This window comes from Thunnus thynnus, chromosome 12 (genome assembly GCF_963924715.1).
Source record: "Thunnus thynnus chromosome 12, fThuThy2.1, whole genome shotgun sequence".
Taxonomy (NCBI): Eukaryota; Metazoa; Chordata; class Actinopteri; order Scombriformes; family Scombridae; genus Thunnus; species Thunnus thynnus.
The window spans coordinates 17,076,879-17,148,967 of record NC_089528.1 but is presented as its reverse complement, the minus strand read 5'-3'; the positions used below and the strand labels follow the sequence as shown (position 1 = coordinate 17,148,967).

At 38.4% G+C, this 72,089-nt stretch overlaps 2 protein-coding genes across 4 annotated transcripts; both read left to right on the top strand.

Annotated features, from left to right (window-relative positions):
* The first annotated feature begins 46,748 nt into the window (after nucleotides 1-46,748).
* Nucleotides 46,749-50,917, top strand: LOC137194244 (aquaporin-4-like). 2 transcript variants are annotated; one of them, XM_067605960.1, is made up of 5 exons: nucleotides 46,749-46,856; nucleotides 47,476-47,893; nucleotides 47,980-48,144; nucleotides 48,746-48,826; nucleotides 49,718-50,917. In XM_067605960.1, exons 1-5 carry the CDS (start codon nucleotides 46,768-46,770, stop codon nucleotides 49,967-49,969), a joined length of 1,005 nt encoding a protein of 334 aa, XP_067462061.1. In that variant the 5' UTR covers nucleotides 46,749-46,767; the 3' UTR covers nucleotides 49,970-50,917. The 2 variants fall into 2 exon arrangements, with proteins under 2 accessions (XP_067462061.1, XP_067462062.1); XM_067605961.1 differs by having other exon boundaries at nucleotides 46,772-47,006.
* Nucleotides 50,918-57,200: 6,283 nt separating this feature from the next.
* kctd1 (potassium channel tetramerization domain containing 1) lies at nucleotides 57,201-70,151 on the top strand. Of its 2 annotated transcripts, none has more exons than XM_067605959.1 (5): nucleotides 57,201-57,791; nucleotides 63,681-63,859; nucleotides 64,842-64,986; nucleotides 66,401-66,706; nucleotides 68,936-70,151. In XM_067605959.1, exons 1-5 carry the CDS (start codon nucleotides 57,783-57,785, stop codon nucleotides 69,095-69,097), a joined length of 801 nt encoding a protein of 266 aa, XP_067462060.1. In that variant the 5' UTR covers nucleotides 57,201-57,782; the 3' UTR covers nucleotides 69,098-70,151. The 2 variants fall into 2 exon arrangements, with proteins under 2 accessions (XP_067462060.1, XP_067462059.1); XM_067605958.1 differs by lacking the exon at nucleotides 57,201-57,791 and adding an exon at nucleotides 61,402-62,828.
* The last annotated feature ends 1,938 nt before the right edge of the window (nucleotides 70,152-72,089 follow it).

Below are 72,089 nucleotides of genomic sequence, written 5' to 3'. Positions count from 1 at the left end.
AATTGATTACAATTTTCTGTCAATCGACATAGCAATTAATCACCTATTCACTTCTGCTTGACTTCATTCAAAGAATATGTTCAATTTTAAAGGTTTTAAATATGTCTTAATTTCCTTGTGATGGAAACTTCATCAAAATGATTTTGTCTGACAGCAGTGCTGCCCATGCAGGCCCAAATTGATCAGTCAGTTCTAAGGACCGAACTTGTGAAACATTTTCAGTGAGTATCAAACTATCCTCAAGACCAAACAGCAAGTCCAGTTGCCTTAGACTTCCTACTTTCAGATGTCTTGTGATCTGGATGACAGAGAATCCTCACTGACAGCCTTGCTGTTTGAGGATATGAGAGGATGAGTAGATAAAATCCCTGGAGTTGTTTCAGCCCGTCTTTTATTTTAAGGATCATAGGCCAAAGCTATGAATCAGTAAATACCAATTCTGAAGCAGATAACCAGTATAAAAAATAGGTGATGTGGGTGTTTTTGTTACTAGGTTTACACTGTTGGAAAGACACTTATCATTTAGTAGTAGCAGCAGTGGGTAAATGAGAAGGAAGGGTTTTTCTGATTTATGTAAATGGGGTTGTAGAAACAGTAGATGTAACTGTGCATAACAGCATAAAGTTTGCACGGTATGCTTTCAAATATGAAAAGGCATTTTGAACCCAAGGCACCCCAAAATAATGTCTGTTGCAGATGAGTATTCACAAATAATTGAAAACATTATGCCAGTTCATGATATAACATTAAGCCATCCTCTCTACATGGCTGAAGTGGTTTCATTTAGTCAAGGCAGGCATTTTTATAATTTTGTTTTTAAAAGGAGCAACAGCATCAAGAGATCTCAAGCAAGTGTAGATGAAGCAATCAACAAACTCTTCAGAACTGAGCGGAAGCACTGAAGTAGTGTTGGAAGAGAAAAAAAAGGGCTAAAAAAAAAAAGCTTGTGAACATTTGCTGGCATTTTCAGAGTTAAAACTATAGTAGACAGATGCACAAAAGCTAGGAGAGGCTGGGCAACAGGACATTAAAAACAATTACCATATGGTCAGCTTTGGTGAGTCCAAACATCATTACTGTCAAAGATCTTTTAACGATGATGATGATATATGGTCACTAATACACTTAGTGGCAAAATTAAAAGATGATAAGATACATAAATCTAATGGAAAGTCATAGGAACAGTTAATAAATACAGATGTTGAAAGTTTGAAACCAAATTTTTTGTCATACTGTAATGAAATTCTGAGAGGTCATATATTATCTTATCTTTTTTTTGGGGGGGGGGGGGGGGGGGGGTTCCAGTACACACAAAAAAGGGTTTTGTCATTATTCAATTAGTCCAATTTCTCAAACAAGTTGAGTTAAAATGAGCAAGTGGAAGGGATACCATTTGAAATCAAATTACATAATATATAAATCGATATTACCGCAAATCCATCACCATGAACAGAACAGCCTGGATGATAAAGGTATGAGTAAGAGTGGCTTCAATCATTGTGACAAAGCTTTCGTCACTCAGCCACAATTCAATTATCTGAGATCCACAGTGAATTTGGAGGTAATTAAGTCTTGATGAAAGATCAGAGATTTATTTGGCAGTGACTTGTGTTTAATAATCAGCGTTAGCATTAGCAGCACCAGTATTGACTATTGGGTTAAAAAAAATTGTATGAAGTATGATGAGTAGTTGTAAAAAAGACAAAAAAGGAAAGAGTGCAACTTCAAGTAGAGATAAGATAAATGTAGGTGGGTGTTAAAGAACCAAAGAGCTTCTGTTAATTAGAGAATAAGAATAAGAAAAAACAGAGAAGAACAATACACTTGAATGCCATTGAAAACAAAGAGTATTTGATGGTTTAGCAGCCATCATTTTAAGTCCAGCATTCACTTTCACTTTCAAGACAGAAAGTGCTAATCTTTGTGTTTTGAAAGATTTATTGTCTTACTTTTCCTTTCTGGCATTTAGAGACGCACAGGAAATGATTTATAAATGCATTCCATTGTCAAATGGTCACAAAATCAACATTGTGAGTTCAGTATGAGACATACACTGCGAGTAGGCATAACAGCTGGCTGTTAAACATTGTTCATATGTTTCTATACTAACTACTCCTGTATCATAATACACTTGTTCACCTCTCTGTATATCTCACCTTTGTTTAGTCAAAATACCACATTCTTCCATCAGACTTGCGATCATTATTGGAAGATTTTTTTTTCTTTTAAGCAATATTTTGGGATATTTTGTACACCTGTCTCAGGAAAACAATGCAGAAATAAAATGCAGACACCCTAACAACAAAGATTGTTGGTCATTCAAAACCTGGACATAAAACAGGATTCTTAAAAAATGCCAGTTGCATCTAGCAGCTGTTTGGTCAGATGAATGTGAATGTGAAGGAATTTTCATATATGTCATATATGAAAATGCTCCTTAGACAAGCAGACAGTGAGGGACAGACAGATGTCCTCCTCCCGGTCGAGCTAACCTGGCTATGATTGTTGCCATAGAAACAGCAATAAAGTAAACATCTTATAGTGATGTTGTGACCAGGGACAAGGTTGCCTGGGTGCTGCCTGAATAACTGAGAATGGTTTAACTCTTTTCCTTCAGATTTGCTGTGTTATTTCACTGGGTCTACACCAGCACTTTGCATTGTAATTGCTATCTCCTTGGTCAATCAAGGTTGTATTTGTCAATAAATCTTTTTGCATGACATTGCTTCATTTTTATTCAATATTGTGCTAATGGTATCGACAAGAAGAATCTACACAGACAGTCTTGTGTGGTGTCTATGTGGTGTATTGCACCAGCAAATAGAGACAATTTTCAAAACTCTCCTTGGTGGTGCATTCAAGAACTCTTTGACACTCAAGTGGTTGTTGACTGTCGGAAAGCTTTGCACTGATGAGCTATATCGTCAGAAAATCGAACTTAAAAGGCTGAACAAGCAAACTGTTGTGAAAGGGTGATGTGAATTTAATTTTTTTTTATTGAAAGGTACAGTAGTTATTTCTCTTTGTCTCTTATATAAAACATTATTCTGATGTGAGTGTTTACTTTTGCAAGATTTACCTTTTAACCTTATTTTAAAAATTTGGCGCATCCACCAAGGTTCCACAACATTAAAACAGATAATGGGTTCTTGAAGCTCACACAGTGTCAGGCTCCTGTGGCGGTGTGTCTCTTTATTTCCCAGAGTGCAGTTTGTAAAGGAAATTGGTTTATACTTATGAGCCATTGATCCACAGAGAACAGTACAGTTTGTCATTCAGTGGGTCTCTTGGACAGAGGATGGAGAGATAGGGGAGAGTCCAGGGAGATATAGATCCAGATAAGTTACTTCCGCCATCACTATCAGCGTAGTCTAGGAGGACATACTGTTGGAGAGGATATGAATGTCTCACTGCTAAAAAGATTTACCAGCAATGCTAAATATATTGATTTAGAATCTTAAAGGTCAGGATCACAAGGGCAACCTAACAGGGCTTTTTTTTAGTTTAATCACTTTTATTTGTCTAGATTTTAGATATTAAATGTTTAGGTCATTTTTTCAAATGCATGTAGTAGAATAAGAGTCCATATGCATTAAGAAAATGCCTCTGATTTAAATTTTATGAAAAGTGTTTGAAGCTCACTCGTTGATGATGAAGCCATTTAAAAGTCAGACGCTTCTCTGTACACTGGTTTTATTGTATACCAGCCAAGAAAGGCCACATTTTATTGAAACCATGATTGTTTGGAACATACCGAGTTTACAGATGGACAGTGGAGAAGTGTACAATGCTACAGGGGTGGTTTGAGATGTTTCTGTGACCTTTCCATTGCAGAAACCCAGAAGCTATTGTAACTGATATAAAAGGCATGAATTCAAGCTCACACAAAGGAGGAAACAACTAACTTTTTACAGCTGCCTTTTGAGCTTGACAGGAAAGTGAATATTTGACAGTAAAAAAAGAAGAGATTTGTGGGATATCACTTTAAAACAAAGAGAAATGTCACCATCCTGAAATAGGTTTATTTGTATACAGTCCTTAATAAAATAGTTTCAGGGGCATCAAATTGACAAAAAATTACACCAGATGTTTGTTCTTCATACAGTATACAGTATAGTAAACCTCTCTTTAACAATACTCTGGACAAAGATTAAATGTATATACTGTATATAACTAAATCAATACAAAAAATGCATCACTAGTGTATATCAATGATTAAAAATGTAGCATGAATGTGAGTGTCTTTTCATGCTTACAGAAGACACAGTTAGAGAGTTACATCCACCTCATTCATTCACCCACATTTTCTGTGATATACATATATTAGATTTTTGTGCTTTGATGCTGATGAATTAACTCGATAAATGCCTTATTTGCAGACAGGCAGTGCAGCATTCTGAGGGAGAAGATTGCAGAGCTCATGATGCCCATGCCCGACTATCTGCATTTACAATATGTCATTACATACTCAAGCTTCAGAGGAGCAATTCATGCTAATGGAAGTAATTACACAGAAATTATAACCTGTCTGAGTGAAAGACTACAAATAAGCAGGCATGTGACTGAAATAGGTGCTTCTCATACAATCAACACATCTATCTGTGTACGACATACTTAACCACTGTGGTCTCTGTGTCAATGTTCTTAACTGCAGAGTTGAGAGGAAGGGAAAAGACTGACATTTCCATAATCTTACATGAACACTGAATTTGACCTTGTGTTACTTAATACCCAGCACAGCTCAACGCTTGAAAGAACTCTTATCTCCATTTTGATGAAGTTCAGAGGGGGGGAAAGTGGATTCATCCCTTTCCCCCATGGAAATACCGAAGGTTAAAATCTACTCACTCGATATTTTATGTATGATAGTGATTTTGATGTCACTGATAATAAAGCTATCCTTTTTGTAGTATTACTTAGCTCAGTCCGTGTTGTATAAGGGAGCCAGAATTTGTTCCATGGATGCATTCCTCGATTCAAATTCTCTGCTAGGGAGCTTAATTTCATCATGGAGGAGGAGTGCCATGCCATTTATAGGAGCTATGCCAGTGACAAACAAGTCCTTCAAAACAAATGACAAAATATTTTCTTTGACAATTACCCTAAAAAACAACCCACTTGAGTGTCTTCCAAAATGCATATCAACAATTCAGGTGACCATTTTCTGATTAAAAAACACAAGCAGTTATAATCAATATTTTTATAATAAGAATGCATCAAATGACAATGTGTAATGTGGGAGGGTTCTCTCTTGTAGTGATGTTTCTACAGAGAATTGATTTGGTTCACTCTCACTGCTCTCATAGTGTTGTTTTAAAGGATCAGTGTGTACGATTTAGTGGCATCTAGTGGTGATGTTTCAGATTGCAACTAACTGAATACCTCTCCTCCTCCCCTTCCAAGCGTGTAGGAGAACATACAGTGGCCATGAAACTTGCGAAAAATGCAAAAGGCCCTCTCTAGAGCCAGTGTTTGGTTTGTTCGTTCTGGGCTCCTGTAGAAACATGACAGTGCAACATGGCGCCCTCTGTGGACGAGTACCTGCTCCCTATGTAGATATGAAGGGCTCATTCTAAGGTACGAAAACACAACAATTTTGTTTTTCAGGTAATTTATCACTAAGTAAAACATGCTTATGAATATTATATTCCATTTCTGCCAAGTCCATTCCGCTAGATGACATTAAATTCTACAAATTGGACCTTTAAGAGACAGTTATTTTCAGCGAAAAAGCCCTCAAAAACCCCTGTACACTACCTGCTCAGCAGCAAACGGCTAACAGACACAGTGAGCAACTAGCTGGTGAACATAGTTGAGCATTTAGTAGCTATAGGGCCAGATATTTCCCTCAGGAATTGGTCAAGACCAAAAATAGAGCTAGAAGAGATTGAGTATTGGACTTACATTTGTCAGGTGGCCAAAAACACAGCTCCAAATGGATGACAACATTGCTCCATAACTGTTGGATGTGTAAATAAGCAACTGTTTAATAGCAAGTTCGCTAACAAGTTGAAGATATGTGTCAATGTTGTGTTCACAACTTGTTTCTGCTGCACCCAAATGGTCCAAAAAATGTGTTATTGCAGATTTAAGGTTCGGTTAAGTGAGCACAAAAACTACTTGATTAAAAGATAGAGAAAGGTGTGGTCATGATTAAAAGAAAATAGTGTTGACTGTTGGTATAAAATAGAAAGGAGGTGGCTTTGATACATTGGCTGACAAGTAAGAAAGTGCTGTACAGAAATTCCAAATATACAGCGTGCTTGAGGTCATTTAGTAATAGTGTCACCATTAGTTTATATTATAATCGTTTGTCCACCAGAGAGCACAAACAAGTTTACTTGCCAAATGCAAATGCAAATGTCCTGCACAGTACATACTGGGTCACAATTCTTACAAAAAGAAAAGGATCCTTACAGTACACTCAGATATGTTGCAGCTTTAGACTGGTTTTTATCATGGAGGTTTTATATATATATATATATATATATATATATATATATATATATATATATATATATATATATATATATATATATATATATATATAAAACCTCCATATATATATATATATATATAGTTATTATGACATTTTATGTTTTGAACAATGAACTAGTATTTTTCTATTAATGTGACCTGGGTACTTACAAATATTTGTATCCAATTACATGAATAAGCTTTAGAATAATCACAGGAGTTCTCTTATAATAGTTAAATATTGCAGCCCTCCTGCAGTTTATGTTTCACTAAGCTGTAGCAGCAGCATGTCAAAAAAGACAAAAGCTTGCAACACATTCATGTGTGTATAAATTCACGAACTGAACAGTAGAAGTCTTTGAGTATAAAAAGTAAACAAATATGCAAAAATAACTGTCATTATAAACCGCACTGTGCAGAAATTATGCCAGTGACACACATATTTACAGTACTCCTTTCAGTCCTTTGAATATTTGATAGATTATTCTTTTAGGTCATGAGGGGTTTTGGTATTTATAATGAGCACAAAAGCCATTCATCCATGTGGGATTTTCCCAAGCATGGAGCCCATTATAATAAAGAGAAATATTTTTCATACAATTATATATCATGGCTAATTGGAGCTAAGGATACCTTTACTGTTAGTAGTTTGAACTGCGACCCTGGCATTTTCAGAGTGAACAATCTCTGAACCTAATCCAAGACCTTTTTGGTGGGGTTATGCAGTGTTTTAAAGATCGTCATAATAAGTGGTTGGGTTTAAAAGCTAAGGGACCAGGGTACCACTGAACCCCCAACCCGCACTATTATAACACAGTTAAATTATTCATTTGAAGTAGTAGTCTTGCTGATGAAATATTCATCATTCTGTAATGAGGGATGTATTGATTTAAATAGCAGCACTTTGTTGAAAGCCCCAGCTTCAACCAGAGAAAAAAAATAGGAAAAAGAATGAAAGGTATTCTGCAGATCATCTTCTTGTATTTTATCAGCACTGAGCACTTGTACTGATTACTAATTAGGCACTCTTGTGTGGAAATCACAGTACCTTCATACAGCAGATTAGAAATCAGCAGTTACTGATAAGGAAAACATTGTTACTCTTTATTGCATCACTGTATACTGAATTTCATTTGCCTGAAGCACAAAATTGTCATAAGGGCTCAATGACCACTTATGACATTGAGTATATTATGTATATTTTAAAATTAAGATTTTTTTACGCTTCAGAATAATTCATTACTTTCAAGACATATCATTATAATAGTGACAAAGGTCGAAAACAAAACAATGATAATATTTATTAAGGAAAAATAACAGAATTGTGCAATATATGCATGGTCGGCGTAGAAACTTTGCGTTTGGATACAATGAAGTAATTATTACAGCCGCGTGCCTTCACCTCGTTTTGTATAATATTATACTACCAACTGCAGCAGAGCTCCTACACTGTTTACAGTTTATGATCATTCTGTTCAGTATTTTTCGTTACTACCCACATGGGAACTATGACATCACATCCTTTTTCGTGGCAATTGTTGGACAGAAGGCTAATATGACTAGAAAATTTGAACCTTGAGTTTATGGATATTATGGGGACAACACAGGTGGATGCTACAGACCAAAAAGTTATATTTATTGCTTTTTTTTAGTTACAAAGCAATATTTTTAGGTGCGTGGCTTGGCACCAAATTTTGTATGTTTTCCTGACTTTTCCTTTAGCGCCACCACAACATTGTCATATCTCAACAACTATTAAATGGATTGACTTGAAATTTAGTACTGACATTTATGACCAAAACTGAGTTTGACTTTGACCTTGCATTTAGTGCTCATTAGAAAATGCAAGTATGCTAACATGCTAAACTAAAATGGTTGATTATTAAACCTGCTAAACATCAATACGTTAGCATCATTGTGAGCATGTTAGCATGCTAATTCAGCATTTAGCTCAAAGCTGTTAGCATGGCTACACTCTTTGTCTTTTTTATGTCACACTGTCTGTTTTGTACACTTTACTTTTTACAATTGTAAAGCACTTTTAGACATCTTCTCTAGAAGATGCCATATAAATAAATTTGATTTGAGTGTAGCTTACTTCCTCCTGCTGAGATGGTCAAGATCACCAAATCATAAAGTAGGCCTATGCATGTAGAGTTAGTTTGTAGCCTCTCCACACCTTTGAAGAAAATGGAGAACATGTGGGAAGTGGGAGAAGCCAACAAAACTTCTCTCAAACCTCTCAAATGTAAAGCTACATATATTATTTCTTATGACATGAGAATAAGCAATATTTTAGTAACCTATTTCAATATAAACACATAGTATGGCCAAAATATCAAGTATAAAAACATAATTTGTGCTTCTCTTGTCCCTCTGAGAATATAGAACAGAGTGTTGATGAGTCAGTGCAGCTTCTGTCAGGAGGGGCTCAACCAATGTACCGCAAGGTGTCCCTATGGGGAAAATTGTCTATAGGGAATAAAAGAAATCACAAAAGGACCATCCAGAAGTGTAAGTACATTACAGATACAGTAGCAAATATTTACATTGAGCCTGTAAAAATTAATTTGAAGCTACAATTCAATGGTTTTGTATATATTTTAGTTAGGCATGTTGTCATAGTAAAGCACCAGTTTTCTTATGATGGAAAAGAGATGATAAAAAGCTCTCAATGAAACACAGAATATAAAAAAGCTTTTTTTGGAGCATAACACTGTTAGTGTGGACTGAAATCCTGCTAGTAGCTTTGATCTTTATGCAGTGTGGCTGTCATTGTAAGCAAGTCCTGTCAAGAAATTGCTGTTTGTGTGAAACACGATATTGGACAGATTGTCAGACACTTTATGGCAGGGAACAAATGCCTTAGGATAATTTTGTTTACAGCATGTTTATAGCATGGAATAGCAGCCCTGTGTGCCAAACTTAACGGATGTACGTTAAGAATGTAAAGAGGCAACATTTGTCTTAGGTAAGCATCAGCCTACATCTTTTTCATGACATAAAGTGCTGATTAAACATGACATATTGAGGGGGTTGAACAGGGCCATTGAGAACTGTGGCACAATCATAAACAAGTAAGACAATTTGTCCCTGCTGGCATGAATGAATTAAAATACAATGCTGCTGCATTTCTTCATTCAGCTGAATCATTCACAGTATAGAAATTTGGAGTTATACCATTTCATAGGAGCAGATGCTTAAAGGTTACAATAGTGTACTAAAATGAAGAAGTTTGACCTCAATACTGGCACTTATTATACTGGACTTTCTGTGTGTAAACTAAAATTCTTATCAAACAGGAGGTATCGGCAATGAATTAAATTAAACGAAATAGTAAATACTCTGTTCAATGGTTTTTTAACATTTGTCCAAAAAAAAAAATAAAAATACATATACATACATATATGTATATATATATATATATATATATATATATATATATATATCTGACAGATGCAAGATACTTACTAACAGGAACCTACCTTTCTCTCATAGTTTAGTTGACAGAAAGGCAGATTTTACCCTGCTTTAGACTGAAAAATGAACCTTGAAAAGTCCAAAATATTATTAATTTTTAAACGCTGGTAATGGCTTTGAAGGTAGAGCTGACCCACATATCTGGTAAAACTCATAATTTAATCTTCTATAAATGTCCAGCATGTAGCATGCAGTGACAGATCAGAAGTTAAGACCATAGTTGCTAAACTTAACCTTCAGACTGTGAGATTGTATCCTACAGTCAGCTAATACAATCACAAGTCAGTTCTCCCTCCCATGGCTGTTACAACAAGCCCACAAAAAAGATATATATATATATATATATATATATATATATCACAATACAAAAAAATGGATCACTGTTCCTCCTTTATAGTCCTGTGAAATTAACATTTGAAGTCTACACAAATTTCATGAAATCCTTTTCTATTTAAATCAGCAGTATATACGATTTTTCCCCTGAGCCTATGTAGCTGAAAATGGCAAACACGACAAAGTTTTGTAAATGCACAGTAATGATTTCTAATTTTAGAAAGTTAACCTTTTTGATATATCATTATCGTTATAACGCTACAATAATATTACTGTCAGGAACACTCAGGATGTAAATACAAATGTAAACACACTTTTATATGGCAGAGTGGTTCTACTTTTTGTTATGCTCCTTGATGCGGCAACAAAGCAGCATAGAAAACCAACAGTATAACAAATAATAAAGAGGGAGCACTGCAAACAATCCACAAATGGGTATACACTTACAAATAAAGAGACTCTGGGGTGCTTACAAAGGCTGGGATGGAGGAGGCTCCTGGCCATAGCAGCAGAGGGGTTGTTTGGACTTTCAAACAGGCGCCCCTTTGACATTAACAGCTTGTCAGGAACTCAATTGATGGCCAGTGGTGTAATTGTGCAGTTGTTTTGTCTCACCCAGTTGCTTCATGTGGTAGCTGTGCCCTGGCTGAGAAGGTTTTTTTGTTTTCTAGTGATGTTCGCAGGTAGTCTGGCTGCTAATTTGGTTGACATTTCAGCCAAAGTCTGTGGGGTGACTCAGGAACAGTTTAGGAGCCTGAAGAACAATCAGTTGATTGCTGTTGCGAAAGTAGAGGAGGCTGAGTTGAAGAGCCAAAAGATGAAGCGTGCTACAGCCTGATTGATTGATATTTCCCAGTTAGAGGTTATGTGGTTGCAACAGGACATGGTGATAGCAGAGCAAAGAGAACACCAAGGGAGAGAGATGTGGAGGACCAGGATAGCTTGGTGTTTAGTGGTTAAGAAAGCAACAGCAGGAGGACTTAGAGATGTTTAAAGTTGTTATTTATGGTTTGGAGGATAACACATAAAGACACATTGATAAAAGGGAACTTAATTAAAATGGTCAAAGTGGAATAGATAGTATATGAAGAGCAAGCCCAAGAAGTGTGACATGCTCAAAAAAAACACACTCACACTTGTAGGAAGATTTTTTACCAACTTTGCTAGCATATCAGGAACCTTTTTCTGATAGTTTAATGACCAGAATAGATTTAGAGCTCCCCAAAGTCCCAAAAGATGTTTTTATACTGTGGGCAGAAGTTATTATCTTGTTCGCATAAGATGCTATCTTGTGCTCACAATATATCAGCATCAGCCTTACTGTCCTCTGCAAAAAAGGCCTATTGGGTGAGTCTAACTCACCGTTGCCGATGGCAATCTTTTATAAATTTTGTCAGTCTCATCATCAACTGTAAGGTTTTTTGTGTGAACATGCAATATGTGGATTTAAATATAAATTTTTAATTAGTCTTAACTTATTAAAACAACATTTTGCTATAGTTTTAAGAATGTATGTTTTTTGAAAAGTAATTGGTATGCATTGCTTCACAGGAGTAGCTGGCTTCTGTTATCCTTATACAGATACTAATTGGTAACATGTCTTACCTGTATTTATATTTATTGTCTGTGTCGTGTAATTGCTGTCTGCCTGTTTGTGCACTCATGGGTACTATTACTAATTAGTGTCTGGGCTGATGTGCTCTTTTATTCTCTTTTATCCAATCGTCCCTGGTTTGCTGTCTCTCCTTGAGCCTGATTAAACACTCGACGAAAGGTTTCGCTCATGTCAATGGTAATTAAAGATCCATGATCATATATATTTTTAAGGGCTGACGGTGCAATTACTGCCACTCATTCATACCTTAATTTGTGAATACATTGATGTTCACTTTGCAGTTACTAGCAACCCAAACCCGTTTCTCACAAAAGTTAGCATTCCCTTCCATTGTCCTTGAAGTTAAAAAAACACAAAGTTTTTCAAGAAGTTTCTTTTTTGTGTTAACATTACTGATGTATACAACTCTTAAATAGTATAAGTAAACATATAGTAGCTATATACAGTGTTAATCTCTGTATAAAAATACCTTTCAATCATTTTAAGTCCCAGTCTTTTGTTTTGAATTCAGATAGCTTTAGATTATGCCTTAAAATACCTTTTTTCTGTTTTCTCAGAATTTGTAGCCTACATGTCTCTCCATCACCTCAATGCTGGGCTGCTTTTGAATCCGTTTCTTTTCTTCTCCTCCATTTTTTTTTATAAAAGAAAATTGTCATTCAGTTACAATTTCTTTACTTTCCTCATGTTTCTGCCTCTGCTGTTGTATCCATGAGCTTCTCCCTCATAGATGTCTCCTCTCTCCTCATCCCTTCATTCACTCTCTGAAAATATAAAAAGCCTATGTTTTAAAAATCTGACAAGCCTACTTAAAGTTGCATAGTGCCAGTTACACCAGTTGTGGATTAACAAATTACAGTAGTGTGATGGGAATATAAATTATGACTAGATAACAATCTCCTCCCCCCTTATACATGCTGTTTATGATGGTGGCTATGACTGTGCTTGTGTGATGTCTGAAAACAGACCATGTTTCAGTAGTTACAGTAAATAGAAATGTACAGTATGTCAGTTAGACACACGAACGCTCATAAAACAGGATCCTGAAACTTAATCTAACTTCCAAACGGAAGACTGTGTGTCATCTTCATCTGGCTGGAACTGTGATAATTTATGCAGTGACTGAGGAGGTGCTGCAGACTGTGGCATGTATTCAGCGACAAAACGTGGGTGGCTGCATCAGAAAATGTTTTTTACAGTTGCTCTGTCCTGATGATATACCAATATGTTAGTAAAGGTTGTAACCTGAGTTTAGTTTTACTCTTAAACATTTTTCTTTTTCCATTTCTAAAACTAAACAACAGTGGAAGCAGCTCTGTGTGGGGAGAGGACACAATAAGCAAGAGTGCAAAATAGCATTTCATCTTTTTAACTGCTTGTGAAACGCGAGGTGTTATCTAATGAAATTTAATGAAAATGAGAAACACTATTCCCCCTGCAGAGTCTCTGCCAGAAGAATGTCAGAACAACTGAGCTCTTGCCCCCACTGTCGCTCCTGCTTCCTTCTTTCATAATGAATTTAACAGGCTTCCATAACGAGGCTATTATAGACTCCAGCCTCCCAGCCGAACAGAGAATTAGATAAGAGGGCACCTGGACACTTCAGCAACCATCAAAATAGATGCCAATCAAATTAGCTGGGGTCTGTGTTTCTCCCTTGTTTTTCTCCCGAAAGACAAGACTACACAATTATACCCAGAAGGTTACCTCACCCTATGATCTGAAAATGTTAATTTTCTTCAAACAATGTTGTCATTAAAACTGACGCTATCAAATATTCAAGATCTGGATTAGCTATTTTTTTTTAGAAAACAAATCAACCTTTGTATAAATCCACTTAGATATAATACAGAATGATGAGGCATAGGACAGCACAAGCTGGACAACGGCAAAGATAGACAGACAGATATTTAATGGAGATGCTCTTAGGATTTGTGGCAGCAGTTAGTCTTTCTCATGAACCACTAAAATAAAATGAAAGCTTGACGGAATAAGACTCTATAGCCATGCTCTAGCAGCTCTGTGAGGCTGTATTTACAGGAACAGAGATGCTTGTTTGAGCTAAATACTAATGCTAGCATGGCTAACAATGACAGCATTAATGCTGATGTTTGAATTGTTGAGGTATATTGTTTAGCATGTTCAACATCTTCCTGTAGTGTGGTTAGAATGCTAACATTCACCAAGCATTAAACACAATCTGAGGGTGATGGGAATGTCATTAATTTTACAGATATTTGTTCAAATTGAAATTTTGATCTGATGATGGCCAAGATGGAAGCTGGGGGATCACCAAAGTGATTAAAATCCATCCGTTGGGGACCATGAATATCTGTATAAACTTGCACAAATCAATCAAAGAGTTGTTCAGATATTTCAGTCTGGACCAAAGTTCTGGACCGACTGATCAACTGACATCACCATCCGTACAGCAAAGTATTACACTGTAAAACAGAATCCTTTAATTGTTTACCTTAAAATTCCATCAAGTTACCCATTAATAATGATGGAATTAAGTTATTTTTTAAGTCGTAAAAAGCCTTATAAATAGACCAAAAACCATGAAAGCCACCCGTTAATTTATATCTTAAAAATCCCTAATTTCCTAATTAAGGAGAAAATTCAGTCTGTAATTGTATAGATGTAAATTAATGTATGAATTAATGGAAAGTCATGTACCCCCTAAAATTTACTTAATTTGATGATTATGGGTTTTTCTGATTAAGGCATTTATAAGGGGGTTAGTTATGTTCCTTTAAGAACCCCTTAATAACTCCTTAAATTGATAATTAAGAATTATTTACCCTTTAAATTGTAGTTAATTAGTTAAATAAGGGCTCTTCAAATGAAGGTGTTTTAAGAGTGTTTGGGTATGACCTTGCCCAATTAATAGACAATTGGGGGGTCTCTGGCTTACCCTTAATCTTAGGGGTTTGGTATGTTTTCAGGAGTAAATTAAGGAGTGATTGATGGTATTTTAAGGGATTCTTGTTTCATAGGGCTCCCAAAGCTACAAGGGATTTGGTAAAGTTACTGATTCTCCTGATTAAATTATTATTTACTGGCAACTCCAGTAACAAGTACAGAAAATTAATAGGAGGAGGAGGATTTGACTTTCCTTCTAAAGGCTTACAGGTTACCAGAGAGGGAAGCAGAATGAGAGAAGAGCACCACACAATGGAAAATTTTGCCTGTAGGGCAGTACAGAAGCTTACTGTCCCATCACTACAACTGTCACGTTTTAGAGTTTGTGTTAAGGGAAGTGAAGGAAGAAGACAGAGAGCAGAAGAAGCAGAAAAAAAGGGAAAAGAGATTAGTAATAGAAATATACCTCTTGACAGTGCTTGACACCGCATATTAAACACTGCTGTGATTCACTCTGTAATTAAGACAGGAAATGGTCTGCACAATAACGCTTAGACATGTCATTTCTAAGCCTCCAATTCGCTCAACAGTATGTTATACGTAATTTTTTCTTAAAGATTTAAGATATGGAATTAAATGGGCCCCAACTAAATGTCACTGCCTTAGTGATTGTCAATTATGATGGCTGTATTGATCCCAAATCTTACCTCTTCTTCAGGATCCTTCACCATTTGTCCTCAGTAGCCCTCTAGCCTCTGTAGCCACCGCCCACAGCTTAGTCAGAATCTCTGCAGCCTCTTTCCTTTTTCTGTGTTCAGGAGGACTTGATTTCCTTCCTTAATGCTTTATAACCCTGCCACTGTCTCCAGGCAACTCAAAGGCTGTTGAGCTCGTTAAGTCTCTATCCCCTGAAGAGGCTGAGTTCCTTTAAGATTTTATGTATTTCCCGAAACCTCTGCATGTTTCTGTTGAAGATCAGATCATATACACCCACCAAGCACTTTGAGAATAATTAGAGTAGTAATAGTGTTAGGCAGTCCGAGCCCTCATTAAATTGTCTGTTAATGTGGCTATTTGAAGCAGTTGGTTTTGACACTACTGTGATGTCAAAGAGACAAGAAGCAAAAAAAGCATTCGTAACTGTTGAAAACACCAGCCTTGCTTCCTACAAAATGTAATCCCACCCAGAATCTTTTTTTTTTTCTTCATCATATAGTATCATGTAGAACATTTATATTGAACATATCTGCAACATTTTCACTGCCTACAGTTTTTTTTTTCCAGTATTTTATATATCCACTCATGGCAACTCAAGTGTGTATGGTGGTAAGATAAGGCAGATATCTTGGTTAAGGAAAGATTGTGGTCATGGCAACTAAAGTATGGAAAAACTGATTAGATTAGGTGACTGAAATAATTTGGTAAAGGTTACGGAGGATCACAGGGATGAATAATTTATATAAATGTCAATGTTTCCTTTGTTTTGCTATATGATCATCACACTATGTTCTGTATTTACACTGAATTTTGAACATACATCACTAAGAACATGATTCTTAGGTTTGAAAACACATAACCCTCTTTTAAGTGGTAGATAATTTCCTGGTACTACAATAATGTGGCTAAATGTGTCTTGTGTGGACAGTATGTAAGAGGCAAAGAGGAAATACAGTGCAGTTATGTACTATATTAGGTAGACAAGACAAGATGTATAGATTTAGTTTAGAAGTAAGATGTATTATTTTGTGCCATTAAAATATGACTTAAATTGTAGGAGATTGTAGCAATCTCATTTTGACTATTAATAATGTTTTGCACTGTTTCGTGACACCCCGAAAAAGTATTTCTGGGCTTTTGTTTGTTTGTTTGAAATGTACTTCATACACCGTAGTTTTCATGCATCAATCAGGGAGGCATGGTTGCTAAGAGAGTAGTTAGAGTAGTTTAGTTGTAAAACTCAGTTTTAAGCTCCACTAAGAGCAAACATCCACCAATTGAGGTGTCAGTGTCATACTGAAAAATATCATGCAGCCTTTCATCATGTCAGGAATTTCTAAAAACTGATTTTACCTATACACACATACTGTGCAAACATGCACTGATAAATATATAGTGCAGATGCTGTGTGTTCCTTCTTGTTAGTTTTATATTTAAGGAACAGAAATGTGGAAAGTTTGGTTTGATATTTACAGCTTTATCTGCGATCCTGTGCAATGTTTGGAGAAAAGAAATAGGAGAAAAAGAAATAGATCCACCACAGTTTGAAAGTATGCAGAGTACATGCAACATTTTGGGGAAAGCGATGGAAACCACAAATAAAATCACAGCTTTGGAAAAAGAAAGTTCATCCCAAACAGATAAGCAAGAAGGGATGCAAGTCTGATAATCTCAAACACAAGTTGAAGTAGAAAAACCTTATACCACAATACATATAAAACAGGTTCTGCAAAGCCAGGAGGGGGTAAAATCACTCGATGGATATCACAGTAATGTAAAATTGAAGTAGCCTGAAAAGCAAAACTGTAAATAATTAAATTCACAAGCCAACAGCAATAAAGAGGTGCATCATATAAAATTGGTCCACCAAAAAACTTGCAGAAAATTGGTCATGTTTTTATGTATATCTGTTGTTATCAATCTCAGTTTGAAATTTCTTTTTTGTTATTCAGGCAATGAGTTGAGTTTTACAGGGCTCATGGGCCATTAGATGTTGCCAAAATAATGGCATTAGGAGCCTTGCTGGTGTTTGTAAATGTGTGACACTGTACAGGGAAAATGTTTCACAAAAGATATTCACATTCATGCTTTGATAGCACAAATTACAAGTTTAAGAAATCAGGAACCAGGGGTCCTTGAAATAGTCGTTTCCTTAAAGATTCTAGGTTTATTTCTGTTCTCTGGCAGCTTTGTATAAATAATGAATCAGACTGCCATTTTAATGTGGAGCGAATAATACTCAGCATTCAAAACCATCGATTGTATCTGTGTCTCTCATGTAAGCAAAAAAAATCTGAAGCAAATTTTTTAGCTCTGTGGCCACTGACAAATGAAATGTGTCGCTATAAGCAGGATCAGGTCAACACTGTGTCTCTGCTTGGAGAGTGGCACATTAATTAGTGCTCACACTAGACACAAAACGAATCCATAGAAATCCATGGAAAAGCAGCTATTGATCTGAATCCATCTCATGCAACAGTACAGTAGGTCCCATGGATATTCGGCGGTTCTTTTTTACAATCAAAGTCATCTGCCTTCATCACAAAAACAACTGAAGCCTGATGTCACCTGAATTTCTAGTGCATTTTCATTTTCCTGCAGACATGTATTGGGGAAAATACATACATCTGCAAAACAGAACCATTTTCCAGTCTGATCATATCAGAAAGCAACACTTTTGCACCTCTGGGATACATTATAGAATGATTCAACAATGTTTTCATGCATGTTTGACACATCCATTTCCATACACAATATAATTCTTCAGTCTCGTATGAACAGCTGCATGATCTTTGCAGTTTCTTCCTTTGTACTTAGCAACACGGAATTTAAACATTATCTGCCATAACCCTCCCTTTAATCTCACATAACAGCGACAACAAAGACACAGAGAATGTACTGTGTATTTTTGTGGGTAGTATCTTTCAGATGTTTGCCTGTTCGGTTTTTGTATTGCTCCTCCAACATTACACAGAACATCAAATACTTCTGTGAGAGTCTATGGCCCGCATTTGTTTACAAAACTGAGGGAAGAACTCACAGCAACACAAATATCTCTTGCGGCTCCTGACAGCTCCGCAATCAAAGTTCATCCCAGATCACTCATACTGTATCAGAGATGTGTGAGTGGCAATGCTATTAAAAAAATTTATAATTTCATTTAAAATTATTTTCCTGGCTAGACAGTGTGCATCTGTTTCCCCAGCTGCATATTGTTCTGCATTTCAATACCAGAATACAAGCCATTAGACAAGGGCAATTGAGTGGAGTTGTCAAATTCAAGAAGATCTATGGTGCTGATGAAGACAGAGAATACATATTGCTATTCCCAAAAGATGTAAAGGAGGAGGTAGTCTGTGTCCTGCCTTGCCCTTACAGCTTGACGGTATGTGATGCTGTTGGTAAGATATTATTTTAACCATCTTGGTGATAACACAAAAGCGCTGGAGTGCAATATTACCTGCTTTTCAATATCTCCCCCTATAATCAATAACAAGTGACACCAGAGAGTTTTGAGCAAAATTTTGCATTAACATTAAAAACAAGACAAAAAAAAGATGAATAGCAGTGTTGTGATGTGACAATATTTGAATTACAAGATATGCAAGTGATGAAGAATACACTAGGGGATGCCAGGAGATTGCATATGCTGTGTTATCATTATAGAGATAACATGCAATCACTGTGGCTACATTGTCAGGGGACTGCTGGCATGCATCTTTTGTGACAACCTCACCAGTGCAATTCTGTTTGATTATGCTCTGTTCACAGAGAGAAAACGTTCTCATTCTAATTGTGCACATTCAGAATTCGCAGTGAAATGCATCTATTATGATGACATTGAAGATGATGAAGAGTTTGAAATATAAACAAGGGTTGATTGAGGCTTTGATTAATATAGTAAGCCTAATTAGATCATTAGTCCCATGTCATACAGAAAGAAAAAGATCACTTGTGGATATTTCCACAGCTTGGATATGTTTGGAACACTTTCATATTTAATTGCCAGTACCAGAGTCACAAAGCGTCTTCAGGCAACCTGATGTGATTTTACAGCAAGCTTCTACTGTGTCAAACACATTTCTTTATAAAAGCTGTCTGTCCCACACCTTTCCCAGGGCTGTGCAGTCTGTCACCCAAACGGAGCGTGTCCATCTGTCCCTTCCCATTTATACTCTGTTGTTCTCACCACGGCTGAGCCCGTCATGTTACGCAGGGATGGCTGACAGCTGTTTGTTGATTCAATGCCACAGTTTATTTCCTCTGTCTGTTGGTTTTGATGTCAGCATTCATTGGGTGTGGGTGAGTCAGCGTGCTTCTGTTTCAAGGCCCACTCCTGACATCAGGAAACAGACACCACATAGGAGTTGGTCTTTTTCCTGCATGTCTGACCAATTTAAGTTGACCACAACATTTACTGAACCCTCTTACAAAACTGTCTGTATGAGTTTATCACCAGGGTGATAAAAATCATTCCTATCATGGATGTTAAAATAGTTAAATAGTGCTAAGAGGATTCACTAAATTTAAGCAGTATCAAAAAAAGCTTATGTAGTGATGTGAGCATGTGGGCACAGACTTATCAGGTATTTCTATTTTCAAATGTCTTAGTGTTCTTAAGGAATGAAACAAGATTGCAACCACGCTAGCAGCTCTATGAGGTTTACTAAATGTAAACATGCTAACATGTTCACAATGACAATGCTAATGTGCTGATGGTTGGCAGGATTAATGTTTTTAATGTTTTAATTGGCATACTAACATTTGATAATTAGCACAATACAGCTGAGGCTGATTAGTTTTATAGGTATTTAATAATAATAATAATAATAATAATAATAATAATAATAATAATAATAATAATAATAATAATAATAATAATAGAGTTTAATAATAAAGTTTATTTAGTATAGCACCTTTCACAGAAATAAAATTCACAAAGTGCTTCACAGGATTAAAAGTTAAAATTAAGACCATAAAAACATACATACAATAAAAAAATATGCCACAAGTTAAGGTTAACATAAAAACAAAACACAGGCAGCAGGGTACTTCTATTTGGTCATGAACCAAAGTACTGGACAAATTAAAAAGTTGACCTAATGATGGCACAAGAGGAAAAGTCAGGAAATCAGCAGTTACTCATTCTGACGGGGACATGAATGTCGAAAACAAATTTAATGGCAATCCAGCCAATATTTATTTAGATATTTCATCCAAATCCAGAAACGGCAACATTGCGGCACTAGAAGAGAAGTCTTTAGGATTCATACTACAGGCACCATGAATGTCCACTGAATAGGTGTTAAGATACTTCAATCTGGACTGAACAGACCGACCAACCAACATTGCCATCCATAGAGCCATGTTAGCTACAGCAAAGAACAATTAATTTGCTGGTTACAATCAAGTGGTAACTACTGCTTGAAACCAATGTGGAAGTACCTTAAAGTGCCGCTAGATGCCGGCTCCAAATAATCCCTGACTCCATCTGACTCCCATTCAAAAAGTATCAACTTCTCAGGTCAATAATTTTTTCAACAAGTCATTATGGTACGAGGGCCTGAATCACTACATCTGAGCCCTCTAATAAATGTGCTGATGGTCATTATTGTTCCATTATTAAGATTTGAAGATCTATAAAAGCTTTGATGTCTGCAGTGTGGGTGTTGATTGACAGCTGATTAACAATTCACTCATCTGCTGCTCTTCCTGGCTGAGTTGGACTATCGTCGCAATATTTCAGTATAATGTTACTTGAATATGATACCTGCCTTACCACAATTTAGCTAAAGTAGCCAACATCAGCCAAAGTGTGTACCGGTCAGTGTTCCCAGTAGGCTGGTGTTCACTTCACTCCAAGGTAGCGGCACTCTTTATTTCAAAATCTTGTTGTCCTTTGAACTTCTGACAGCCGATGGAAGCAATCCAGCCTCATGTTTATTGTTTTGATATTTTGAGGAAATATAAATAATATGAATTATTTTTTCCTTTCCAGTGAGTTTCTTATTTTTTTGCTCCCAGTACTTGGAATCTTCTTTCATATTTTTTCACTTTCCTTCTTTTATTCTATTCAATTCAGCTTTTAATTTTAGACGCCTCAGACATCAAGGACTACAAGAGAAGCTCAGAAGATACTTTAAACATTCAAAATGTAGGAGGCCCAAGGTAACGTTTTAAAACTGAATGTGACTAGATTTTTTATAACTTGTGTTTTCAGAAAGGATATACAGTACGCTTGCTATCCAGTTTATTAAATACACATCCTCATTTACACAAACAGCTTGCTGCTCCAGACAGTGAGTCATACTGTATATAAATAATGCATGAGTATGAAGCATGCAAACAGGGTTGAGAGGTTCAGGAACTGTTTGACTAAATGGTAGAATGGGCAGGATGTGATCTAAGCAACTTTGAATGCGGTGTGATGTCTGATCCCAGATGTGCTAATTGCAACGTAAACACATTCACTATTCTGGGAGGTTCACTCACAATGGCTTCAGTTTAATCAGAATGGTGCCACGAGCAAAGAAATATGAACAAACAAACAAAAAAGGTCCAGTAAGCGACAGTTTTGTGGGCAAAAATGTCTTGTTGCCAGGAGAGGTCACAGTAGAACAAGATTTGCTTAAGCTGACAGATGGCCCACAAAAATGCAAGTAACATCTCAGTACCACAGTGGTGTGCAAGAGGGCATCTTAAATCAGACAACAAGCAGAAATCTTAAAATGGATGGACTACAACAGCAAAACACCATGCCAGGTTCCACTCGGTCAGCTTAAAACAAAAGAATAGAAGCTGTGGTGCGGATCTCATCACCACTGAACAGCAGGAAAGCTTTGCCTAGTCCAAAGGGATCAAAGTTTGTGTTGCAACACGGTCATGGCAAAGTGACGATTAGCATAAACTGCTTGAATCCATGGGTCCATCCGGCATGGAGGCTGTGCGGGTTCCTACTAATAGTGTATCTTGGTGCACATTTTGCCCTTTAGTGCCAGCTGAGCATCATTTTAATGACAGCGTACCTAAACGTTGCTGACAAAATACTTCTTTGCATGTCCTCATGCCTACTCTTTTTTTAGATTCATTCTTCCAGCAGGATAATGTGTCATATCATCTTAAGACAGTTCCAGAAATATTATAGCGTTGCCAGCTCAGTCCCCAGATCTCAACCCAATAAATCACCTTTGGCGTGAGGTGAAAAATAATGTTTAGAGCATGAATATTCCACAAAATCATTTGTGTATTCAGACAGAATTGAAAACCCATTCAGTTCTAAGTCCATCAAGGACTGTCAAGCACAGATAAAGATGAGACTGTGCCTCTGTATAGTGATTAAATCCTGATGCAGTCCATTGCAAAGATTGTACTTAAAGCTGCTGTATAAATCTTACACATTTTATACCATATACTGCACATATTACATTTCCAACAGGATGAACTATTTGCTTTTGTAGGCGTTGATAGCAATGGAATTAAACCACTTAATTCTTGTCCAAAGCCCATTAATTGGCCACAGTTGTACTAACATTTGCTGATATGGCTGTGAAGTAGCTTTTGCTGGCCAGTTTGTTTCGGCTTTCATCAACACAAAGATCTGTATTTAAAAAGCTGAGGTTTGTGTGGTAACTATTTGACAATTGTAAATATCTCCCAATAAATGGTCTTCACTCACATATTATTCTATAATTCCAATTGCAATTTGAAGTCACAGAGTATTCGATCACATTCACCATATGAAAAAAAACAGATTTCAGAAACACCACTGGGTATACTTGGATATCATGCTACTATTAACAGCTCACTGGAGGCTATTCTATGAATATGATAATGACAGGTATGATGAGTAGAGGCTTATTGTTACAGGAAATTTAGAAAACCGCATAACTGGCATTTTTTTTATTACACAGGACTCTCATCAATCTCGGTTATGAATACGTCTTTTGAGTCTTGTGTTGACAAACAGATTTCCTGAATAGGCCCAAATAAATTATTCTCTATATTGAAGGGAAAAAAAAGAAAAGAAAAAGAATCTTTTGAACATACCCTAGCATCTTGACAAAGGCTTGGGAAAATTAAAGTGAACATGACTTGTCTTCCCCAATAAGCACAGCTAGTCCATCTTACACCTTGATGCCCTGGTGCCTCATGCGAGATGAAAAGTAGAGCCACCCCCTGACTAGCTGCACATCAGATTCATTGTGACTGATGTCCATTGCATTTAGTGAACCGTTAAATCTATCATTTGGTGAAAATGAAGAAACAATAAAAAAGTGTTTGCGCTTCTTCATTGCTATGTTGTTAATGCTTCCTGTTATTTCACTTTTTTCACCATGCAGAGGAGGAAATTGCATGTATGTGTATAAACCCTCAGACTGCAAATGACTTCAGCTATATAGCTAATTTGATTTATAGTTTTATATTAGAGTAGATGATCAGACTTGTATTCTTTGCTGTATATTGTTGTATCATAAGAAACCAAAATCATATTATATGATTACTTGGTTAAACTACAGTAAGGTAAAACAGTAACAACTCATTCATTACTAATTACTTAAACATTAATTACTCTTTTGTGCACCCACAAGTAAAGTGGTGCATCATCCTACAAAAACTAACAAGTAGCTACTGAGTTTTTACTCAGGAATTCATCTCATTTGATTTTTATAATATATCTGTTTTCGTATTCTCTCTGCTGCTCATCTTGAAGAACCCCCCACCACCTCATCGCCACTATCTAACAGCTACTTCAAGCCACAGTGGCAGGATCCAATGCCCTCCTGCAGAGCGCTCTGCCAGGATCTGCTCCAGCCTTGGACCGTGCTGGCTGTGGAGTTTGCATTCGGATGAGACTGCATCAAAATGTCTCTCACTGATTTTTTTTTCTTTCTTCTTCATGTTTAGTAATGTCTTTTTTAGTTACATTGGTTTTTTTATTGATTCACTGTATTTTTTATTTAAATGTGTCAATACAAGGTTTTGTTTCTATTGAAAAAGTCAAACACAGTGTTTCCAAAAAATATATATAATATAATTCTGCTCTATTGCATTTAATCAATATACACTAGGTACAGTAGGCATATTACTGAGGAACATGATATGTAGCCATTTTAAGTGCAGTTTGTTTTAAATTTTACAATTGCTTTCAAAATGCTGGACTTACTAACACCTGTATTGGAGATGCACACCACATATATAACTGGAAATGGGAAAAAAATTACAGTCTCCAGCTTCTTCCTTCAAGTGTTCCAAATCATCCATCCTGCGAAAAAGATATATAGCAGATATATCCTCTTAAGTGCAGCCAAGAAGATTGCTTTGATTTCACTCCTCTCACCAATGGGAGGCGGGGATATTCCTTAGTTTGGATCGACAATCACTGTGACGGACAACGTCTTAATGAACATTTTCATCCTAAGGCGGTGCAGAGTAGGTTATAACTGCGCAGATGGACAGTGAAAGTGAACAAATGTATGCAGATATATAACATAAGGAAAGAAAAACAAAAACAAACTGTTTTAATGGAATATACCCTCTGTACAACTTTTTACCGAACGATTTATCTTTACATTATACAAATAACCATTTCTTTCTTCTTCACCATGCAGCATTGGACACATATAGTGCTAAGTGCTGCCTTAATGAAGTCATTACTCGTCCTTATGCTTCAAAACCATTTGATTTAATGTCTCTTTACATCTCACCCCGGTGGGTTTCATTTCTTGTATTAAAATGGGTTCTAATGTTCTTTCTGTCGCTCAACTCATAGGCAACTGCGTGGCAAGGTACTGTATCCTGGTGAGCAATAAATGTTTGTAAATTATGTATTGCCTGCGACAGAAGTCCATGTTAGCAGCATGACTGTCTCATTAAAAAGAGCTACAAATTTACTATTTTCATCTAACTGCAGAAAAAAGCTTCACAACCCAAACACCAGAGATTCTACAAAGACTTGGTATGCAAAATGTATGTTAATGATGTTCAAGTCACAGCAGTACTGGACAAAATGTGCATGGATATGGTTGCTTGAAAGTGAAAAATGAGCATGAGAGACATGAGCCACTAATGCATGTCTGAGAGAGGGGTATGTTAAACTTTCATAAGACAAAGAAATAATGTAGATAGATATGTAGAAATAATGTAGAAAGGCAGGTTTTCCGAAGCATTATTAATCTATGAGGAATTTAGTTGAATTTCCTGTGGGTGGGGTTAACATGGACTATGTCATACTAATCATAGGGATAAATGCCGTTAGATCACTTGAGTGTCGGGTAGCAAAAACCTACAAAAAAAACCAAACATTCTGTCACATGGGGATGGACATACTTACAATTTTGAGTTTGAAAGTAGTTACATGCAATGGGTACATCTTCTGATTTTTAATAGGCCGGTCATGGTGACAGTCATGGTCAGGAGAGAGGTGAGGATCCAGGTGGTAAACTAGCCACCCTGAAGCTTTCGTTACACCTTCAGAACTGTCCATCGTTCAGTATGTCAGAACTGAAAAAGGAGAGAGTGTCAGGAGAGCACCATGTTAAGTAAGGCACATCTCTCTTACTCTTTTTGTGCAGATAAAGGTGTCAGTCAGAGGTGTGTATGACAGACCGGGGCTGACCTGTATCTTAGTTTTAGTTTTGACGTGCAGTTGCAGCTCTGTACTTGGGCCAGGAAGCAACATCTTGAAGGTGTCAGAAACCAGCAGTGAGATGTGGTAACACCATAGACGTCCACTCAAACTTAATCTTTACCAAGACATTTGTCAGTACCAGTGCCATTTCATGTGAATGTCAATGATTTGTGAAATCAGTGTTTATACATAAACGCAACAAACATTTCCAAGGCTCTGCGCCTTCAAATTCTTCTTATTTCATATTTCTTAAAAAAGAACAAACATATTCAAAACAACTTCTTAGTCCAAGCAACCCAAGGTTCTCTTCCAGTATGTTATAACACAACTTAGTTGTGAAACTTCCAACTTTGTTGCAACATCATTTCATACAAACTTTTTTAAATAATGTGACAGTCCAAAGATGATAACACCCTCACATCTGTTTATTGGTCTTAGAACATTATGACCAACATCTCATAAAGAAAAGTATTCTGTTTTCCTCAAAGTTACTGCAATAAATGAACTATTGACATATTATTCAATGGTAGCTTTTGCCCCGCTGGTACTGAATAAATACAGGCCAACAAGAAGTTACAGTTTGTACCTTGACATCCTTCACTTGGAGCACAGTGAGCTCATGTCTATTTAAGAAAATATACATACTTTAAAGTAGTTTTGGTGTTGTTGCTGAACATTTTGTAAGTCTTATTCATTCACTACCCAGCCTGGGGTAAACATCAGCTTTTATGTGATTAAAACACATGCAGAAGTCAAAAAAATGACTGAATTGTGTACATACTATGCTAAGCACAATTTGTTGCCAATGGTCAACGTTACATGCATGTAAAACAAAGAGCATCATGATGCACATATTGATTTTGCTGTGCTAAGAACACACTCAGAGGGAAAATTCAAACAAAAGGTCAAGAAAAATGAGATGGAACATTCTTATAATAATACTGACATTCCACATTACGTTCAGCGTCCTGAACCGAATCCTTAGTCACAGCTACTCCCACGAGAGTAATGCAAGACTTTCAATTCATAAGTGCTGGTTGCTCAAGGACACTCTATCCCAATTACTTGTGAATTGAGGTAGTTATTATTGCTACAATTACAATATCATATACGTGGTGGCTATGGCTGAGGGGAAAACTCAAACTGCACATGTATGAATACAAGGTGAGAGAAGCTCTTTATAAAGATAGAAAGAAGCAGAAGATGACATAACAGGAAGAAGAAGGATTATTGGTGCCTGCTTAGTGAGATGGCTTTTTTTGATTATAAACAACAGAACTAACAGAATAGGCTCTTCCCTTGATGAGGATAATTATACTGCTTTTTCTTCAAACAGCTTTCCAGCTCAGCATGGGACCCAGGAGTCTAACTTGGACACATTTTTCATAGCCTTTCAACAGCATTCAGTTCCAGCCAGTGGCAAACTGACATAAGAGAAAAGGGACACTTAGCTAACCCAAATAAACAGCATCCACTGTGCACAACCCAACAGGAGGACACAGTGCTGAATGTGCTGAGGCTCTCTGATATTGTTTTCCTGAGGAGACAGGATCCTCTTCTCTAACCATTATGTGCCATGGCAGTCTGTTTGCTTCATCCGTGATCCTTTTGCCTCTTTCCTCACTCTGCTATCTCTCAACAAGTTGTCAAATTACCTCAGGAAAGAGGGAGTTTAGGTACTACATGCTACTACAGCCAAGAGGAAAGAGAGCAAAAATTCACCTAAAAATACTCTGTGCAATGCTACAAATGCACATTCCCACAGATGTAAACTGTGAATTTCCCCAGGTGTAAACTATGTAAAGCTACCACAGACAGAATAGTGAGGAAAATCAGTCTGGCAAAATCCAGGTATTGGATTTTTTCCCCCTCAGAATTATATTTTCCTTCCACCCTCAACAACAAGCCAGCATAACACAGGCACACATCATGAATGACTGTGGCCAGAGACAGTGCTCACAGATCAAACCCCCATAGCAGTCAGTGGATTGGCAAAGTGGTAAAAATGCCAAAAAGCCAATGGTTAGCTGTACTAATACAAAGTCTCACCAACCAAAGCATAATTATTTATAATTTAGCTTTTACCTCATGATAGTGGCTGTATACCTTACATTAGAGGTGTGACCTGATAATTAATATCTGAGTTTAAATAAGACACATTCTAGCATAAAGTCAGAGTCTCAGCACAATGACTTGACCACAGGCCACTCTGTCAGATCAATTATAAAAGTTCAAGTATTGCACAAAGATCACCAAGTTCAGTTTGTTGATGTAGACTGAAATGTGAGATAGTGAGATGGTGATGTAAGCTAGTCTGACATTGTAGCCCGTTCTGCCTTGACACAACTATGTGGTACTCTGCATTTGGGTGCATTTGGATGCAGTCGGGTGGGTTTTTATTTTTTCAACTGGAAACAACAACCAGAGCTGGTGCCATTACACTAAAAACATACACTGATAAATAAAACTAAAGTAATGCATGTGACAACACATTCCGATGAAAAAGAAGAACATTTTTTGAGCATTTTGCTGATCTGATACCTCCACTGGTAGAATGAAGACATAAGAAATGTTGAGAAAGTTGAGAGGAGAGTTGATACAAAAAAAATATGACAACTCCTCTTCACAATATATTTAAAATATTTAACTTTAATGTTTAATATCACAACCTGATTCATTATCCATGTAGACAGTGTACTCTACATGATAATGTGAATGTAGTCTTCAAACACGTCAAGTTATTCCCTCGGCTTTCCTTTAATCATCTAACTCACACATTTCATACGGGACATATCTCATCATGAAAAAACATGCCATCCTTAGCGTTATATTTTAGTAAGTTCTATTACTGTGTGAAGTGTGGTCCGTTTCATTTTCTTGCAACATGAAAAAAAAAATGGAAAACTGGTTTATCAGATCACTGCACACCATGATTCTCATTTGTTTTGACATTATTCCTTGTACTATGTATAGAATTGAGAGTGTTGCCATAATGTGTTGCCATGTGGGAAGAGTCATGAAGCCAGGGGCTAACAGCCGAGCCAGTCAAAGCCAAAGTCAGAGCCATGTCCGCCCTTCACATGCACCCACAATACACACATCAACAAGCCTACAGTACATTTTCAGCCACTGACTTTCATTGCAAATGACTGTTCTCTGAATGTTTCCAGGCTAAGTACATTCCTCTCAGAAAAAAAGGGGTTTACATCATGTATTTTACAGATTTATTAAAAGTAATGAAAGCTGTGATCTATATGCTCATCATTCCCTCCCTATTTTTGCCAGAGAAGCAGGTTTTAGCTCATATATTTGAGTCTATATACAGTAGCTTGTGCCTATGGTGCATGAAGAGCAGGATTTACTCCTACAGGGACCGGCCTTTGGCAGGCTCACTAATGGGATATGGTCCACAGCTCCACCTGTTCCGATGAATTTCTCTCCTTGGATCAGCCAGACAGCATCACGTGAGAGCCAGCAATAGGGAGGTAATGGGGGAGGTAGTGGTTTGAGAGACAGCAACGATCATCCCCGATTTCATGGATATTATTCCAGCAGCCATTTAAAAATCAAACATCACCACTACACTCTCTGGGGGAGGAAGCAAGAAGTTGAAAATGACAAAAGGCTTCAAGGACAAGATCCAAGCAAAAGAGCCCTGACAGCCCAACTTGTCGTAGTTTTTCAGAGGATGCGGCAGTGTCAAATATGATTACTTTTTTTTGACCACAACAGAGTGACAGTGTGGAAAATTCCTCTGGCTATTCCATTCCAGAGGGGTATCTCTGCGTATTAAGTAACCTATATTATGTATAAACAGTGTTTGACAGGTAATTATTTTAGACAATAAAATGGAAAGGAAAAGTTGCATGCATGCAAGCGCAAAGGCCAATACAAGCCTGCAGTGTGTGTTTGGTTTCACATCGCTCGACATTCATTTGAGATATAGATCATTTTTATTTCAACACTAAGACCCACTTATCTTTTCAAATATACTGTGCATTCATGGCAATGTACACGGTTTAGTGCAAATCCATCATGATAATTGTCATATGCCAAGTCGAGTGTTGACAGAGTGAAACATGGTCATGCACCCCCTAACATGTATTACAGTAAGAGGAAAATTTTGTTTCGTCGGCGTTCACAACCTCCGTGTACTGTAAATCATATAAAGTGAAAATGTGCTCTTTTGAGCAATGATGTTGCAGACCATAGTGACAAGAATGATATAATCTAGAGAACGGGATCATTAAAATGTGCATTAATATTGAATGGGGCTGTCAATCTCCTCTTGCTTTATCCTTTTCCATATTTATTGTCTTCTTACCTAATCACTTCACATTTATAGCTTCTTTCACTCATTCGAATATTGATTTTTTTTTGTGTGTGTGTGTATGAATATGTGTGTGCATGTGTGCATACATGCATGCATGTGTACAGTATGTGTGTGTTACCCCGGGGTGCTTGTTCGCTAATAGAGTTCTTTAGTCACAGATCTGTGTGACAGGTGGCCCTGCTGGCCTCTAGTGTGTGCTCAGTACAAGTGCTCTCCTGGGTGAGAAGCTGTCACATTCACTTACACAAGGGAACAATTCCTCAGTCCCCCTTTCTTTAAACACCACTGCCTTCACCCTTCTTTCCAAAAACACAACATTTTTACAGTTTCACTGTTTAAAATTCACAATTCAACATCCTCCTACTCTCAGCAGCATGCAAACACATACAGCATAGCCTAAAATATCAATCTTCTCTAAAGTTCATCGGGGAGTCTGCCACTGGAGAAATTGAAATTTGCTGAAAAAAAACAGGCACAGATGCGTGTCTCCATGCTGTTATTTGGAGGATATTTTGGCTTTCACTTTTGACCATAAACAAACACACACCGAGTAGCCTACAATACATTGTATATATGTCTATGCTGGTGAAAACTGTGTGAAGACCCTCTTGTGTTATGGTCTGTGCTGCGAGAGCTGTCTCAGCAGAGAAAGTTCTTTTCTGTGCTTTAACAGTTGAACCATGTGGGGAAGAAAATGTCATTTTTGTTCTGCATCAACTATATGTCCCCATAGGGAAATATTCCTCCTATGCATGCGCTCCAAAACACTCACTGTAGGCTACCAATTATGCAGTTTGAACTCAGGCATAAAGGAGAGAAGAGGCATCTTACTGCAGCCATATACTACACTACATGATTAAACACACACACACAAAAAAAAACCTTTCATTGAAATACAGAAATTTCTGGTGAGGTTAAAAATGTCTTCTGGTGCCTATGCTGAAGGTCCTCCAGTCATGTGCAATGAAACTGAGGATAATACAGCTGAAATTGTGATTCTAAGGCTTACCCATTTCTACCAGCATCAAGCAAGTATGATTATTTTTTTCAGGGACCTGATAGTTTCTCTAATGTATAGATTCGGTTAAAGGGATAGTTCAACATATTGAGAAATACTTATTATTGCTTTTTTTCTGAGAGTTAGATGATAATATTGATATCACTCGCATGTCTATAAAGTAAATAGAAGCTACCACCAGCAGCCAGTTACTTTAGCTTAGCACAAAGACTGTACAAAGAAGCACAAAGAAGGGAAAACAGTTAGCCTGTCTGACTCTGTCTAAACATTGCAAAATCCACCTAGCAGCACGTCTAAAGCTCTATAATGTACATGTTATATCTTGTTTGTTTAATCTGTACAAAAACCAAAGCATAACACAATGTGGTAGGAAGTTACTGCACCTGGCCAAGAAACAGTCCTGAACATAACACCCTATAACACCTCAACATGTTATTATAGGTGGATTTTGGTAGCTTTTGATAGAGCCAGGCTAGCTATTTCCACCCACTTCCAGTCTTTGTGCTAAGCTAAGCTAACTGGCTTCTTATGGTAGCTTCACATTCACTACACAGACATGAGAGAGGCTTCAATCTTCTTATCTAAATCTTGGCAAGAAAGCTAATAAGCATATTAGAAGAAATAGTAGCCTAACTGTGTGGTGCATGGTACTGGTGTGCTCAAGAGGTAATATTATTTGGCTAGTAACAAAGCCTTGATTGTAGCAGCTGGATGGCAAAAGGAAAGATGCTTTATGGAATTTCAATCCTTTCCAGTTAGTTATCCATCAATGTCCAAAACCAACAGCTTCTTAAATTAACACTGAGCTGACTTTTTAACATGTAAGGTTTGGAGAGGAATGTACAGTCAGCCAAAGTCTATACTAATAATATTACAACACCGATCCATACCCATGATACTTCTTGAGCCAATATTTTATGCATTAAGCCATTATTTTTGTACAGACAGTGGTTGTCTGAAATAGCACAAGCCGAGATATCGACACACCTGCATAGCCCCTGTAGTTATTTTATATACATACATTACTAAGCCATCATCCTGTTAATAGAGGTATAGGCTGATAGAAATATGAATAGCTTTAGAAAGTTGGCAGGGAGCTCATACTGTGACAGTACATCCACCATTAAGTTAACATTATATAATGCCACTGTCACTCAGAGTGTAGCTGTGGGTGTGTGTGGAATCTGTTGGTACAACAGCAAAGGTCTCTGTGTTTCAAAGCACACTGGCACCATCCTGAGGCTCCACAAAGCACCTACATCATTTTTGTAAAAAGACCAGCAGGCTTTGTGTAATGTGGAAGAGGGAAAATACTCAAATATGTAAATGATAACTAATTAAATGGCTTTATATTATCATTTGAACATTTGAACCATTATTCTATTTACATTGACAGTGTATGTACATTTTACACTCTTTTCATCAAATACAAAAAACCTCATGATATAGCCTATGACTATAAGGTAATCATAATGTATAAAAACAATAATTCCAAAACTGCTTATTATGTATCATGTTGAATACATTTTTTTTCCCTCTATCATGATGATTAAGTCACTATATATTCTGCATTTATTAATTCTTCTTGACATGTCTAGAAGCCTTTCACTTATTGAAATAATATCATCCAGGAAAACAATAACACATATGATATAATAAGCACTACACTATAATGTTTTGCAAGGCTTGTTTTTCTGGAAGTGGGGCTTCTGTTTCCTGACCTGGGGATGGATATGCACAGAAGCGTTGCATACTAAAGAGGTATTTATTTAAAAAAGAACACATAGTGAGATATGCTGCACTATGTGTGATCTGTGCACCTCACACATAATGTCGACCACCACTGGTTTTCTAGAGTGTGCTGAATGTGATATACAGTAGTGAGGTGGAAATGAAGAATGAGATGACAGATGGATTCTGACATGCTTTTAGATAGTAAGCCTGTTTCATTTTGCTGGCGTACTTTTTGCAGTAAACAAATGTATAACGCAATGTAACACTTTATTTTAAATGGTCAAAACTGACATTTGAGAGGTAGTCCCAAGTATGGCTCAGATTATGAAACCACTGGATCCTACACTACCCATCATGCAACTCAATCATCAGGATTATTTTATCAGACTTTTCAGAGATGCCTCTGGAGCCACAGAGGACTTTATGCAACTGTTTCCACAGTCTGAGTAGCTCTGCTCATGATGAGTAAACAGATCTTTGTGTATAAAATCAGTGGAATGCCCCTCTAACAAACTGATTTGTGTCACAAATTCTCTTATTTTAAAAAAAAACCTGGTTTGTCTTTGGTGTTTCATCAATGGCTTGATTGTCTAGAGCCCGTCGTGGGAAAGTCCATGCAAAAGCCTCTTATCTGTCCCTCGCCTTGCTGCTCTTTTAGGCCACCAGGCGGCTCTTCATTCTGTCCACAAGGTGATAGATGAAATGAGCAAGTGATATGTGTCTCTCCGTCGGCCCAACTCCAATGTCAGTCTATTTTTGGAAAATGAAGAGGAATAAAATGTTACCAGGATCGAGGTGGTGAGTGACTGTCCATTTAAGAGTGGATGGATAAACATGGAAGGGACGTGCTTGGCAGTGAGGCTCTCCTCCTGCAGAGGCTAATTTATTAGTGGAAGTACACTGAAAAAGGGCCAAATCAATGAATAATACATATAGTGAGTCAAAATATTTCATTGAACTGATGAGAAGAAGAACTTATGCTATGGGGACTCAGTCTGCATTTTGTATTTTAATGCAAAAGGAGACAGAAGCCTCTATCACTAAAAACACACCACCTAAAGTCACAAATATGTATCAGATGTCCTTATTTTCCTACAGACTCTGCTCATATTCATCTTTGCAATTTGCTTGAAAACCCCTCTTTCTGTGTTAAAAGTGCCTCATCTCATTTTATTTTACATACTTTTTTTCTTGGGATTCGTCCGTGTTTGGAAACTCATACAAGACATAACCGAAATCAATCGACAGCATCATAGAATGGTGCTCTTGTCCATGGGATTTTTTGATTCTGCTTTCAGCCAAGATGTTGATATTTTGTAAAGGGGTTCCCTTTACCCCAGTGACAGAGAGTGTGGATGAAACCAAAGGGTGTTTGGCGTTTCCTCTGTCTGCTGGCCTTATTGGTAATGTGAGAGCTAGTGTGACATTTCAGACTCAAATTCTGTGAAGGCAGAGGAATAAAGGATGTATTAGGGCCATTGGCAGAGAGCTACCTCTCAACACTTCTGGTGTAAATGATAAGGCTTCGATGCCTTATAGATATTTTGCACTGTATGTAAAAAGGAGCACTTTATGTATATTAATTTGATAAACTACTTGTTTTCATTCACTATTGCCCCTTAACTCTTCTAAGTAATGCTATACTGTACAGTGTGTAAAATATGAATGAGGTATGTAATGAAGTATGAATATACTATAATATAAATAAAAATATCTAATCAGCTGACATCAGAACCGTTGATTTTTATATGATTTATTGTGATTAATGCTTCTGAATGATCATCATATTGATTCAACCACACAACTCTTGTTTTCGTATTGTCACATTTGCACATCATGTACAGTGATTTCTATTTGATTCATTGGCTGACCATGGCCTAAACAAGAGCATCTCAACATCTGGATCAATATTCACGGTGAAGCAAGCTCTATAGCTCATAATACAGCAATAGTGTATTGATCACTTTGGTCAATATAGCAGTTTTGGATTTTTCTCTCTCTCTCACTCCAATTCTACAATAAGTGTTGCATCAATATTTTTTTTCCTCGCCGTGATGAACAGTGGCAATGGAAACTAATGGTTATCTATTGAGACATCAAGATATTTTGCTCCGCCATATCAGTTGAGATAGTTAAATTTCTCCACTGGCAGCGTTGACAGCGGATTGTAAACTCAAACTGAACCCAATGGACTTACACCTTGTGGAAGAATTGATTTATAATCAAAAATTCAGTTTGAATGCTTTCACTGTAAATATTTTCTTTTCCCTCTAATGCTGATGCTAGCAGACATCCTATTTCCTTCGCTTGGGGAGTTGAGGCTGATGGTTTGCAGCATCTGCAGTAGGCTCCTGTGGGTTTCAACCTGACAGCTTGTCTCCATGAAGTCTTGGTAATGAGAAAGACTGTGTTCATTCTGTCTACATGTGTCAGAATGACACATTCACGGTTGTTTTTAGAGCTTGTGTACACTGTGGTTTTCCTTTAGCATTGCTTGACAAGTATAACAGCCAAACACCAGTAACAACCAACAACATTCAGACATTTATCTACACCATCTATTTGTCTATGGTTGAAGTTATGATGGGCAGCTTTTTAAGTGTCTCTGGTGTTGGCCTAACACATGCTATTCCATCTATGTATGACAACGTGTAGTAAAAATGCTTGGCAACAACTCCTTTGGGTGCTGTTTTCACAGTCCTAGTGCTGCGGTTGCAAAAATGGTTCTAGTTAAGGGTAATAGAGGTAATGACAGTGATGGAGCAGTATCAGAGTCATGCATATATTAAAGGCTAATTCTGTTAAAGGTGCAGTGTGTAGAATTTAGTGGCATGTAGAGGAACGGACTTGAAAGAAATGGGATATAATATTCATAAGTATGTTTTAATTAGTATATAATCACCTCAAAATAAGAATAGTTGCATTTTCGTTACCTTAGAATGAGCCCTTTATATCTACATAGGGAGCGGGTCCTCCTCTGCGGAGCCTGCCATATTGCACTGCCATGTTTCTACGGTAGCCCAGAACGGACAAACCAAACACTGGCTCTAGAGAGGGTCTTTTGCATCATTTTTTGTGAGTTTTGCAGCCACCATGGGTTCTCCTGCATGCTTGGAAGGGGAGGGGGGCAGGGGTATTCAGTTTGTTGCAGTCTGCAACCTCACCACTAGATGCCACTAAATCCTGCACACCATAACTTTAAACTTGCATACATTTATTTTTTTGCCACATGGTAGTAATGCAACAAGTTGTAAACATGATACTGACTTATTATCACCCTGTAAAATTGATATAGTGAACATATAAGCAACCATTTGCTTACATTATTTACTCATCCAGCAGACAGGCAGCAACATTAGCATTTATTTGCAGCTTTATCTCTGTCTACCTCTTGAGTGAATGTTTAATATCCACTCCCTTTAGCTTTGGTCCGGTCTCCACCAACTCTCCAATACTTCACCAGCATGTCACTAACATTGTCTGTTGTTTAGTAAACTATACAATTGGGTTACCAGCGCTTTTTTTCTAACAACAGCTGTCTGCTGCAGGATTTTATTATAGTTATGCGTTTTAATAATGACCACTACAAATTGAGTACCTTTTGTAAAATATTATGATGCACTGTATACTGTAAAATCAAGAAAATCTATGACACTGGATTAGCATATCCACAAATCAGAAGAACCTTCGGGAGTGTCTGCTGCTTCCAAATCCACAGTGGAGTGCTCCCCCCTAGAAAAACCTTCTTCTTGTGTGTTTTTTAAATGTATTTTACTTACACTTTCTTAATGTCTAATTTAAAACCTTATGGTCCCGAAATAAATAAATAAATAAGTGTAGCTTCAAAAGTGCCTTTTTATTTTCTCTGTGCTTCACATGGATTTCAAAATGCACTTGGCCTTGAGGCTGCCTTGTAATAAAGGCTGAGACTGTGTAGCAGCGTTCACTCAGTGGGTGCTCTGCATCCCTGCTTGGCCTAACAGGCAAAAAATCACCCTCAAAGAGGAGAGGTTGTTGCTGACTTCTAGTTCATAACCTCTTTGACCCTGCTTGACCCACCAGTAAGACCAGTGATAAACATTATAGCACAGTCACAGACATTAGAATAGTTCCATTTCATGTATGATCTATCAAATCGGGTTTTATATCATTTTACTGCATATACAGCTTCTGTGGTGATTTTCTTTATATATATATAAATCTACTTACAAGAAAAAATCATGGGAAATTTAAGAAAGCCAATCAACTGTGCCTCCCTGCAACACACTCCACAAAGTCAAATTGGTCAGTTGTTGCTTAGGTGTAACATGGCTTTACAGCTGTGACTTGTAGTATTTTAGAAACACACATCAGTCATTAAGTGTCAAACTGGAAGGTTAGAAGCTCAAATTCCTTGGTGGGATGTTCTATGAGATTGTTTACAAGAATGTCTTTGGATACTGTCTGAAATCTCTGAAAACAGTATCAGTGTTTATTCACACTGGCCCTCCCACAACACAGAACAATTTGTTCCTCTCTAATGTGCTTGCCCTCTGCTGAAATCAAAAAGAGAGAGACAGACAAAATCACTCAGCAGTACTTAGTTGCTGTGAAAGCAAGATATTTATGATCTTTACTCACTGGGTGGTAGATCACAAACTGATCTTGAGAGAACAGGGACATGCTTAGTGAGACTGGCTTTTCCAAGAAGAGAGGGGCAAATGGCACTCTCAGTTCACAAGTGGACTGGAATGAAGACATGACATACTGAGGTAGACAGGTCATCCTTCAGTTTAAAATGACTCTACTCTGCAAGTCTGTCTGACAGGGTATAAAAACTTAGACTGCCACTATGCGTGTTTGTCACATTTTGTGAAATACGCAACACAAGGTTAAAACTCAGTGTGTTTGTGTGTGTGTGTGTATGTGTGCATGTGTGTTAGAGAGTTGGGTTGCTTGTTTGCTATTTTCCAACTGAGTGATCACACGGAAATGTTGTAGTGTGTTGAGCGTTTAGATCTCTGCTGATGATTCACTCATATTTGGAGCCTTTCATTTGTTGTCTAAATGTTTATGTGCATTTATTTTATATTTTTTCTGTTTCTCTATAACAGTATTAGCAATGGAAAATTCTTATCAAGCCACCAAGTCTCTTTGAAGTGAACGGAATTGAGTGAGAGAGAGAGAAAACGGTCTTTACATTAAATCCCCAGCGGGTGACGATAACATATATTGAAGATGATGCGATTTTCTCATGAAGGCCCCTCATAAGGCATTGTCACATGATGTGAGTGTGGAGTGTTATTCAGGCCAGGTGATCTGTCAAGTACCATAACTTAGAATACAAAAAATATTTGATATATTGAATTTCAGTCTTCTTACATGACATTGTTTTTGTTTTTGTTTCTTTTATGTACCAAAATCACCCCTACAGTTCCTAAAATTGTCTCTGAGTGAAATTCCATAGGGACATTTTCTGTAATTTTGTATCAAGCTAAAACATTTCCTGTCCTGCTGGAACATGGTGAAGACTGTAAAGCTACAATCCAATAAGCTGCTGGACAGAAGACAATAATTATCTGTTCTACATGTAACTGTAGGATATTAGATTAGTAAAAAATCGTCCCCTTTTGTCTCGATGGGCAGTGTTTTCCTATTCAGCTGCAGTGGAAGGATAGTAACAAAAAGAGGGGATTTGGAACTAAGAAGACTTTCACTTTTAAAGATATCGACTTGATTTGACTAATTTACATGACTGAAGTCTTATATTAGCTTCATATAAACTTTAAAATATTATTTTGCAAGGAAGGAGGGCTGTGGATTTTGTCCTCCATCACCTATATTGTAAGAGAAGGGATCTCTTAATGGCCAGTATGAACAAGAGGAATGATTACAGCCAGTAAAACATGTGTCAGTGTTCATTTGGGCACCTGACTGTTGTTTCTGGACAGACTTGAAATGCTGTGAACTTATCCTTTAAGTTAGCATTTTGCTGATCCACAAATTAGGCTGAGCCTCCCCAACCCTATGGTAGCTGCCACAATTAAAGGACACAATGGTCTCACTGTTCCTCTTCCACAAAGTCTTAAGTGACTGGTGAATGGCAAGATAATTTAACTCTTGGAGCAACTTTTTTTGTTGTTATTGTTGTTTTTTTTGAGATATTTAGGTACGTTCTAAAACCAGTAAACATTTTAAGGCAATAAACATGACTGAAATTTTAAAAAAAGATGCATTGGATTGTAGCTGTACATTTCTACCACAACAATGATGCCTTTTGCTCAAGTTAGCCCAAGTAGAAAATCTGAGTATAGTCCCTGGATGATTGAATAGGAGTAATGAAGCTTACATGGAATGTGCCCTCTCCCCGCAGCAGAAAACATTGGGATCTTGTCAAGTTGTTTTTGTCCAACAGCCCTATAATCTCAAGGTCTTGAGTGCTTCTGAGAGACAGACAGAGAGAAACAGAGAGAGAGAGTGAATGAAAGAGAGGGTTGGTGTATTTGTGTGTGTTTATCAGACCACAGGATTTTGACAGCTAATGGAACTAATTACATTTTGATCAGCTGACCCATGGGGAAAGTTTTATTGATATGTGAAAACTGAGGATATGCAGTTAATGTTTAGCATTTAGACTCTGACGTCATTACATCCTGCAGCATACTGTACACATAAGCCTGCACAGAGGGATGTTGGGAGCAACTATAACAAAGTCTTTACCCACAGGGCAACTAGAATCAGAGCCTAGAGGTGGCAGTTGATTAAATACTATACTGTGGGGGCAGGAGCAGTGATGATGCGGTGATGCTTGCAGTGAGCACTGTAGCTGTAAGCAAAAGAATAAGAAGCGAACTAGCAGCTTAAAAACATATTTTATCTCAAAGGGTACAGTACATTGAATATATGCTGCAGTGAGTTGAGTCTGTGTCGAGCAGCAGCAAGACTCACGTCTTCTGCTTGAACTGAAAAGCAAGCTTTGCTCCATTTTCTTCAATCACCAAAAAATGCACGCACAGGCATACAACCACAAAAGGTCATAAATTACATTCCAGTTTTTCAGAAAGTTCAATGGAAATTCATTTTGGACTGGAATAGTTACAACAAAACTCTGCAAGATCCTCCGTGGATGATTAATTTTTGCTGACACTTCCTACCTTTAACCAGAATGGCCCTCTGTCTCTGATATTGATATTGTAGCTTAAATTAAATCCATAGACAGTACACGAAATACAGTGGACATATCTTGAGAACTTGTAGGAGTGGTTCAACATTTTAGGACACAGTTTTATTCGCTTTCTTGCCAAGAGTTTGACACGCATCCAGCTGGTAAAATATACTTGTATTGTGATGGTATTATTGACCAGGATACCATGATATATAAAAATAAGGGACACTTATCACAATATGGTCATTTTTTAATGCTTTCTGCTGGTGAATATGTTTAACATATTCTAAAAGAGGTATGGTAAAGATCCATCTATCATGTACTAAATATTCTAGAGGAACAGGTGCTTTGCACAGCACTTTATTGCAGTTTTATTACTGGAAATTTTCTCATGACTTGTAGGAATGCACGCATGCATCTTGCATGAATGAATGATTACCAGATCTTACAGTTAAGAGCCTGTTTTTGTGTCTGTGTCAGAGGTCAAACAAGTTGTCACAAGCACATTGTTCCCATTTGCATCATTTACTTCAATACGAATCAACCCTTTTCACAATTTCTGTCTTTCAAGAAGAGGCCACCGATTTGGCTCCCTGTCAAGCCTATAGATTATATAACAGTGTTGGGGTTCGCTTCATTGTGGCATGTAGAAAACTTGGCATGGTGCAGAGCTAACAAAGGCGGTAGCTTGTGTCTAATGAAGCATGGCAGTATTACTCAGCAAGGAAAACATGTTTGTTACCAGAGACAGCCTGCTTATGCTGCCTTTGGTAAATCCCCCTTGGGTACAGCTGGAACTGAATATTTAAGGTTGTTATCTTGAGTATTAGTGTCACTGACAATCTGGGCTATGTGTGTGCATGAGTGACAAGCACATGTGCATTGATGGACAGTAGGAAGTTGATGTTTCCCACTATACTTGAACTGTCTAGGTTGTAAAAATGTAAGATATGTTATACAGCAGTAGCCATATTAACTGTCTTCCATAATTGTTAGTGTTTGATAAGTTTCCCAAATCCTTCTAAAAAGGTGAGCAGTGCCAAATTAGCAAATTACTTTTCAGTGCACATTAACAATTCCCTTTAAACAAATTACTTCACTCGGAACTAAACAACTTAATCTGGAGGACAGTTCTCTAATCAAACAGAACTCATACTATATCAACAAACATTAATTGACTCAACTGTAATTTAAACACATGCAAATCTGAAGAATTAAGGCAAGCTATTAATTAGTAAAGAAGGCACTCCTCTGATGTGTGTGATGCCTGGAGGTGCTACAGAAATGGGATCCAGGAAAAGAAATCCACATGATACAGAGTAACTGTTTTTAACGATTTATGTAGCTCATTAATATTCAAGTTTGTATAGTGTGCAGATTTAAATTTCAATGTAAAATGAGCAAGCCTAGTGGCCATATTTACCATTGTAAATAAAACTGCATGCATAATTGTCAAATTATGCATATGGTACAAGTTGTATCTAATTGCATAGCGAATACAAGGTGAAGGTGAGATTGTCTGATGCCCATGGTGTTTTTTTTTTCTTTTGAAAGATAAGGCTGGCAAAATCCCATGTGCAAAACCAACAATGAATGGATCCTACTCACATGTATTGTGTGTCTAACAAAGTCTGATACTGTATATCTTATTCCTCTGTGCCTTTTCTCTGTTGTGGTCCAAAAACGATTAAAAAGCCATCAATGAGTCACACTGGGTTCCGTTTACAGAGCTTTGCCAGTGTGTTGTGCTACATATCACAACCTCTTGACATTGCACTGAAGTTCTTTGAGAAATTTACAATGGAGCACAAAGTCAAGAGGTTGTGATATATAGCACAACAAGCCAGCAAAGCACTGTAAACAGAACCGCGTTCCCACGCATGCCTGAAACGGAACTACTCACTGAAGACTGAAAACATAATCACTGTTATTAGTCTTTGGAGTTGTTTCTAACCAAACTACTGTGACTCTAATCTTTGTGGCGAAGGAATATGTCTCCCAGTGCAATAGTGAGACTCATTGATGTGATTTTAATAGTTGGACAACAACAGAGGTCTACAGCACAGAGGAATACGATATATCAGGTTTGGATACACATAAAATACTTCAAAGTTGGATCAATTCATTGTTGGTTTGGCTCTGCACATGAGATTTGATAACAATAAGAAAAATATAGGAAATTGCCAACCATATCCTTTAAGTTGCCAATAAAGTGAAGGAGAATGACTGAACATGTCTTATTTATTTGAGGTAAGCACTGGACAGCACTGGACATGTAAGAGGATACAAGTTGGCATAGGCAAAAAGTGACGAGTGATGACAATATATCTTCCTCCTCTTCCAGAGTGCTATAGCTTAACACCCAAATTGAGACTGTTCTTTAAGCGACTCAAATATTTTACTCCTGTAATACATAGTATCACAGAGTAGATCATGTTCCTCTAACGTTGATGTGCAGTTGTTTGCAGAATGTATTCATGATATCCTCACAGCACCTCTGACTGTTGAAATTCTAGAAGTTAACGTCTACCACCTTCATACCCAACCCAAGGAGAGCAGATGAAGTATCTGGGGGAAAGGGCAAGTATTAGCTAACTTTCGGTCTGGCAGCACAACAAAGTAGTTATCCATTCACTTAAAAGATGTAATTTAGAATTTGCGCGTTTTATTGCGTAGGTGTGTGATGTATGAGTGTGTGTGTGGGGTGTGTGTGGGTGGAATATTTTTGCACTCACATGGAGGATGATTGTAAGTCACTGTGTTTTATTTACGTCATTGCATCCAACTTCTGACTTTACACTGGAGTAACTCAATGTCAAATTAACATAGATAAAGGAAAGAAAGAAAGAAAGAAAGAAAGAAAGAAAGAAAGAAAGAAAGAAAGAAAGAACAAAAGAAAGAAAGAAAGAAAGAAAAGGAAACCACATTTATATTAATTTTCTAAGATAAGATGTGTTGGTAAAATATTCTTCAGTCCGGTGAGCCCAATTTTATCTCAGCATCTAAAATCACCTTCACTTTCCTCTTGACCTTCTTGGTGCTTGATGGTGAGCATAACTATTGCCTTGGCCCAAAGGAGCATGAAGAATTTTTAAGACAAATATTAACACGTATGAAAACCCAAGGGAATGTCCTTTTAGAGCAAGGTCACTTACATGGTCATTGAATGCATCATTAAGTTTGGCAAAACAAAATTACCATAAGTTTTAATGTGTGCAGTGTTTGTGGATCATTGTACTTGTGCAGCCTGGGTCACTGACTGTGGAATTTCAATGTATTTTCATAGTCCTGTTGGCACCAACTATACAAGTGAGATCAGGATAGAGTTTAAGATATTTTTATGCTGAATTTTAGGATTGTTCAGGTTGGAATTAGGCATGAAAGTTTAACTATTTTGGCTAAAGTTATATGAGCCTTTTTTTCCTTCCACTAATGTTGATGATCACTAAATAATTATATTGTCCAAAATGGCTTGTTTGCTCAGCAACAAAGGCTCTGCAAGTCTAAATCCACCACTCCATCCCCAGCACACTTTTGAGAAAGACTGAGCTACAGTATGATGGCTGCTCGGGAATATTTCTAGTTTAATACATTTCTACTAGTGAACCAGTTTTATTATTCCAGCATTTATTAAACAGGAGAAGATCGGCCACCCCTGCCATTATCTTCGTAGTTATTAAATGTCACATGGGTCAGCATGTGCAGAAAGAGCATATAGTACATTATTGTATTATGATTGCCAAGATGTGTTTAACTGTTGAATGGATTGTGGAAGCATTTTTATTCTGATTGCACATTCATTTTGATTAGTAATGGAATGGAAGGTAACCTTTCTATTTTTCTGTCTAGTTCTCGAGGAAAGCTCTGTGTGATTGGGGCTCTGACCACATGTCTAACAAAACGACAGAGTCCTAAAAATATTGTGTAATGTAAGAGAAAAAGAAAGCACAACAGACCACTGTGGCTCTAATCTCACTTTTGGACACCCACAACATTAGCAAAAAGTCTGCTGATGATAACCTTGTGTGTCATAAAGTTTATCGTGACAAGGAAAATAACCAAAACAAATTTAAAAAATCAGCATGTCCACAGTGTCTGGTACGTCCTGTTTCTATTATTTCAGGTATTGTTTAGTCTGTGTTTTCAAGTCATCATAAATTGATCCATGAAATACAACTCCTCAAACTTTTGAATAATTTCATTATTAGACCATCTTATATAAAAACACAATTTAGTATTTTTTCAGCAGCATAACAAAGTCGCTTAGTGGATTTTTCACCTTGTAATTTTTTCCCTCACTACAAAATGTAACAAATATATTTATCTTGCACTTGAATGATTAAGTGTCTAAACTTTTGACTGGTACTTGAAGAAAGATTTAAATAATGTATTAACTGATCACTTGTTGTAGCTAACAATGAAGCAGCTTTGGGAGACTGTTCAAGAATTGCAGAATTGCCTGAAAAACTTCTGGGTAATCCATAATTGGTAAAAAGTTGGTCTTTGTTGTTTTAGTGTGTCCAATAAAGGAGTAATGACATACAGTACCTCCTTTTTTGAAGGAGTTTCAAACATTTGTTTTTCTTTCTAGATCAGACACAAGAAGGAGGTAAGCGTACTATTATTTTACAGGGAGGATTTCCGACCAATGAAAACACTGAGTATTGCTTACAAGGCTTATAGCTTTTCACATGTTTGCAATAATTTCCTGTAGATTAAATCATTAGATTTAAAGATACTTGGAAAGGTTCTTGTACTTGAACTGACAAAAAATAAGCAACAGATTTCTATTTCTGTTTTTTTATAGTGATCTGAAGTAGCTAAGAGCCTTGAGTACCCCTTGAGTAATGGCTGGATAATGTATGTTTAGATTATTATTTAGTTCAGTGATTTAAGCAATTACTGTAAGTAATACTTGCTGTAAGGCCTCCACGCACATTTATATAGAGAGCTATGGTGTAGTGTTTTCTTTATTTAAAGGTGCAGTGTCTAGAATTTAGTGGCATCTAGCAGTGAGGTTGCAGATTGCAATAAACGGAATACCCCTCCCCTTCCACTGTGTAGGATAACCTATAGTGGCTGTGAAACTCACTTTCACTCACCAGGTAGACAGCGATACGGCTGAAAATAAAGGCTAATGTTACTCCCTGTCTTCTGGATGAGTAAATAATGTTAGCAAGTGGTCGTTAACATGTTCACTATATCAGTTTTATAGGATGATAATAAGTCAGTATCGTGTTTACAGCTTGTTGCTCTACCACCATGTGGCCAAAAAATGCAAAAGGCCCTCTCTAGCACCAGTGTTTGGTTTGTCCATTCTGGGCTACTGTAGAAACATGGCGGTGCAACATGGCGGGCTCCATGGAAGAGGACCTGCTCCCTATGTAGATATAAAGGGCTCATTCTAAGGTAACGAAAACACAACAATTCTTATTTTTAAGTGATTATACACTAATTAAAACATACTTATGATTATATTCCATTTCTGCCAAGTTTGTTCCGCTAGATGCCACTAAATTCTACGCACTGCACCTTTAACCACTTATGTCTTTGATAAATAAAACACATGAGTCTTTCCTTACAGTGATCTCTGTATTCATCCAACAAGGATACTGTAAGTTTGATCACCGTGAAGGTAACGTGTTTATCTTTCCGTTCATACTAAAAAGGGCACGGTTCTTCCTGGAAGCTTATCATGGAACAAATTTAGAAAAGCAACGTGCATGTGTGTTTGCTAACAATGTGCAAACACTTAAGCTCCTGATCCAGATAAAATATAGATGCGGATTTGTGTTTGCCTCATTCTCAAAAGAGAGGTGAACTTAATGGTTTATGGTTTTCAGAGCTGTTACACATCCCATGATACCTTTTGATGTTCTTACCAGTAGCTTGGTAAACCAGGCGCTTGTTGAGGTTAACCCTCAGATCCTACTGGTTACACAATAACAATAACAAGCCTTAACTTTTTTCAGCAATGAGGAGACAAAACAATTGGCATCTTTTACTTAATACCCCATCTGCATTATAAGCAACATCACCAGTGTGTGTGAGTTATGCACTAATGTGTATTTTGTCACATCTCCTGCTGTAGGATATCACAATATCATTGCCATCTGTGCAGTCTCCCTCTAAAACTATTACTTTTGAGAGTTCTTGTGGATGAGTTTGAGTCAAAGTTCTTCCTTAAAAGTTCTTCCAAATATCTGAATATCTGGTGGTTTTGTAAATATTGTGCTTACTGCAGCGTGTTTTAAAAGCTCTAATATGACTAAGATGCTGAGGCTGACAAAGTCACAGTGTGGCCGCACTTTGTGCAACAGTGCTTCTGTGTGCACAGTAAGCAAACCTCCTGACTCCTCCCCCTGAGCAGGCTGTTTTATTCCTGTGAGGTGATGCTCGGTTAGTAACTTAATAAAGCTGCTGGATGCAATCCCGGGGCACAATGTGTGGACCATGTTCGTCTGACAGACCTGCTCTCTTCACTACTGAGCTCACACAGCCTGCTGCTTTCCTGTAAGTACTGCAGGTCACAGCCATTTCAACTTTTTAGAAGTGATGAAAGGGGAGATGTCTCTGCTGATTGAATAACTCACCAGGACTTATGAATGAAAGCACATCACACACAATGGGGACAGAGAGGGGGAGAACTTGTTATTGCATTCGGTAAGTCTTAGTATTTTGATCTAGGAAAAGAAATGACTGAAGTTACCAATGCAACTTTGTTGCCCTGGAGGTTTGTTGAACAAAATGCAATGATGTTAAATTATGCACTTTCAATGTTTTTTCTAAATGTGCAGTATCTTACAAATGTTTTAATTAATGTAAATCATGTTTTCCTTAGCATTAATAGTCAAGAGTAGAGATGCATTTTTCTTAAAGATCATTAAGTGAAAGCAATTAAATGTTGTATTATTGACTGTAAGTGTGATAATTTGCCCCTATACACAGTGTTTAAAGAATGCTCTGTATGGCATTTTGTGATGGAAAGTCACTGACTTAAATCCCTAGTGGAGTTATAAATATTGTGCCCAGAGGCAGCTATCCTGATAGGGTTCAGTATATTTCCAGCCACATGCACACCCCAGGAATACATAAGTAGGCTAATCATTTTGCTCATCATTCTTTTTGCCAGGAGGTTTCTGTCCTGGTGTAACTGTCAGAACATAATGGTGGCATTTAAAGGGATCTGGACCAAGGACTTCTGGAGGGCTGTATCCGGAGAATACCTGGCCACTCTCATCTTTGTTTTTCTCGGTGTTGGCTCCACCATCAACTGGGCTGCAGAGGAGGAGAAGCCTCCCCCAGCTGATCTAGTCCTTATCTCCCTTTGCTTTGGCCTGACCATTGCCACCATGGTGCAATGTTTTGGCCACATCGGTGGTGGACACATTAATCCGGCTGTCACTGTAGCCATGGTTATAACTAGAAAACTAAGCCTGGCAAAGGCAATGTTCTATGTGATGGCTCAGTGCCTGGGAGCTATTACAGGCGCTGGAATCCTCTACCTAGTAACACCTGCTGCTTTAAGGGGGTCACTCGGTGTGACCATGGTAAGAACTTGAACTATGTTCATTTTTACATGTGTATATGATACATTTTCCTACAGTTTAGTGATTAAAAATCGTCTGTTTCCAAGGTGAACTCCAAAATCTCAGTAGGACACGCTTTGCTTGTGGAGCTGATTATAACATTTGAACTCGTCTTCACCGTGTTTGCCACCTGTGATCCCAAACGAACAGACCTAGGTGGCTCTGCTGGCCTGGCCATCGGTTTTGCTGTAGCCATTGGCCACTTATTTGCGGTGAGTATGTTAGATAAGAGATAGATATGAAATGGCAGTGAGGGCAAGAAGGCAAGGAGAATATTTAGGGCAGGGACTCTATTTCCATCTCAAAATCATATTAAATTCATCACCCTGCATTCAAGAATTCAAGAACAAGACTGGTTCCAAGTGCAAGCCTCTTTAGCATGCACTGAAAGTTTCAACAACACTGAAAAGAGCAGGTGCATCTAAGCATCTATTCTTCAATGTGTGATATTGTATGCTTCTCACTGATTCACACCCACATGCACATCTTCATTGGAGGCTGCCATCGCATGGCAACCAATCTCTGGGGGCTCCCTGAACCCTGCAGAGCAAATGAATGCACAGGGAAATAGATGTTATCTCTCATACTGCTCAACTGATTTCTCCCTAGGTCTGTTTAGCAAATATGACTTGCATAAAATATATTCTGCAGTGTAAGATATATACTGAAAATCAAAATACAGCAGCATTGTACCAAGAAATGTATTTCAATGCTAAACACAGCTATATATATATATATATATATACTGTATATATACTTTTTTTTATCATTCAGACTCATCATTTAAAATCAATGCTCTTATATGTTTTCCAGATTCCATATACAGGGGCCAGTATGAATCCTGCTCGTTCCTTCGGGCCTGCAATGGTCACACTTAACTTTGAGTACCACTGGGTAAGAGATACTGTACAGTTGGCCAAAATATCATTTACTTACTCCTGACAGTGGGCCAGTTTGATTGTGTCTGTATAAGTTAGAAAGCTTAGAGTTTTAGTATAATAAATCAGCTTAATGGTTCAAATGTTAAGTTGTGTGACTATGTCAGAATGATTTCAAATGTTTATGTCTTGTTGTAGCTAATTAAATGTCCTGAAGAGGGCAAGCTCTTCTACTTGTATGGCATGTTGAAACCTGGTAAGGTCATAGTTTCAGCACTTTGACAGGACAGTAAAGACAGGTGCGACCTCATGACAAAACCACAAATCAGTTTTTTACTTTTATCAATCAGTAAATGTGAAGAGAACAAAACACACTCAGGTGGGTTAGAAGCTTATTAAAAACTTTTACACATGACACTGGAATTTATGATTTCATCCAACAAAAGAATTGCTGAAGAGTTGCAATTTTACTGCATTTTCTCCTCCAGCTACATAATGAGATGTCACTTAACAAGGTGTAAAATAGCATTACTTCTGATTTTTTTGTATCCAGGCAATACTTTCCAATGAGCTATTTGCAGACAGGATGGTGTCATATGTGTGTGTACGTGTGTGAGTGTGTATATTGGGGATGTGCTTAGGTATAACACTGTCAGTTACTTTCACCGTGGCTGGTATCATATTCGGAAGTGTCTTTTCTTGGTGCTCGATGCCTCAGACACCGCAGAACCTGCCTCTGATGAAGGTTCACCTTCTTTTCCCAATCTGTAGCCTAATAAAGCAGGAGAGTTTGACAGTTTTGGCTGGAGTGTCCATGCTGCATTGCGTTGACAGAAATAAAATATCTCCCCCATGCACTGATTATCCAGCTGACTGATTAAGATGTTTCTCTTGCTGTTTCTGATAGGTGTACTGGGTGGGACCCATTCTGGGGGGCATCCTTGCTGCTGGTCTGTATGAGTACCTGTACTGCCCTGACCCTGACTTAAAGAAGAAGCTGAAACAGGTCCTTCAGAAGGATGCATCAGGGAAATACAAGGAGGTAGAGGCAGAGGACATTGCCATCAAGCCGGGTTCCATCCACACCGTCGATCTGGAGAAATCTGAGAAAAAAGATCCTTTCCGGGACTCGACAGGAGAAGTGCTGTCCTCTGTATGACTATCACGTGCACTGGAAATGGAGACCAATCTGTAGAGCAGAATGACAATCAAACTGTGGAGTATCCATCTTGAGCCTGTCCCCTTTCAAATACTTCATCCTCAAAGCAGAATATGATTTCTGTCCACGAGGCTTTACTGCAGGGCTGAATTACTTTCATTGTCATAAAGCTAATATGGTCAACGTCCACAGCCTATCAATACTATTCCTAAGGCTCCGAACGATTTTGCAGCAGTGTTGGCATGCAGCATACATTGCACGCTGTAGAATGACAGCCCCGCAATACATTGAGTTAAGGAACTATGTATAGGGTCAACCAATTATGCAGGGTCATCACGCTGAATTGGAGAAGTGAGGAGGAAAATGCAGCCTTGTTATTTTTGGATTAGTGTCACATTTGGTCCATGTGCTGTATATGTAATAACAAGTGAGATTCTCCTTGTGATCATTAAGCACATTACAGGTCCCAAGCAACATAAGACAGCTCTGACAAGTATTATCAGAGGTGTATTACACTGCTCTCTATTTTCAGTGCATCAGTCAGGGAAACAACCAATTTATTACTATGAAAACACTGTGTCTTAGTAAAGGTCAATATACTTTTGGATGTTTATAATGTCTTCAACTATATAATTTTATTTTTTCTATTCACAATATTGTGACATTGTGCTGTTTTTACATTTTTTCCTTTTCTAGAGGTAGATTTGATTTTTGTTTTCATCTTGTGACTTGTGGTACCTTCATACTTATATATTTAATTTATTGCTAAAAGAAAAAGATGGCTAATCTGCCTTGATGACTTTTGTATTCAAATATTGCTCAGCTCTTCTCTTGGGCTCAACAATGTGACATAGACTGAGTGACACCATCACAAACTCGAGGTGGTACAATGTGTATTCCTGTAAGAATACTGTTGTAATAATAAAGGTTTTTTTTTTTCAAATCCAAGCTCCTATTTATGTTTTTTCTTTATTTTATTAATATATTCACGATAGATGTTTTCAAACAAGCAAACAGGATACCTGCACGTATCCACTTAAGCTTCCTCACGTTCATAAGAAAACTAGTGACCATACCTATACGGCTTTGTTCTTGAGGCACTAGTTTTTACTAGAAGGAGGTTCAGATCAATGATGGATTGGCTCATCTACCTCTAGATTATGTCTCCCCATGGCCAGATAAATGTCCATGATGTGTGTTCCCTGTGAGTTAAGTCTCTGAGAATAGCTTCATGTAATCTCATTCCATCAGCAGAGAGCACGGGAAATGATACCACTTTGTGATACAAAATAGAGGTGATCTGTTATGTCTACACTTTATTTCCTTTGCTAAAGGAACAGGTGCAATTCATCTTCTTTTTTTTTTCTTCATCTTTTTTTTCCCTGTAGAGGAAATGATCAGCCCCACTGACCCTGCTATATCAATTGAAGTTGTCCACGTAGTGCAACTATATTGTGTTTTCAAGGCTTGAATGCCAGTGTAATTCAGATACTAAATCAAAATTGTTTTTATTCCTACATGAATTGACTTGCCTCCTTTTCACCGTCTCCCAAGTGCTTTTTTTATGTGTGACAACAGCATCACCTACTGGCCACAGTGCTTATCGTCTACTGTGCAATAATGCTCCCGTTTGGATTTCTCCAGGGGAGGGCAGCCACGAGCCTTGGATGTGCAGATTACACTGCAGACGTGGGTAGACACAAGTCAGTTTTATTCATAAGTCTGAGCTACATTTCATTTGAAATTGGTCCAGGCCATTAATTCAGAACTACACAGGAGGATTAAGGGTTGCATAGCCAACAGGGACCCAGTTCTTGAATACAAGGTTTGATAACTGCAGAAGTAATTCCACTAAAGTTTTGTCAACCTTTTTATTGTTAGCATTTCTTTTTACAATTTATGAGAGGATGAGAAAGTACTTTTACTCAAACTGTGTTCCCAAAATGTTTCTGTATTAAAAAGTTGTAGACAGTCATAGACTTAAAACTAGTACTGTGAGATTGTTGATGTTAACAAATGGAGTTCTTCAAGGCCTACTGGAGTTAAAAATGGGCAGCAGTGATTCTCTCAGCATCGCTATACTTTACCTGCAGGCATTCTGCCTGTATCCCTTAAGGTTTCAGGGGCTCGAGGCCAGCACCTTCCCAGTTCCCCTTAATCATCTTTATTGCCCAAATAAATGAGTACATAAATCTGATGTTTCATGCATTGACTATTTCCTCTTGGGACAGATGAGTGGGAGTGGGCTCACTTGGTTTTGATTTATCAGCCCATGTTCATCTGAAGAATAAATATAAGGACAGGTGAGGGGAGCTGACCCTGTTGGATTGGAATCTGGTATTGTTATAACTTTAATATTGGAAAAAGAAGAATGTTAAAAAGTGATGTGGTGTGCATACAGAGCAAGACATTGTTGAGATTTCTTGTGATACATTTTGAAATTCTTACATACATAAATGAGGAGATGCTGTGAAGTGTCGATCAAATCCTGACATTTCATTAGAAGATTGTTCTCTCTCTGTGTTAACAAACTTCCAAAAGTCGTCTACAGACACCTCAATTAGGAAAAAGCTCATAAAAAGTGACAGCAAATAACAGACCAACACTTCTTCAGCTGTCTCTTTGTTAACATCTTGAATGGCTTATCAGCAAGATGTTCATCAGACACGGATAGTCTTCACAGTGGCTGCCTCCATAACACATTCATTTATGTACATTCACATTCATTGCAAATACCAACAATGGCTATATGATGGGGATATTGTTAGAACTGCAGATTCATTTGCACATACAGATGCCAGCAAAAGTATATCTCAAAGTGCATCTGAAGCTTATCTAACTGAGAACAGACAGATTTCTTGCAACTTGAAAATTCAGATGCGCAATTCCCAGCACACAACAGAAGGGGCAAAAGATAAAACACACACCTTAAAGATCATTAGCAATTAATATTTGGGGATTCATGAAGAAAAACAGCGTTAAACACTTGTTTAATAATTCATACTATAAACAAGAAAGTCTCCCACTTCCTTAATAATTTAGACGTAAGCTAATGTTGATTTATTCAGGAAGGTCTCTGCCACCAGCACCGCCTGGAGTGCCCAAATTTGAATTAAAGTAGGACAGTAGCAGGCGAGTCTGTAATAACATTTGTATAATTTTATTATTGCTCTGGGCTCAGTTCATTTCCTCCTCCAGTAGCTGCGTGAAATTGTTTGATTCTGGAAACTGCCTTGAGTCTGCGGCTCTGGGGTTGGAGGGTGGTACAGGAACAGGAAGGCATGCGACACTCTCTCTCTCTGTCTGATGCTGACAGACACATAAACACACGCTCTCACACACACATACACACAACTCCACGTATGCACACATACACACATGCGGAGAGAGAGATAAATAACTTTGTTATTCTGGGTTTTGTAATACTGTTACATTGGCTCACTTAATAACTCAAGCTGTCTTGAGAATATGATTGATATTCTTACTCACCTTGTCACTTATGATAAATATTTCACCGAATTTATGTGAGATAGCTAGGAAGCGTAATAACTCATTCATTACATTATCAAATCATATAAATATGAGTTTGCTTTTACGTCTCTTTCCAGCAGAGCAGTTGCCATTTCTCATTAACATTAGTCAAAGAAAGTCACTTTCATTGCTCTTGTGCAAAATATTTGTTTGTAAAGAACCTGATCCGATGAAAATCCAGCTTTTTGTAACTTTTACTACCAAGGAATATTTCATTTTATTGGGCCCACGAGGAAGAATTAAACTTCATAATCATTTGGAGGTTTACTAAGCTATCAAGTCTTATCATGTGATTTCTAGTATGTGGTGTTCCTCTACTATATTGTGATTTTGTTTACCAATGATTGGACTATCATTTCCAAAATGGTAATTTACAAAAGTCTGATTACTCTAACACAAACAATCAAGTTTGTGAGGTATTAGCTCATGTAACGCACACCTGAGACCCCGGTGGCTTTGACACAGGAAGGGAGGGTGGAGAAGTTCTGATTGGTTTCCTCGGGGTCTGCTTCTAACTTCCCACCCGCACACATTCCCTCACTCCTCCTCCTTCCCCCTTCAATTCCTTTATGCAGAGCAGCCCAAACTGCAGTTTGATGAAACACATTTGTTTGACTTAACTCTTGCCTCGCCATCACGACTAAATCTCGAAGGCCTGTCGGTGTAATGTGGCCCAACAGCAATTGGGTTAATGAGAGGATATATGTACAAGTGTGGGACTTGACCGGAGGAGCTGTTTTCCATTTGGGTTTGGTCTGCTCGTGTTATTAGGGAAACCTTTATTATTGTTGCCCTCTAGTGGGAACCATATAATAGGATTACATTTTATTAGAGCCTCCCAGCATTACCCAAGCACCCCCCCTCCTCTTGTCTCTCTTCCCCTCATAGTAGTGTCACTGACTCCTCTGTCCACTGTGGGTGGGATGGGTGGATTTGGGACCAACGAGTGGGAACCCAAGTGATCCCACACAATAGGGATTCTCATTTTTTACAGAAAAATTGACTTGTCAATGTAAAACATGATTTTCTATCACTTTTGTCAAATAGCGAGCTGAAACTGTTTCATGAGCAGACTAGACTCTGTCATGTGTACCTTGCTTGCTTTATTGACTGGAATAACCCTGCTGTACTGGTGAAACTGAGACATACACATGCAAACTTCACATAGTTTGCATATTACAAGTTTCTGGAGGAGTGAATGAACAAAGATACACTATAGTGCACTGGCTTGTTGATTCTCTTTACTGTTTGCTATGACTGACTGAACAAAAGAGCTCCTCTGTCATATAATTACCATAGTTGATGTTTTGCCTTCCAGTGCTATACCTGATGGCATAACTTGGACTACATTGTAGCAAGGGAGACATTCTCCAAAGCTGAATTTCATTGTGCCAAAGATAATATTTGATGAACAGTTCTGGCCTAAAACTGTGCAACCCTGCAGGGCAGACTGAGTCAGGCTCTGGAGCGGCTTCAGCACTTTCCCTTATCCATCCCACTCCCTTACATAACCACGGGCCATTAGAGGGGTGTGGCGAGTATTGCTGCAGTTATTAATATGGTCTGAGGCTAAACCAACATCTCTCTTAGTCCATACTAGCTTGCAAAGAGTAGGTAAGCCAATGTAAAGCAGTAGTTGTTATGGTCGGAGGTTTGATGCGATGTGTAGTCATCACTATTCACACTGTCAAGCCACTTCAGTATTATCTGACACTAGAAATGAAGGTCATAAAGGTGTTTGGAGCAAAGCAGTATCTTTGTTCCTAACTGGCAGCACTGTAAAGTCTGGACTATGTTATTATTAAGTTAGTCATGATAAAACAGAGCCTTCCTTTCAGTGTTTAAAAATTCTTTTAAGTGACATTATGTAACTTTTTCTATACAGCAGCATTACAGGATAATGTTAAATCATAGATGCAGTGTAACAGGAGTACAAGTAAAGAAAAGTCATAAAGTCATAAAGTCAGTGTCTATTTAAAGTTTGCTCAAATTGGCCACCATAAGCATACAAGACCAAGTTTGACTGTAGCCCAAAAACTTGGGGATTCGAGAAAGGGTATGTTTTATTACTCATGGATTAAACTTTTAATTTGTGAGAGCAATAATGTGTTATTTCTTCTTTCAAAATATACACAGTCAAGTTTGATGACAGAAAGGACTGATAACCAAACTAATAATTACACTTAGTTCTTTTTTTGTGAAATGACTGCAGTCACTGCAGACAAAATTCCAGCAAGTAGAGTGAGTTTTCCAGGGTTCCTCTCTCCTTTCTCCTGTGTATGCATTTATAACTCTATGATGTCATCTAGGCTAGGTCGTTTCTGTTTGGGGCAAACTCACATCTGCAACCAATCTGTATAATTTGTCCACCAAAATATGGTGCAGCCAGTGCTCGCCTGCTATTGCTGCTGTAGCAGTTAGGTCTACATCCAAGGAAAATACTAACCTTCCACAGCAGCATTAGAACAATGGCTTTGCTTTTTTGGCACCAAACACCGTGCATAGTCAAAGATCTCCACTGGTTAGTCTCAACAACATCTGATGCATATTTTGAATACTGAAGTGCGAGGATCCCATTATGAATGGGCTCCATTTGTGTGGAAAATGGATAACGTATGGGATTTTAAGGCCTGGGGTGGTTTCTGTTCACTATAGTTTGTCAGGCTAATGGCATAAAAATGTGTGCGTATGTGTGTGTATAGCCTCGATACTTGAGGCTTGGTGAATCGTGTGCCAGCCACTAACCTCGGGGGCAAATAACTTCATCGTAACACTTTATTCCTGTGTTTGTTTTCCTGTGGGACACTGCAGTCAAAAAGTGTAAGGTTTAATGCTCCTTGGATCGGATGGGCAATGGATAGTTGGCTCATCCTCAAAAGAAACTCTGTTTATCATCTACAAAAGAAGCTCTGCAGAGGGAACTCTTTTGATGAAAATAATTGTAAAATGCTTTTGTTTGTACGCTTGCATTTCAAGAACATCCATCAGTCACTAGTCCCCTTGACGTGGCATTCTTATTCCACTATTGATTGGACTTCTGAGCAAACTTGGATTTAGTTTTCTCCCTGGATGAACATTAAAATACCAAGTCTGTTTATAAATATTTGTTTCAAATGGATGTTTTCCTACTTTTCTCATGTTTTTTTCTGCTTCTAATGTTGGGTACTGTTACAATATCATGGTTAAATTGATTTGCTTTCATGGCTGCTGTCACAAAAGTTGCCTTTCTCAACAGTAGGGGGCGAAAGAGAGGGTATTTCTTGTTCTATTGTGCATGGCGTGAGGGTAAGTGTTGAGAATCTCTGTCAATTCTATGTCCAGATGTTCTCAAAACAGCTCTCTTGACTCAGACAGAATAATTATGCATGTTCACATGGAGGGATTTTACAAAAAGAATGACTTATAACATGTAATTCCTTTACTGTCTGCATCCCCCAAGTAAATCTAAAAGCCTCAGAAGTGCCTCAATCTTCCTGAAATCATGCATGGTTGAACATTTGAAATGAGCTCGCACATCACCCTCGGGCACTGATTCAGACTTGATTGGGGCAAGGCAAGCTATACAACTACGTCATTTGGAGGTTGTCCAAAGGGAGGAAAGAGACTGAAAAGATTACAAAGGACAAACTGCAGAGTGAGAATTTCATTAACCACATTCCAGTAATTTAATAAGTTGATCAACAAGTTGCCTGGTGCACATGTATTGTGCATGGCATGTGTTAAAGAAGCAGAGGTTAGATGTTTGAGAGGTTTGGGGGGGAAAAAAATCAAAGGACCAACAATCTATATAATTATCATCATCTGCTGCTTTTCCTCCCTGGCAAAGAAACACTCCATCCATTTGTAGAAATCGCCCGGGGGAACGCTACATCAAAACTAATCATAACGATTAAAATCAGCTTCTCTGCGAGAGGGAGGCAAAAGGCAAGTTGGAGGCAGGAGGAGTGAGGGTGTTGTAAATTCTGAAAAAAAAAAAAAAAGATTTCTTTATTTGATTTTATAAAAACATAAACTCAACAAAGACTGAGGCACTGCTGCTGTGATCTCTTCCTTTGCTCGGAGTTTTATTCTGCAGATTGGTTTAGACTGGGGCAGAGACATGAGCTAATTGTATCCTGATCTTTGCCTTGAGGGGTTTCGGAGCCCTGGAGCAAGTATTCTCTGTATTTTGTTCTGTCTACCTTAGCCAAGCTATTGCATTTCTCACTGGTGTAGGAAGAGAAGCAGATCGTGGGCCAAATCGGAGGGAAAAGGTGCACAAAAAGATACTTTATGCTGCTCTATGTATCAGGTAAGCGGAGATTTATTTGGTTTATTTCCTAGGCTGGATGGACTGGGACATTGAGGCGCAGCAGCTTTTACGCATGTGCCAAGCGATTCGAGCGGTACAGTTCTTAAAAAATATTTAACCACTTCCTGGCTATTGTTCCTTAGTAACTGTACAAATGTATGCGCGTGACTACAATAAACGAGGCTTTGGTACATCTGGTTTAAACGATCAGCGGATTAGACTGCGATGTTGTCGAGCAAACACTCTAGTTATCCACCGTGTGAATTCGCTCCTGGCGCGTTTCAGCTCCCAACACATCGCCGTCTCCGTGTCGCTGTTGCTGTAATAACTTGCACATAACTTACTCGAACCGCGTTTGTCGTTTTCACGAAGATTTTTTTTTTGGAAGTCGGTTTTGTCGTGAAACAGTTCTATTTCCTGGCTGCCCCAGATCTTTTAATGAAAGACGCCATTGTGGAGTAATTTTGCCCGAGGCGTTTTTTCTCATTCTGTAAGACAGGATGTACCTTTTACACACGTCAATGCAGAATCTGTGAATCATCGTGTGCGTGTTTAGAGAATCATATTTATGTAAACGGAGAAAAAAATAGGGATACATTTTGTCCTCTACTTTTCTCTCTTACAGTATCTCCCTGACCGCGCCGTGCGTAATAAACTCCAAGGTCCGATTGCGATTCTGCAAATATAGTTTACTAAGTGATAGTCTAGACCTGTCTCCCCTATGTGACCATGGATTATGTAAATTAACATCTGCTTCTGTTCATAAAGTTTACATGTTAAAACTGGATATTACATCCTAAACAAAAAAAAAATGTAGATTGTGTATTTGGTTACTTAGTTATATCTCACTGTACAGCATGGAGAATGAGACTATAAATTACATGTTTTAAAAGGAACATTATAAACAAAATCCTGTAAGTTCAGAATACCTGTAATGGAAGCCTGTTGTCGGTTTCACCAGTTTGAGAGGGCGCATGAATAAACAGAATGAGCCTGAGATGTTGGGATATCAGGACCGATCACTTGATGGCGCTGTAATAACAAAACCATACTGTGTGTGCAGCATCTGGACATTTGTTTTCCAGTGAAATTACATTCACACACTCTGATCTAGTACAAAGAGAAGAATATTTGAAAGGTCGATTTGTCCATATGTCAAACTGTATCATTAATTTCAAGAGGTGCTTTACTTGAGAGAATTACTGTTATTATATTTAACATTATGGCTCTGCCACTCCTGTGCCCTGGGACAGTAAGGTCTGTGCCAGTGAACATGCAGCACGTCTCCAACAGCCTGCAGCAACACTGCACTGATCACACTTCCTTATCTGTGATGTCATGCTGATGTACAGTTACTGTAACTCTACAATGTTGAAGTTAATACTCAGGATGTAATTATATGTTTCTGTTTGATAAAGATGGGAAAACTGCTGTGACATGTTGCTCTCTTGGATGTAAAATCAGAAACTTTGCACAAGCTCAGATCGCCTTGTGTTCATTGTTAATAGTGTGGCTCAAGTTCTGTGTCATTGTTGATTCTCTGGATTCTTAAACACAGATTGGATCACCCTGATCCAGAGATGTTGCAAATTAATGTTTTCCCTTATTTGCCGCCTCTACTTTTCAGAATTAAAAAGTGGTTTATCTAGAAAATCACATTTCTCTTTGCTCAAGTGGAGGTCAGCAAGGTCTCATTCCTCCATCCTGGTAACTTTTTGTTGCTAGTTTTCTCTGATTGTCAAAGTATCTTTTCACACTGGACATATTTCTGCAAACTGACAGTTTGTGGTGACAATTGCTACTGTTGTCCTGTCACTCTTGTCCTGCTGTCACAAAGAAATACATTTAAGAAAAAGAGTCAGCTTGTATTTGTTATCAAAATATGTTCATAAAATACAGAGAGAAAAATGAACTTGAACTCTAAAACGCAATTATTGCCATAATTTAAGACCTGCGTCGACATGGAAGAGAGAGAAGAGAAAATATTAGTTTTAACTTTAATTTGAAGTTTTATATTGGCAGTTTCACATAAGCACACTAGTAGGGTATTGCTTTGGAGCGGTGAGTACCTTATAATGTTGCCTAATATCTTTTTATAAAGTCCAAGGTAATACACACCTGACTACACAACCTGCCTACAGTATTTACCCAGGTTATGCTATTACGACAGTCTCACTTCCTGGTATTTTTTTCACCACCCTTTACAGCCGCCAGTGACTGAAGTTAACCCAAAGTCTGTGGTTGTCTGTGTGTGGACATTTGAAACAAATGGCCACGGGCAACAAAGCAGAGACAACCCATCCAGATTATGTAAATACCAGTCTGCCTGCCTCGAACTGAATGTTAATGCTCTGATCTGAAATGCTAATTGTGTCTTGTGCGATATGTCGAAACACTGGAGAGCTGCATTGTGGGATGGAAAATTGAAAGCTAGTTTGTTGCTGATGCTGATCCCAACATGCCCTTTGATTATTGCAGTAGCAGACAGGTACTCGCTTCCCAAGTTTTCAGAGCATTGGCGGGTAAAACCCCGCAATAGCTTACTAAAGATTTAATGTTGTTTGTTCCTTGAGATGTAAAGAAACATGATGATGTTGCATAAAAGGCATAAAAGGCCTGTCACTGAAAGACTTCAGACCAGTGATGGAAAACAACAGGAGTAACTGGAGCAGCCCAAGTACTCCAGGCTTTAATGCAGTGTGCCTGTTTTAGATTTGTTTGTGCATACTGTGGAGCAACAAAATTACACAAGCTGGGTAAACGAGCAAATTCCCTAAACACACACGTTTCAACTTTTTTTGTATAAGAAAAAAAAAAGGCTGGAAACTTTGGGAACACATCTACAAATGCTGTCACATGTGAGACTTTCATAGCACTGTGCCAAATTCAAAAATGGCAACAGGTAGGAAAAGCGCTTGCGTGGGAAGGTCTGCAGTGCACATCTGGAGCTGATGGCTGATACATGAGCCATCAATGATCAGCCCTCCGTCACGTGCCTACTGATGGATTCTGATGATGCTCTGACCTCTGAACTGTCCTTGAGACACAAGACAGAAATGTGATGTAGACATCAGTCCGAGAAAAGGTCCTCGACACAAGTATCTTTACTTCCACCAACTTAAAATCATATTGTGATATAAGAGCTTATTCCCGCTACTCGTTACCCCCTTCTACATCCCACCCACCCAACCACCCGTTCTCTTTCACTCTCTCTTCTCTCTCCCCTGCAATTTTCCATAATGCCTTGCAGATTTTACACTCAATCCACCTTTGCGATGACAAGGCTTTGAGGAAATCCAATTCCACCAAGCTGTTTTCAGAACTTACTCTCCACAGGCACACACTCACTCTCACACTCACACACACACACACCACCATCTCCACAAATTAGTCAGGGAACAAATTACCTGCATTCTGAGTGTGATCCCACGCACTTTGCCGGCTGCCTTACACAGGTCCCCTTTTGAAGAGCAGCCATGTGATTTCTCTCTCTTTTGCCCTGAAGGCCCCTTTGCCTTCTGCGAGGGATTCTGGAGTTGAATTTTAAAACTATGTATGGCTGCTGCCTGCGCTTATCAGCGCGTGCACAAACGGCATGCAAATCAGACCAGGATCACACACCGCATTGGAGGCCTACACTCAAAGGCAAGCTTAATTGCTAATTGGGTATCTAGGTGTGAAACTCACACTGCCAATGAGAAACAGGAATGTGGATGTTTTAAGGCCAGTGGTTGAACTAATTAATTTTAATCTGAATGTTATTAAAATTTGTGGATTCCCTGCATTTTCTATGAAACAGCCCAGGAGAGTGCTGTGGCAGTACTTTGAACAGCAATTGGGCATGTTGTCTGGTTTTATACTCCATGATGTCATTAGTGTGGTGGTTTTGCAATGCTGATGTGGTCAACGGAGGTGGTGTTTACACACTGCAGTTATACAGTAACTCTGTTGTTTGTCAGACATAGATTGGAAACTGATGGAGAAGATGTTGAAAGTGTTTCTCTGAGGGACAGATTGCTGTTTTAGAAGGATGAGATCTAGAACTTGAGCTGTAATGTTTCTTTGTACTCTTAAAGATCTCCTTTTATTTTTCTGTATACATGATGAGAAGAAAAAGAAACATTCACTTTACTAACAATACATGTGGGCAACTGAAAATAGTGTTACTGTCTGCTTTCGTGTGATTGGAAAGATCTTGACCAGTAAGGTGCTTATGAGTGATACGTGTGGGTGGAGGATATTAGGGGCATTTTTGTCCAGGTGGTTGAGTGGGTTGGTCACCGTTTTTGGGTTTGTCACTGAAACTTTAGGCTTTGTGGGACTGTTTTGTTGAAGGAGGGTTTAACCGGCTCAACAAAACTGCTGCTGATGCTGAACAATGGGCAGCAACGTCAGGAGGAGGGTGACGGCGCGCACAAACGCTGCTCCAAAAGGGCAAAGGCCAGCTGTGGCAGGTCCAGATGTGCGCGTTGACCCGACTCTTACTATACGCAGGCTGCTCTCTGTAAAGGAGGATTTGTTTTACTCTCAAAAAAAAAAAAAAAATGCGACACACATACAGTACCTGCCACTGAAACAGCGACAGCCCAAAAAGAGCCGCAGGCGCTACAATGCTAATGTTGTCAGGGGCTTTGACTTCTCCCAGCCATTGCAAAGAAGCTGCTCCGTGTGACAGCAACGGCGCCGCTCTTCCCCCGGTGTGTTCGCTATCCCCCCTTTTCACGCCTCTCTCCACATTTGGCAGGTGTGTTGGGAAAAGCCCACCGCATCCTATCTCTTAACCTTAACGTCTGCGCTGTAATGGACGAAACGGATATTATGGACTTAACGCATCAGAAAGCGAGAAAGCGACCGCGTCCAATCAGTTCCGTGGATGAGTCCGTACACGCTTCCCTAAAACGACTCCCGATCCGAGCGGCGGAGTGCAGGGAGCCCTCACTGATGTTCGCAGTCAGAGGAGAGCCTGTCCCCGCAGCATCTCTCAAGCAAAATGACCACTCGGTGACTTCCTCTCCAACCACAGTGATGCCGGCGCAGGTAAACGCGTAAAGTCCGATACTGTCTGGAGAGAAAAAAAGAGAGAAATAACTGGAAGACTGTAGTCGTCCTGTCACTTTTGCAGGAGGAGCGAAGTGAATAGACACTTTGATTTTTTTTTCATTGAATGCAGCGTTTGAATAGAATGTCTTCCTGCTGTCCTTAAATGTAGTGCGCACCTATTGTTACGTTATTTAAATACGCACAGTACTGTTTGCTGCTTTAATTTGCTGCTTAAGTCGCTTTCAGAAGGTGGTTGTAAAATAAAAGTGTATTAAAATCTAACTACTAGGCTGCCGCAATAACAGACAAAAGTATTTTTTTTCCCCATCTTTACTCGGGGTCTGAAACTTTTTTAGGGGGGAGGGGGGAGTCATTTTCTTCTGAGAGCTTAACAGAAATTGTCTGCTAATGGTGTTTGTAGGTTAACAGGAGACAATCTCTCCCAGTCCTATTACAGTATTCAAATCAAGAGTCATTACTGCTCATTTCCAAGACAGTGAGATTGATGCTCCAAATTAATTTGGTTTTGGAGATTATGGCCCACAGGAGTGAATGTTTGTGGATTGTGGTAACATTCAGGTCAAGGTCAGGCTGCTCTAACTTGCAGAGAAAAAATCTTGTTCCCTTGCTCTCCTGCCTGTGGAGTGTTACATTACAGAAATACTATTAAAATATCCTAAATTTAAATATTCTCAATATCGATATGGTTGTTTAAATAGTGTCTTTTTTAAAAATCTTTAACGGCACATTTTGAATCTGCAGAAGAAAACCAGAAACCGGAAATGAATCTTCTTATCTGTCTTAGCTCCCTGTGTCATTTTATTTTCTCACTTGTGTTCCCTCTAACAGGATAATCGCTCCAGCATGTCCAGGCCCATGATCACACGGTCACCAGTGTCTCCCTTGAGCAACCAGGGCATCCCAACACCTGCACAGCTCACCAAGTCCAATGCCCCTGTGCACATTGACGTGGGCGGACACATGTACACCAGCAGTCTGGCCACCTTAACAAAATTCCCAGAATCCCGGTGAGTCTGCCCCTCTGTGCACCTGTAAATGAAGTGTGTAATGGAGATAAAGCTTGTGTTTTTTTGTGTGTGTTTAGTCTTTTTCTTGTTATAAACTGCGGAAGATTCACTTACTGATATGGAGTGTTTATCAGTGTCAGAATTTCCTCAGTGTTTAATGCCATCTTGTTTAATATTTAATGTCATCCTGTGACATTAAACAGTCAAATGTCACATCTCTTCCAATCACAAAAATATCTCATGGGCGTACTTGGCGGAGATACTGAGCACATAAAAAAAATGTTTATCCCACATATCCAAAAAAAAAATCATGGATTTACCAGGTAGTTTCACAAAATGTCTCAGGGTGAGGTAAAGCCCACAGTTATTTTGAGCGGTAAACAATTTGTAAGAGCTTCAAGTGCAGAATGCAGAGCGTAGACAAAAGCAACTTGGTTATTCTGACAGATGTCACAGCAGCAGTAAAGGGCCAAAGGGCATGGGGCCATCTGGAGGCTGGGAGGCCGCACTGTCGCTCCGGGCCTGGGCCTGAGGGTGACTGGCACCCTGCCTCGGGGAACCAACTACCAGCTGGCCCTGACCTCTCCAGACCACCTCTGTTTTTAATCTTTCTTTCTTTCCTCCTCTATGTCTGCTTGATCTGGTGTATTGGGCTTGGTAATGTGTGCATGCATGTCTGTGCAAAGGTGTGAAAAACATTTCAGAGCTAGAGAAAACTGAGTGAGTCACATCCCTTTGCACATGCTCTTGATTCACTGTATCTCTTTTTGCTATCCATCCTCTCCCTCTATACAAGATGCCGGAAACAGAAATGCAAAATCGAGAGTAGTACACTTGATTATGCATTAAATACGATTAGAAACCTTTCATGCTTGTATCAAGAAATATAAGATTGTTTATGTTGACATGTTCTCCCCCTCCCTCCCTCCCTCCCTCTCTCCTTTTCTGCCTAACCTGCCACCCCTCCCCTATATGTGAGTAGAATTGGTCGTCTATTTGATGGCACAGAGCCTATAGTCCTGGACAGCCTGAAGCAGCACTACTTCATTGACAGGGATGGACACATGTTCCGCTACATCCTCAACTTCCTCAGGACGTCCAAGCTCCTCATCCCAGACGACTTCAAAGTAAGTGGATGTCCATCCCAGAAACTGTAAAGTCCCATCAGCCAGTCAGCAGTCCTACAACTTAGTACACACAATGAATGCTAAAGCCATGCAATGCCTTTGGTCACTGGTCCTCCTTGAATTGCTGAAAACAGTTCCCATGCTGGAGACAAAATATCAGGAATCTTCCAAAAAAAAACCTCAATCACCAGGAAATTCTATCTATTTATTCATCAAGAGGCAATTTGGTCCCCTTCAGCTGTCAGTAGCCAAAGATTCTTTGGAGATATGGAAGGAAAACAATAAACTGCATGGAGACAAATAAATAAATGCTCTGGCGCCCATGACCACATTTTATGTGCTAGATTTCCGCAGCGCTCTATGTTCTCATGCCAAGTGTCCATCTAGGGTGAGCCTCACTGTATGTGACACATTAAGCATTCCCTTCATTTTGCTCTTATGTGCCATTTAGTCAGTAATTACTTAACTTGCCCTGGGAGAAAACAAATAACCACATTATCTGATGGACTGTCCACAGTGTGACTCAATCAGTGGAAAGTATGTCAGCTAAAATAAGCAAAGACAAAAGACAGGCTCAAGTTCAGTCTAAGGCCACATTCACATTGGGTAGATTTTGAGAGGAGCATGAGAAAACTTGAACGTGGTGCAATTTAGGCCCTGCAGTCCTGCGGGTAAAGGATCTGCTCCTCTACCCCATGCAACCCTGTGTTACACGTCGCACCACATCTCCCCTACTCTGTATCTTTAGTAATTTTTGCTGAATGGTTTCTTAGCCGGGGTTTATTGCTCGTTCATGTAGAACAATGGGATTCAAACCTTTTGTTGTTTCTTTTTTTGGTTTGGATTCACATTATATAGATATAATAATACCTTAATACCCAGGGGAAGTATCATTTTACAATAAAGAAACTTGTTTTTGGAAAAACATTTTTCCCAAGCTTTATGTTATAGATTATAGGCCTTCAGAATATCTGCATTTATGATACTGACACAACTGCAATTATGTTGGAAAGTTTTCTGCTAAACATAATCTTTTCAGGGTACACTTAATGATCCAGCCTGAGTTACATACTGTTCTTACTGTTATTTTGTAATTTGTAAATGTACAATGTTTGTGTGATAAATATTCTTGTGCAACTGATATCCAGTTATTCAGATATTTCAGTTATTCATTCTCCAGATGTTCAACCAAAAACTTGGTCAAAGTTGACACCACATTAATATTAACCCACATATTAATCTAAATCCATTTATATAAATGTATTTACATATTTGGGCATTTTTGCCTTTATTAAGAGAGAGGTGGCAGGAAATGACAGGAGAGAGATGTTTTTTTTAAATTGTAAAAGCAGATAATCACACTTTTCCATTCTCTGTATCCTAAGATGTCAGTGTCCTTTCTCCTGTTTCCTAGGACTACAGTCTGCTGTATGAGGAGGCGCGATATTTTCAGCTGCAGCCCATGCTTGCTGAGCTGGAGCGTTGGCGCCAGGACCAGGAGCTGAGCCGGGTGTCACGCCCCTGTGAATGCTTGGTGGTGCGTGTTGCACCTGACCTGGGCGAGAGGATCACGCTGAGCGGTGACAAGGCCTTGATTGAAGATGTGTTTCCGGAGATCGGTGATGTCATGTGCAACTCAGTCAATGCTGGCTGGAACCATGACTCCACGCACGTTATTCGCTTCCCACTCAATGGGTATTGCCACCTCAACTCTGTCCAGGTAATGGGAACACATTGGCTTCTTTGGGTTTGACGTAATTTAGACTGATCTTATTGTGTTAAACATACCTTAATAAGAACAGACAGTCAAACGTTAGGTTAAGTTTTCCTACATTTTCCATTCAGTTGTCTGCTTGTAGAATTAGCTGAGGTGATAATCTGTTAACTCAAGTTCCCTTTATCTGCTGTAGACTTTTACTGATGTCTGATTGCAGAATCTTATCTTTTTTTTTATCTAATTGAATCATAAGAACAGCCTTGCAGAAAAACAAGTTCTTTGATGAGTTCATCAAAGCATCAATTTAGCAAGCCATCATTACACAAGTCTACCATCTTTACTTTTCTGTGATCTGACTTGAATAATGATTTCGACTTTGGCGCTGGAGCTGGTGGATGGTCAGCTTCAGTTTCTTCTTTCGCATTTCTCGCTACACTAACATGGTCCTCGCTTCTCACTCAGTTGCCCTCTGAGTTCCATGCGAATGAAAAACAATCAAAAACTCAACCGTTTGTTCTTAAGTGGGAATCAGTGCCAACTTGCTGAAAGAGGGACCATTAGGATGTTCATTGTGGACTTAAGGAATGTGATACCTTCAATCGTGGCTGAGAGTCACATGAATGTGCAACTGAGGGGGACTGGCTGACAGCAAGAGGAAGTGGGTAATTCTGGATGCAGTTAAAACACTAGCAAAGACATGAGATGATGCCCCTGAGTGTCTTATATGGTTGTTGGATCAATGCACAATTTAGAATAAAATCAAGCCTTTGAGTGACTTATCTTCATATACTCTGGATGTTATGCATCTTATGGAAATTAATACCAGTGATGCTTGGAGGCTGTGTAGGGAGTAGTCCTGCTGTATTAGGCTATCTTTGTTGATCAAAGATATTTTCATTGTTGTCTTGTTATTATCAGTGTTCCAGAGATGGATCTGTAAATTAGTTTCTTTTGACAACTAAAAGTCTGTTTACAGTTGACACTTAAAATGACTTTTCATTATATGGCATCAAAGGGATATAATATCCTTTCTCATGGCAAAATGGCCTCCAGGTGAAGCCATACTTTTAGGACTCAGATTAGACTTTTACATAAAGAAATCTACATTGCACCTTTAAGCATTCACCGGGCAAAACAAAGCTTTAATTGTGTTGAATTCAGTTTTTATATTCAGCATGTATTTGGCAATATTGTATATCAATATGTAATATTGTACTGATTACGTATTGATATTCCACTGATTCATTGATGGTAAAATCCTCAGATGCGCATCAATAAATGAAAGAGGAGAGGCATATTTGAAAAGATTTCACAATGATTTGGACTGTGTCTCCATCTGAGGAAGTCAAATCTCCTTCCCAAAAACACACAAACAAACCCGTCTCTGAAGTGTGTGAGTCGTGGAGAGCGAGCAAAAGAGTGAGCATGCTCCCTGGCAGGTTATCCCCAGGCAGGGCCCATAATCCTGTTTGGTTATTAAAGCACGCCGGCGGTGGATGCTGTATCTGCGGCTAATGGAGGCAGGGCGGGGGTTTTGAGAGAAGGAAGGGGGGCAGCGAGAGCTGCCAGCAGTAGGGGGACCTTTGTAGTTTTGGCGGAGGCTTGGGCCTGGGGGCTGGGGGAGAAATGGGGAAAGGGGGTTTTGCTGAGCAGCCCACACTGAGCCAAGTGGCAGAGAGAAAACCTCACTGCTCCCTGGGGCCTCTTCGATGGAATGTGATCCTACAGCCCCCCTGGACACGTCTGTAGATGTCTGCAAGGCTGCGAGATCAGGAACAGCTACACATACACACACACACACACACACACACACTCACACACAAACAAACACACATACACACCAGAAAACAATGAAAATGAAGCATGAGGCAAAATGAGAGGCTCTTGGTTTTGCAAAAGTCTCATCCAAATTCCCGTCACAGGCCGTATGTTGCTACAGCTTACTCCCAAAGCTGTTTCCAATGCTAGACTTAGCACTAACTCGGCAGCACAGAAGAGTTGTGGAGAATTCTCAAATTATATGCTTTCCAGCATTGCGGTACTAAACAAAAGGTTAGAGGTTGTATTAACGTTTTAGCATACATACACAGTTTATCATGACTGGAAGACCTCCATGAATTACTTGTCTTAGTTAAGGACACTGCCTGTCCCCAGAATGCTAAAATAAAAGTACTAATGATGCTTTTCCTTCTATGATTGATGCCATGTATTGTTATTGTCATCTTTTTCCAGGTTCTAGAGCGTCTGCAACAACGTGGCTTTGAGATTGCTGGTTCCTGTGGCGGAGGCGTGGACTCATCCCAATTCAGCGAGTACGTCCTGAGAAGGGAACTGAGGAGGACAAGTCAGCGAGGACCCAATTCAAATAGGATAAAGCAAGAGCAGCTGGACTAGAAACCTCCCGAGCAGTAGGAGGTGCTAGACTTTTCTGTGGCAGCCAAATGCTCAACGCTGCAGAGCTCTGTGGACTCTGTTTTTCTTTGTTTCCTTGTTGATGTTTTTGTTTTCTTAAACTTGAGAACCATCTAGAGAATAAAAAAATGAGGTGCAACAGGAGATTTTTGCCATAAGAAGATACAAGACATTTGATAAGTTTGAGATTGCAAGGACATTTGTGATTGTCTAGCCCCCATAAACCAATTTAAAAAGGATTTATATGCTGGATCCCCAAATGAAGTTTGTTTTAAAACTTGGAGCCTACATTAGGTTGAATATGATTTCCCCCATCTAAATTTTAAAAAAGGCTTTTATTGCTGATATAGTATGTTGCATACGGTAGTTTGTCACCAGTGACTTGATTTTTCTGTCTCACTGGCAAATTGGTTAAATCTGTTTTAATCCCTCGTTGTATAAAGGTCACTAATGTGTTGCTTACAGTACAGAATGTCTCAGTTGTCATACACAGTTAGTTTCAAAAAAGCATCTTTTTTCACAATTAACATGATGTTGAATATTGTGATACCAATGAAGTGTTTTTTTTTTTTACTTTAATGGAAGTTATTTTATTGGATTATGCCATAAAATATAGTTCATCAAAATTTAACATCAAAGACAATTCTATACGCAGTAAAGAAAATAATTTAGTAAATTATTATGTCACACCCTTTGCCTCATTGGGGAGTATGAACTACTAACCCCCATGTGCTACCTTGGGAATTATATAATTGGATCATTATATTCCTCTGAGTCATGACCTGTAAATTTTTTCATTGTATATGTGTTTGTGTTTTTTACATTGAATCTTTTTAAAGCAAATTTGTTGCCTCAGACATGACTGAACAGATTACAGTTTATTGTACTACCCAATCCAAGATCACTTTTACTTGTAGCACATTGATATGAAGTTGGATATAAAGTATTTCTAAGATGACTGACCCACCTATGCTCCCTAGATTTGAGTAAAGAGGAATGTAGCAAAAAATGTGAAATAAATCTCAACTAAAGTTGTTATGGTGTCTGTTCACTGTTTTTACATCGCTGTAGGGGCTGCTTACACATTTGCTTTGCCTACACAGTGTTGCATTCCAAGGACAGCAATTAGCTAGTAATGTGAATTTACAGCATCTATCCTACACCCTAAGATTATTTCTAGTATCCTGAATGTTCTTTTTTATTATGTAGTTCTGTTTTTTTTAGCTCTCTACAACCAGAAAGGTAAAGCTAACTTTACCAAGGCAATATTGTACCTTGGAGGATTTATGCTGGTGCATCAGTGACTACATGGGGCATTCTTTACTTAGTTATACTGAATAGAGCCGACTTCTCCACGCAAGTCCTGTCAGTTGTGCTTCCACATATCCCTGCAGGGCCAAAATCCAAAGTGAAATCCCACACGGAGCCCTGTCGTCTTGTCTTCATCCCTTTTGGCAGAATCTCCACTTTCTTTGGCTATCTGCGGTTTATGCTATATGTCTCCCTTTCAGGCCTCTTTGCCCTAGATTCCCTTTTGACTGACTGCTATTCTCATAGGCTAGAGGTGCAACTGTGAGTGGTCCACAGCTACACGCTTTGCCTCAATCATGCAATCAAAATTTCAGTGCTGGAGTCATTAAGCAGTGTTCATGGAGCAGGTATCAGACACTCCAATACTAAAAGCATCAGAGTTAACAGAATTAAATTAAGCTCAGCACTCACATGTTTAAGGCTATATATCACTAATGAAGCATAACTTTAGTAGTGATATACTGCCCAATGGGGTGGCTGTGGTACAAGAGGTAGAGTGGATCGTCCACTAATCGGAAGATCGGAAGATCGGCAGTTTGATTCCCAGCTCCTCCAGTCTGCATGTTGAAGTGTCCTTGGGCAAAATACTGAACCCCAAATTGCTCCTGATGGCTGTGCCAGCGGTGTGTTAGTGTGTGTGTGAATGTGCATTAAATTAGATCCTGATGAGCAGGTTGGCACCTTGCATGGCAGCCTCTGCCATCAGCGTATGAATGTGTGTGTGAATGGGTGAATGTTGACATGTATTGTAAAAGTGCTTTGAGTGGTCGGAAGACTAGAAAGGCGCTAAATACTATTTATCATATTCTTAACAGATTGAAATATAATGACTCCAACATTCAACTTACAACACATGCCATAATTTCTTTTCAAATTTTACACAAATTCACATTATTGACCATTTCAAAAGAGCAACATACTACCTGATAAGTATTTAAAACATATAGTTTCCATACCTTTACAGTAATGGCTCAATATTTTGGAAAACATGCTAATTCACTTTCTTGCATTAAATAAGAAGATCAATATCACTCTCATGTCTGTGCAATAAACATGAAGCTACAGACACCAGCTAGTAAGCTTAGCTTAGCACAAAGACTGGAAACGGGGAAACAGCTAGCCTGGCTCCGTAAAAACAACAGGTTGTGGTTTTACGTGGGGTTACATGCCGGACTCTCTCTTTCTTTCTTGGAGTCTCTGCTGGTTAAAATCAAGCATGTAACCCATCGTAAAAACTTGTAGTTTTTACATTTCAGTTTTTGTACAGAAACAAGACAAGATGTATTGTGTTCATTAGCAAGCTTTACAGCTGCTGGTTTGCCAATTGTGTTAGCTTTGGACAGAGCCAGACTAGCTGTTTCCCCATGTGTCCAGTCTTTGTGCTAAGCTAAGCTAACTAGCTGCTTGCTGTAGCTTCATATTTATCATACAGGCATCAGAGTGGTATCAATTTTCTGATCAAAGTTTTGCAAAAAAGGCCCAGTGTTTAACACATATTAGCAGAGATTTTTGGGAGGCAAGTTTAGTTTGCTACATGAATCAAGATGGGTGACAATGTTTTCTTAAAATAAAATAAAATAAAATAAAATAAAATATATTTGGTGGTGGTGGAAGAGAGACAATGAACATGTGTTTAGTTTAAAATTCAGTACTTTTTGTGCAC

What these genes read in the sequence shown, in the direction of transcription:
- LOC137194244 (XM_067605960.1), top strand. Translation starts at nt 46,768, where the DNA reads ATGCAATCCCGGGGCACAATGTGTGGACCATGTTCGTCTGACAGACCT. An exon ending in CCATTGGCCACTTATTTGCG is followed by an intron (nt 48,145 to 48,745) that starts GTGAGTATGTTA and finishes TATGTTTTCCAG; the next exon opens with ATTCCATATACAGGGGCCAG. An exon ending in TTAACTTTGAGTACCACTGG is followed by an intron (nt 48,827 to 49,717) that starts GTAAGAGATACT and finishes TGTTTCTGATAG; the next exon opens with GTGTACTGGGTGGGACCCAT.
- kctd1 (XM_067605958.1), top strand. Translation starts at nt 62,592, where the DNA reads ATGGACGAAACGGATATTATGGACTTAACGCATCAGAAAGCGAGAAAG. An exon ending in TCATCCCAGACGACTTCAAA is followed by an intron (nt 64,987 to 66,400) that starts GTAAGTGGATGT and finishes CCTGTTTCCTAG; the next exon opens with GACTACAGTCTGCTGTATGA. An exon ending in GCCACCTCAACTCTGTCCAG is followed by an intron (nt 66,707 to 68,935) that starts GTAATGGGAACA and finishes ATCTTTTTCCAG; the next exon opens with GTTCTAGAGCGTCTGCAACA.